General features: G+C 35.8%; 2 protein-coding genes and 1 pseudogene across 5 annotated transcripts; 1 reads left to right on the forward strand and 2 right to left on the reverse strand.

The window, feature by feature from the left end:
• The first annotated feature begins 9,758 nt into the window (after positions 1 to 9,758).
• Positions 9,759 to 13,312, forward strand: LOC116112614 (filament-like plant protein 3). 2 transcript variants are annotated; one of them, XM_031398729.1, is made up of 4 exons: positions 9,759 to 10,112; positions 10,192 to 10,372; positions 10,629 to 10,892; positions 10,995 to 13,312. In XM_031398729.1, the coding sequence occupies exons 1-4, from the start codon at positions 10,002 to 10,004 to the stop codon at positions 12,116 to 12,118; spliced, it is 1,680 nt and encodes a 559-aa protein (XP_031254589.1). In that variant the 5' UTR covers positions 9,759 to 10,001; the 3' UTR covers positions 12,119 to 13,312. The 2 variants fall into 2 exon arrangements, with proteins under 2 accessions (XP_031254589.1, XP_031254588.1); XM_031398728.1 differs by having other exon boundaries at positions 10,629 to 13,312.
• Positions 13,313 to 29,900: 16,588 nt separating this feature from the next.
• On the reverse strand, positions 29,901 to 33,793 carry LOC116112601 (annotated as a pseudogene).
• An 8,189-nt stretch (positions 33,794 to 41,982) lies between these two features.
• Positions 41,983 to 53,986, reverse strand: LOC116112611 (protein CHROMATIN REMODELING 24). 3 transcript variants are annotated; one of them, XM_031398725.1, is made up of 26 exons: positions 53,773 to 53,986; positions 53,594 to 53,671; positions 53,131 to 53,199; positions 52,961 to 53,029; positions 52,676 to 52,747; positions 52,503 to 52,568; positions 51,299 to 52,359; positions 51,079 to 51,209; positions 50,942 to 50,996; positions 50,360 to 50,488; positions 49,188 to 49,295; positions 49,036 to 49,091; positions 48,867 to 48,957; positions 48,051 to 48,188; positions 47,872 to 47,949; positions 46,626 to 46,835; positions 46,468 to 46,539; positions 45,707 to 45,787; positions 45,496 to 45,614; positions 44,701 to 44,812; positions 44,158 to 44,226; positions 43,964 to 44,058; positions 43,290 to 43,418; positions 42,964 to 43,029; positions 42,711 to 42,852; positions 41,983 to 42,362 (listed from the first exon to the last, which is right to left on the reverse strand). In XM_031398725.1, the coding sequence occupies exons 1-26, from the start codon at positions 53,879 to 53,881 to the stop codon at positions 42,192 to 42,194; spliced, it is 3,576 nt and encodes a 1,191-aa protein (XP_031254585.1). In that variant the 5' UTR covers positions 53,882 to 53,986; the 3' UTR covers positions 41,983 to 42,191. The 3 variants fall into 3 exon arrangements, with proteins under 3 accessions (XP_031254585.1, XP_031254584.1, XP_031254586.1); XM_031398724.1 differs by having other exon boundaries at positions 52,503 to 52,571; XM_031398726.1 differs by lacking the exon at positions 52,961 to 53,029 and having other exon boundaries at positions 52,503 to 52,571; positions 53,773 to 53,985.
• Between the last annotated feature and the right edge of the window lie 18,103 nt (positions 53,987 to 72,089).

Below are 72,089 nucleotides of genomic sequence, written 5' to 3' on the forward strand. Positions count from 1 at the left end.
AACGCAGTCTTGCACTTCATCCATTCAAGACACCTTCTCGACTGAGTTTAGAGATTGGAATCTTTAACCCCGCCTTTGGGACCCGAGACAAGCATCACCAAAAGTTGAAGGGCCAAGCCACTTGGCCATCACGGACAGACGAACCTATCGCGACCGAAGTATCGAGGGAGCACAACTTCATGGGATGATTCTCTCACCCACTCACTCGTCCCGTACACCGAGTGATGGCACATCCAGGGGACAACTCGTACTAACCATTGCTCCAACATACCGAACAAGTACCCCGTCATGGGAGGTTTCGCACACCTTCCCGCTCGGGTAGATAGATCGAGTGAGGGTATTTCGAGAAGATCTTTTCATGATCCCCCTCGACTTGATACATCGATCAAATCCAATAGGATCGACTCCAGTCCTCCACTCGGTCAGATGCACCGAATGCGTCCATGACTATGTTTCACCTCGACTTGGTACACTGGCATACCAAGTGCCCCGCTGATAATAAGAGCTATACGATTCGTTCCTGAGAGTAGAGAAGCAACACATTCATAAATTTAACCGGTCGGTCGCGAAAGCCGACCTAATACACCTCCAAGCCATGCCTACTCTCTAAGCTAAGCACTTCTTAACTCAGAGAGTGGGGGGCAAACTTTTAGGGCCAAAAAATGTCCTCAGCCCAAATAGGCCCAAAGACGAAGACACCTCAACCAAGTTGAAAGCTCGGGCCCAATTCTGATGGGGCCCCAATTAGAGTTCTACATATAAGGCCCGTTCAGTATGCTTTCCTAGTTCCTCACTATCTGGACCCAAACCTTCTGATCCTAGAACACCTTCTGGACTTACGATTAACTCGAAGCCCACAATCGCCTACGAACGATAGTACTGCTTGAACTCTACTAAGGAAGTCAATCACTATCCTAATTCGTCTAAGGTCTGCATCCTAAGCGAATTGGGACTCCCTTTCCTACTGAGATAAGGGAGCCAAAGACTCCACTCTTTCAAAGGACCACCGCTGCAAGGACTCCTAATCCCACCAGGATTCAAAGACTCTCAGTCACTATTTAAAAAGAAGTCAGCCTCTCATAAGGGATAGAAACATTACACCTTCAAACCCTGAAGTTCCCACTTGAGAACTTCGCATTGCAGCCATAGTCATAGTCCTCGACTAGACTTCCGGTAACCTTTCCTTTCCCTAACCCTTACTAAACAAGCCTTACTCAGCCTTGCTGACTTGAGCGTTAGAGTGCCTACAGCAAACACCACCCCGGTGTTTTTCATCTGTTTCACGTTTGTTTTTTTACGTGCGCAGGTGCAGCAGATCGCTAGTGGCCTCAACCTCATGGGATCAATCCTTCTTTCCGTAACGATAGATTTTTGCATCTACAAGTTATAACCTTCTCATAGTAATAAGTTAGTTTGATCCCACCAATACGATTATAGAAAGGTTATATATATATTAATTCCTTGACAACTAAAGACTGTCTATTAATAATTTATAAACAAAATTGAAAGGTGCATGCACGGGCAAAGACGATGAAGAGATTCTTCACAATTTGAAAACCATAAAGATCTTTCTTGATATTGGATTCAAGCACCCTCTCGAAATCGTGATTGTAAGCGCTTCATAGTTAAACAAGGTCAAAGTATTGGTTTGGTGTTAAAAATCTTAGTTATGAAATGAGGTTTGCTAAGTAAATATTATAAACTAGTTATGATTTGGTCTTTAATTAAGATTTGTAATAAGCAAGCCGGCCCTGGCATGACTGTAATTGTGTGTTGGGTATTATTCTTTTGGGGTTGAATATCTCTAATTAATTTAGAGATACCTGGTTGTTAGTTGGTTGCTATAATTGGGGTTTATTTTTTAAGAATGATTTTCATATAATCATTATTCACATATTTTTCTTTATTAGAAACGTATTTTTTTAGCCTATGTTTGAATTTTGGATTATGTAACATAAGTGATCAAATAGCCATTTATTGTTCTTATTTTGTGCCAAAGTGTACGAAGAGATCTATGCACATTTATTCTACAAAAGTTGAAAATTAAATTTCATCAATTTTAAGGAAAAAATAAAAACAGCCAAAAAGAAATTGATGAGTCCACGAAGCAAATAGGTTTGTTGCACAAGATCACATTTAAGACACACTATTACATAATTCCAACATAAATATGAGTCCTTTAAACATGTGTGAGACATAAATATTTATGTGCTTATAGTATTTGTATTTAGTTATATTTGTGACTAACAGTTTTTGTATTTGACCTTATTTGTTTTAAATGAGGTTTAAATATGCATTAAAAAATCCATTTTGCAATTAAATGAATCATATTGGATAAATAATAATTTGTAAAAGGCTAAATATTTGTTATGTACAAGTATGAACATAACATTTATAGTAACTTTATTAAAAGAAATATTGTTCATCAACTAGAGAGATTAGAATAGAATCAAATATATTTTTGTCGATCAACAGCATTGACCTTATTTATTCAAAGGAATCAATTTATACAATGGTGAATACCTTTCTACTCCATGGGATGTAATTTTATTTGTAATGATAAAACAACTCCATTGCGGTCCGCAATACAAACAACTAAATATATTTCATTGGAACTTTTTCATACTTTGAAGTCCAATAAAATAAAATAAAAATTAATATCAAACAACTATGCTCTAATGATATTCTTATAGATCAATTTTCTATTGTCAATAATAACATTTGAAAGTTGGTACATGAACATGGTAAAACTATTTTAGACATATCCAATATATCTATAAACGGTGGTAATTCGACATGGAATGTTGTAAAACTGATAAAAATATGCAAGCTTGATTTAGTAAGATTTGCTTCTATCAATATTCCAATACTATTCTAATTAGCTTGACAATTTGCTTGAGACTCTTGGGTGTATTACTCAAGAGGTTCTAAGTTCGAAACCCCAAGACTACTAATAAGAGGTAGCCACTAGAGGCTTACCTGACTGTTAATTTCAGGACCTCGAGTGACTAGTTGAGGTGTACGCAAGCTAGCCTGGACACCCTTAGATACCAAAACAAAGAAAAAAGAAATCCAGTATTATTCCCTTTCCCAATATCTATTGACACCACCCATCATACTTGAAATAAATTTGAGGTTGAGTGTATAATGATGTAATGGTTATTGGTGTGTTGTTTCTAACTGGGATTTTTCATTTATGGGATTGTTAAAAATTGAATCTGTATGGATGTGTTCTTTTATAACTTCATTTTCTTTATTTTTGAAAATATTTAATTTTTTTGGAAAATACAAAAAATGAAAACGTATTCGACATGTTTACCTGAAAACATTCTTTAAAAAAACACACACACACACACACACAAAAAGCGTTCAACTTGTTTGTCTAAAAATACAAAAATGAAATAAAAAATACATTTTTTTTTTTTGGGATTGATAATGATTGTTCCAACATTCAAAGTTGTATGTGTCATTCCTATGCAAATATGCTGATATTGGACAAATCTGGTGTCTAACAAAGCCATTCGGACAGAAACTAGGAGTCATTTTCTGTCGTGGTAAGATAGAGCAATTTTGATAGCATCAAAGTGCACATGAGAGTATCCTTCACGGATCCAATAGGCAATGGATTCTTCAGGGATTTCCAGAGTAACATATTATTCTTGAGTTGTGGTTAGAATTTGACACTTATCAAAAGTATTAGTCTAGGCATACTCTTTTACTGGCTTTTTGGAAGGTCTAACAAGAGTTTTAAAGTTAAAGACTTAGAAAATGTTGTATAAGGATTTACAATAAGAGGGATAGTATCTTGGATTCTTTGATTTTTTGGGATATAAGATATTTCATACAAACTATCTACTTTAGAAGAAGATATAGACAAGCTAGTATTTATTGGAGCTGTGAACGTAGATTAAGCTGAAAAGGATTCTATAAGTATGAGTTCAACCTCTTAGATGTATAATACAATCTCAAATAGCAAGAATAGCTCAAGACCTGTAACAAATTAAGAACATAAAATATAAGACATAACTAGGACTTAAAAGGAGTCAATAACTAAGGGGTGGTAGTCCTCCGCACACACAAGACATAACTAGGACTTAAAGGAGCCAACAACTAAGGGGTGGTAGTCCTCCACACACACAAGACATAACCAAGACTTAATGGAGTCAATAACTACAGGGCGGTAGTCCTTCGCACACACAGAAATTGGAACCAATAAATGACTTAAAGAAGCCAATAATCGAGGAGAGGTAGTCCTCCGCACACACAATAATTGGAATCAATAAGTGTGGTGGCTCTAATACCAAAAGGGTTACTAGACCTCAAATATGGTGCCAAGAAGATTACGGAGTTTATGCATATGAGACACTAAGTAATTTTAAAAAAAAAAAAAAATTAAATTTCTTGCCATCCTAGAGAATTTTCAAATAAAAAGAGTTAAACTATAAAATAAATAAATAAATATAATTAATATATATATATATTGAAAAAAAAAAAAAAAAACACTTTAACCAATGATTTCATTTTCATTTTTTAGTTTTCCAGTTTTGTCTTCTTCTAGAAACAAAATATCTGTTGGGCTTATGTTTATATATTTTGTTTGCAACCCTTTCTTTCATTTATTCCAATGGGAGTAAAGAAAATAAATTTTAATCGTTTATCTTATTTTTGAATTCGTTTGTCAAAAAAAACAAAAAACTTATTTGTAATTTTATTTTTATTTCTAAAAATTGTGAATGTTACTAAATTATTTTAATTATTATATGTTTTATTACTTTCAAATAATACTGCTGAGTATATACGTCTTCTTGTGGAAGCAGCAAACATAGAATCTGCCTTTTCAGTTCCAACCAGTAACAACAATTGAGTGCTCAGAACCCAAAGCTGCAAGTTTTTATGCAGATTCCAATCAAGCACTCTATTTCCGTCGGAACAGGGACTACTTTTGCCGCTTCGTATTCAGTACCATATAGTATCAGTTTGAGAATGTCATTTCTTCACTGTCTAGAAAACTAATGCTGCAGTAAGTAGAACATTCTCGACAGAAAAATACATAAAATGACAGCAGACATAGAAACATATAACATTAAGTTGAGGTTCAGCTCGGCATATAACATCGAACACTCTCAATTCATGGAAAAAAAAAAAAAAAAAAAGGGTTAAAAATATCATACCAAAGAATAACTTATATTTTCTGATATGCCGAGCTGTCCGGAATAATTAAGACCAGTAGCATAAACGCTGCCATTATCTGTGTGACGAGGAGGATTATTAATTTATGAGCTGAAAAGTGATAAATATTAAGTAATTGAAGTTAGAAAGAGAATACCAGTTAAGAAGAGGGTATGGGCGCCACCACAAGCACTGGCTTTAACGCTCTGATTCTCAAAGGCAGATCAAACGACAGGGACAGGCCTCCACTGAGACTCCAAGCTCCCTAAACCTAATATTCCGTAATCTCCATTCCCCCACAAAGCGGCAAATCTCTTTTTCGGCTCACTGGACATCCATCTTCTCCATAATTCCCTTGAATTTATATCCCTTTTTGCAATGTATTTGATCATTCCACTCAAACTTCCACTCCACATTGTTTTCTCACGAAGTAGAAGGAGAACCAGAGAGAAATGGAATTACAAAACTTATGGCTGTAAAGGTAGCTAAGACTTCATGGCCAGAAACAGTTTAAACCAAAAACGGATTACTAAAGTAAATAGAGATTATTGTCAACATGTCTAGAGAAGAATCTGTTTCAGTTCTATACTGGAAGCCACAAATAGAAAAAGTCTAGTAACAACAAAAAGAGAATGCATTCACCAAATTTCGGACTTCTGTAGCAGGGTCATTAGCAAGAACAAACAAACCCTGAAGGTACTGATCCATGGATGTAAATAAAGCTTGCAATGAATCAAGACATAATATTGGATGTTAACCCCAAGTAAAAGAATAACATTATTAAGAGGACAAATACTTCAAGCATACTCACAGAAGGCATCAGCATAATGTATTGATTTACAGAACCCAAGGAAAGCTTTCTTAGCGAGGTATGCGGTGACTGGAAAAACTATTACACAAAAACCAGAAAATTGATGGGGCGCTCAGCCGTTGAAGAGTGGAGTATTTCTTTCTCTCCAACGGAGAATAATGATATGTTATTTAAAAGATGCAAGCCCCATTTTTGAATAGCGTTGCCGGAGCTTTACTTTTTAAATACACCCAACTCTAACCCAGAGAAACCGGGTTGCGTGCGAGATATTTACATTTTACATCCTTATGATTTTATAATCAAATAAAGGTAAACCATAGTTTACTAATAGACTAAACAAGTCATATTTCTTAAAGACACCTCATTTCATAGTTTTATTCTTACGGCATATCCCATAAATACCCTTCATTCCAATGTTTTTTAATATATTTTAAAAGAGAACATTTCATTCTTTTCACTTATGCAATATAACCCCATCATCCTTATTCTTAAATTAAAATTTTTAACAATTAAATTGAAAATTCATAAAAGAAATTAGAGCTAAAAGAAATTCTTACAAANTGATTATAAATTTTATTGTTACCTTTAATAAATCATTCTTTATATTTCTTATTACATGGCCTAAATATTTGTTGGTGATTTTAGTTTGGAATTAGGTTGTCAAATTGAGGAGAAAGTATGGAATTAATACGTGTTGGTAATTTTAGTTTGTCAAAATTCAGGAGAAAAGCTGGAAAAGTATATATTGCCCATGATTGCTTAAGCGACTAAGTATATCGCTTAAGCGACAAAGGGTTTTTCAAACAGGATCGTTTAAGCGATATCACGGATCGCTTAAGCGATCATGCACCTGGGATCGCTTAATCGACCAAGACAAAAAGACAACGATTGCTTAAGCGATATGTCGGATCGCTTAAGCAATCATGCACCTGGGCAGATTTGTTTCTGCCAATCACATGATCGCTTAAGCGATCCACGATCGCTTAATCGACCAAGTGAAAAAGAAAAGAATCGCTTAAGCAATATCTACGATTCCGGACAACTTCCCCCACCTAGCCAACTTCCCCGATTCCAACACCACCGCCAGAATCCTACTGGGAAAGGGCGTTATGACCATGGAGGTTGGATCAGGCTGATAGGGCGTCGATATTGCATTTTCCGGCTACATCGATCACAGATGTGGCCGGAAAAGGCCAGATCATGGCCAGATCTGGCCTTCGAAAGACTAAAAAGTCGACATCTGGCCGTCTGCGACGGCCAAATATGTGGCCGTCGTTTTCTGTCAACGATGCCCAAGATTTGGCCGTCGTTGACCGTCAACGTCGGCCATTTCTTTGAAAGTTGATGACGGCCAAATGTGGCCTTTTCCGACCAGATCCACAGTGGAGCTAGCCGAAAAATGTCACATCTATAAATTACCGACCATTTTCGGTTGTTTGTAGCCGTCGGTGGTGCCAGAATCTGGGAAGTTGGGTGGGTGGGGGTGTTTTTGTTACTTTTTAAAATTTTCAGGCGGTATTAATGAAATTAATTCAGTTAATGGGTCTAAAATTTATTAAAAAAATACTAATATTTCCTAAATAATTAAACAAAGAAATATTATGGGAATAGGATTTATAATATTTATAGGAATATTCAAACAAACACACCTTTTATGTTCTGAACAAAGAAGAATCGTAGACATTCTACACCTTATATGTTTCATACTGACCTAAAAGAACTATATGTTTAATATANTTATTATAAAACAAATTCATAACCATGATTCAGCGTAATCCAACGAATTTGAATAACAAGTTAGAGTTGGTTAATTTTTAATGTCAACTAAGCAAGTTGTTGTAAGCCACAAATTTGTATTACAATAATCAGACCCTTAAAAAGTGAATCTTCCTTAATTCATTTATGGGATGTCAATATATTCACTCTAGTTTTTGACTGAATTAAGTTAAAAATTTAATTTGAAAACGTTATCACCGTAAGTTTTTAGAAAATGTTGGTGTCGTTTGATTAAGGTGGCTTTGGAAATCAAAGTGATAATAGTGTTAAATTAAAGAGTAAACTACTTTTTCCTACCCAAGTTTTCGACTAATTACCTTTCCCACCCACCAAGTTTTATAATGACATTTTCCCATCCACTGTTACAATTTGTCCGTTAATTTTAACTGCAGAAGGACATAATGATAATTTCAAAAAAAAATAGTCAAAGGATAATTATGTCATTTACCCTCTTCTTCTTGTCTCTTCCCTCTTTCTTTTCTTTTCTTCTTCCCTTCCCTCTCTCTCCTTTTATCGTCGACTGCATTCTTTTTCTCTTTCTGTATTCCTTATTTTCCTATTTTCCTTCTCTCTTTGTCTTCAACTTCTCAAATGGTTATCTCTTTGTCTCAGATAGTACAGGATGGTTGTCTCCTCAATTTCTCGAATGGGTTCTTCTCTCTTTGTCTTCTCCCTTTTTCTTGTTTTGGCTTATAGGTTTCACAAAAGCCTCCCTTTTGTACCCTTTGATGAAGGCTATATGCATTTGTTTGGAAATGATAATCTTGTTGTTCATAAAGATGGAAAATCTGTTAATTTAACTTTAGATGCATTCACAAGTCTCTTGCTTCTTTTTTATTTTTCTTTTGTTTTGTGGTTTTCACAAGTTTCTATTTTCTTCTTGCCGGGGTTCTCCTTTGGTGGGACCCCTCTTTGAGGCCTTTTGCAAAAATCTTTCTTCTTGGCTAGGAACGAACCTCTTGAACTTGTAATCATAGCAAATTCTTCATCATCTTCGCTCTCTTCTTCCTCATCATCACTCTCATCTTTTGTAGAAGCTTTGAGAGCCCCTGTTCTTGTATCATCCTCTTCTTCTCCATTCTTCCTGGTAAGCTCATGGGTCATTAGAGAACCCAAGAGTTCTTCTAGAGGTAGTCTTGCGAGGTCTTTGGCTTCTTGAATGGTCGTGACCTTAGCTTCCCCTGATCTAGGAAGAGATCTTAGAATCTTCCTCACTAGCTCACTGTTGGAGTCAGATTTGCCAAGAGATTTCAAGGCATTGATGATATCGGTGAAGCGAGTGAACATTTGTGTGATTGATTCATCACCCCTGAGGCTGAGCTTAAACCTTCTGTGTATGTGTCGTCTCGCTGAGCAGCAACACAATAAAAAAGTTTAATACCAGTAAATGATCAAAAAGAAAACCGAAATGAAGTATTAAACTACGGCTCGAAAGCAAGAAACAAGGGAAAAGCATCAAGAAGAAAAGAAGATGCCTATTATCCCTATTGCCGAGAGAGAAGAAAAGGAGCTATTTGCACCTTGGATCGAACAGAGTGATTGAAAGATCCCCCTTGGTGCGTCAGGTCACCAGTTCTTGCGAGCGAACTCCCAAACAAGACGATAGGTAGAAGAGGGCAATGAAGTTTTCCTCGATTAAGTTGAGCCAACATATTTGAGAACCATGATGAGATAGACTGGTGGCCGTTGACGGTTTTGACTTTTGATAATCGCCAACACCAGTTGGCCGATTGCTCTTTTTTTTTTTTTCAAAATTTTAAAAATATTTTAATATTTAAAAGAAGAGAACAAAAAAAACTGAATTTACTATTCTATCCTTCTGCAGTTAAAACTAATGGAAAAATTGTGACGGTGGGTGGGAAAATGTCATTAGGAAACTTGACGGGTGGGAAAGGGTCATTAGACCAAACCTTGGGTGGGTAAAAGTCGTTTACTCTAAATTAAAATAGGCTTTTTATATATGACACGCGTTTTGAGTGGAGAAGACATTCTGAAAGAATTAGTTAGAGAATGGGGATGCGGTGTTTGTCTTATGTGGAGTTATTCGTATGGCGTGAATTTTGGGGGATTTGTTAGGTGGTGTGTTGATGTTGATTATTTTCTACAAAACCATGTTTTGAATAAACATCAGAAGAATTGGTTGGGATAGGAAGTAAATTGAAAGCCAAGACTGAGGAAATGGAATTGGGTTAAGTTTAACTTTGATGAATGCTCTCTCTCAGTGTCACCGTGAAATTTTGACTAGATGGACCGCCGTAGTTGGCTTTGGCGACGAAAGTCTTCGGAGAAAAGTCCCGGTGAAACAGAGAGTTCTGGCTCCATTTCGTCCCTTTCTGAAAGATTCTCTGATGATCAGGTAATTTAAAAGAGATTAAATTATGCTGGATTCTTTTATTTAATTACCATTACTAATGGTGGTCGGTTTGTGGATACAGGCTTTTCCAACTCATATTTCTCACTCTCCAGAAGTCACATCGAAAGGTTTGCCTGCGGATGAAGAAGTGACTGATAATGTGAGGAGTCTGACTGACAAACTCTCTGCTGCTCTTCTGAACATTAGTGCCAAGGAAGACTTGGTAAACCAACATGCCAAAGTTGCAGAAGAAGCTGTTTCAGGTCTTCCATTTTCAAGCTATTTAATTTCAAATTCTTATGATTATGACCTTATGTTGAATACGAAGTCTTATAGAATGACATTTCGTGTAATTGAAAAAGAAGAAGAAGAAAGATGTTTTGGATGATTTCCAATTCTTCTTTTTGTTTATAGATTTATATCTTTTGTGCATAATCTTCCTCTAGTCAGAAATGAGGATGAAACTTGCTCTAATGAGTGGGTAATTAGCAGTTTCTTGCTTGTGTTTTCAAATGCTAGGGTGGGAGAAGGCTCAAAGGGAAGTGTCGAGTTTAAAGCAACAACTTGAGGCTGCTGCTCAGAAGAATTCAGCACTTGAAGATCGAGCTGCTCATCTTGATGGAGCACTCAAGGAATGTGTTAGACAGCTCAGGCAAGCAAGAGATGAACAACAGCAGAGGATCCAAGAAGCTGTTGCCGAGAAAACTCGCAAGTGGGAATCAGAAAAGTCTGATCTTCAGAAACAGCTCTTTGATCTACAGAAACAACTTGAAAATGCCAAAGGTGAGGCTGTCGTCTCAGTTGATATTGATCTTTTCTCGAAGCTTGAGGCTATAGAGAAAGAGAATTCATCTCTTAAACTTGAGCTCCTTTCTCGTGTTGAAGAGCTAGAACTTAGGATTATTGAGAGAGATCTAAGCACCAAAGCAGCTGAAACAGCCAGCAAGCAACATTTGGAGAGCATTAAGAAGTTAGCTAAGGTTGAAGCTGAATGCCGAAGGTTAAAAGCTGTGGCTCATAAAGCAATCACTATGAGTGATCAAAAGTCTTTCACTGCCTCCTCAGTTGGTGTTGAATCTATCATAGATAGTCAGTCAGACAGTGGGGACAGGCTACTAGCAGTTGAAACCGATACACATAAGATGAGTGGCTTGGAGACAAATGAATGTGGGACAAGCCATACTGACTCATGGGCATCTGCTTTAATCCCAGCAATTGATAAATTTAAGAATGAGAAGGCGCTGAGCAGAAAATTCATGGTCCCGTCTATGCAAATTAATCTCATGGATGATTTTCTGGAAATGGAAAGGCTAGCAGCTTTGCCTGATACTGAAAGTAGAAATATTTGCCTGGATGCCGAACCAGTATCAAAACAACTCAGTGCTGGTGAGAGCTCACTAAAAGCTGAACTTGAAGCCATGATTCACCAGACTGCTGAGCTTGAAGAAAAGTTGGAAAAGATGGAAGCAGAAAAAATGGAATTAGAGATGGCTTTGACTGAATCCGAGAAGCAGTTTGAGAGAAATAAAAATCAACTGAGGGAGGGTGAGGTAAGGCTGGTGGAGCTGCAAACTCAATTAGCTCTTGCAAACAAATCAAAGCAAGCCATGGAAGTAGAAATAATGGCTGCAAATGCAGCAAAAGAAATGTCAGAGTCTCAACTCAGAGTTGTTGAAGCAGAGATGAAAACTCATTTAGCTCTTGCAAACAAATCAAAGCAAGCTTTGGAGGAAGAAATGAAAGCTGCAAAAGCAAGAAAAGAAGTGGCAGAGTCACGACTTAGAGATGTTGAAGCAGAGATGAAAACTTTGCATTCAAGAGTTGCTTCCTTAGAAGAAGAAGTTGAAAAGGAGCGTACCCTGTCAGATGAAAAATTATCCAATTTTCAGAAAACCCAGGATGAGCTAATAAAAATGAAAAATGAAGCCAAGCTCCAGCATTCTGCTAGCTCTAAAATAGATTTGAAGATCTTACAGGTCAGTGATTTTAGAACTTTTTTTATTGTCTAAAGTTATATTTAGGAATAAAAGTTCACTGCAAACTTCTGATATAATAGTTGGCTAAATCGTGTGCTCGGTAATTCTTAATGCTACCATACCCCTATGCTGAACTACTCTCCTCATATTTTGCATTTAGAGAACAGCAGACTTAGTGTCCTTGGTGTGGTGGAGTTTGAGATGTTAAACAACTTGTGGGTTGGTTATATCTTAGAATTGACTATCAGAATTCTAGTGCTATTATTTAATGACCCATTAAGAGAGGGTAAAAAGTTAAAATGAAGAATAATCAACCAATCACTAACCTTGCAAGATACAATATATGATGCTCTCCATCTGTATAACTATGCATAAAAATATTTGAGGTGAAATACTACTATGATGTCACCATCAGGGCTATTGTTCTCTACCTATTGTACTCAAAATTTATAAAATCCATCAAACCGGCAAGGAAAGCAGAATGGGATCCCTCTCATTCTGTTTCATCTTTTGCTTGGGGTGACATCAATTATTTTGGTCAGTTTCCAATAGTTACTCTTTTGGCAGGAACTGGGTATTTAATGGGCTTTCTGCTAGTTTGGGGTTATAATTGAGAGAGATTTTCTTTAGAGAGAAAGTGAACAAAGAGTAGAGAGAGAAGAAAGTACCAAGTCATTATCTTGGTTACTTTGGTCTACCTGTCTTGATATGAATATTTGAAATATTTTTTCTTGACAAGGTCAAAGAAAGAAAGAAAACCAATGAAAGGTGCTTCAACCATTGAAAGCCAATAGGGTCTAGAAATCTTGATGTTGAAGATTATCTATCAGTTTCTCATTACAAGTTTACAAGGTTACTGGTAGTAGGCGGCTTACTCTTTAGACCTGTTAAGTTACATCCTGAAACATAAGAACTCCCTGAAATAGGTAACCACTTAAGGAACCTGCCAAATGAAAACAGGCCTCAAGAAATAGGGATTTTGCTGTGTATATAAATTCAATTATAGTGTTAAAATTTTGTGATTTTCATGTTTTGACGAGATTTTCTTTTAAAATTCTGTTCAATGAGTTATATAAGAGTACACACACATAATGAGTTGGGATGCTGTAATTTGAATTTTTTGGCTTAAATAACTCAAATTTTGAACCATCCATCTATTTCATTCCAAAGGTCTAGAGTTGTGAGTTGGCATCAACAATAATTGTCTTTCAATTTTAATGGACGATTTGGAATTGAAATGAATGGATGATTTGGAATTTGAGTTAATTTTTTTAGTCAAAAATTTATGCTGAAGAAGTCCATTATTGATTTTTTTTCAAAAGCTAAATTTGGAATGGCTGTTTTCTCATAGTGAGCTGCAAAAGTATGTTCTCATGAGAAGTAATAACATGATAAGGAGAACATGGTGGCCGTGCAGTAAATAACAAATACACAAAAGAATGGTCATTATGCCCCAAAGGAAGAAATTCTCTAGAAAACTCAAGAAACTTTTTGTTAGGCTCTTCGCCGCGGCGAAGAACATTCCGTCGCCCCGGCGAAACACGGCAGAACCTACCCGTAGGTGCAACACCTCATCGCCGCGGCGAAGATTGGATTTCCAAAATTCACCAAATCTCAACCAAAACCAAGGCAAACACTTAACCAATACAACATACAAACTCAATTGAAACTGAATCAATGAACTTTTAAGTAATACAGCAAATCTTAATTACGTACCTTAAGCGGGGCGTTACAAATTGTTCATGGATTGATGTCCTAATTTTTAGGGTTTTGAATTAATAGAAAATTTTGTAACCCAACCTGGTGAAGGCTACGAGTCATGGTTGAACTGGTTCGGGTTCCTAATCACTTTATAGATATTGAAGAATTGAAGCTTACAAAGTTAGTTATAATTTGTTCCTAACTCAGGGCATGTCCTAAGGTAGGAAGAGGAGATTGTCTTCGTTTGGTCTTTTTGGTTTTGTATAGGCATGTCTTTTTTGTTCCTAACACAGGACATCTCCTACGGTAAAAAGAGGAGAGTTTAGTCTTCTCTAGCTTTGTTTCCTTTACTCTTTTTTGAATTAATTGATTCTTTTAATCCTAACTCAAGGCTTGTCCTGAGGTAGGATAGCCGATTTATAGGCCCTTGTACATTCTCTCTTTTCTAATGCACACTTACCAAAAAAAAAGGTTAGTTATGTTTCAAGCTCTAAGAGCATCTCCAAAGGACTCTTTATATGACCTAAACTCTTTATTATAAAGAGTCTAAAAACAAGAGTCCAACAGACTCTTTATCTTTAAAATATAAATTAGAGAGTGAGTTTGACTCTCCACATTTAGAGAGTCAAATTTCACTCTCTATCCTAATTTTAATTAATAAACTACAAGTTCCTATGCATTTTATTTATTAATTCTCTCTCAAAATAAATCTATTTCTTAAAAATAAAAAGCATCTTCATTAAATTTAAAGAGTCTATTAGATTTAAATAAAAATTGTGTTCTTTATATTTAAAAATTAATGAAGATACTCTTCAAAATAAAGAGCACTATTGGAGATGCTCTAAGGGTGCCTTTGGTTGAGGGTTATATAAGATTACTATGGTAATGTCATCTTATATTACTTGATTACCATGTTTGGTTGTCAAATAATATAAGATTTTGGTGATCTTCCAATATCAATAGTAGTTACTGTTGGTAATATTGGAGGTAATCTGATTACTTCCATTTTCTTAGGTATTGTACGATTACTTAGTAATCTTATTTTTGTTATAATTTTACCCCTTATTAATAAAAAGTTTGGACAATAATGCCCTTATTTTAAAATCAATTTACATTAATCTACCATACAATTTTACCCTTGTTTAATTAAGTTTTTAAACAATAATGCCCTTATATTTAAAACAAATTGCAGACCACCAGCGCTACCCAGCCACCACCGCCAGCAGATGGCCAACCACCGCCGGAAGTCGTCGAGAGTCGCCGATATGGCCGTAGACCTAGCCGAAAATTGCCAAATCTATTCTGGCCAGATCCATGACCGTTAACGGCCAGATCTCGCCCAGATCCCATTTTCGGCCATCTCCCGGTGACGCCCAGTGTTTTCCAGCGACTTTCGATGACTCCAAGCGATGGAATGCAATATTTAAAAATGAGGGCAATTTAGTAGTTTAAATAACATACCCACCAATTTATTCCTCCCAACCAAACATATTAATATAACATACTCACCAATTTATTCTAACTAACCAATCACATTTTCCTAAAAATTCTCAGTAATCTTTAAGGTAATCTAACTTTCCATTAATATAATATTCCCAATTCCAACATTCTCTAAACCAAACGTACCCTAATGGTTATGACTTATGACTAAACCTGGCAAAATGGGTCTTGACCCGCGGGTCGACCCATACCCGGGTAAAAAATATAGGATACAGGTCTAATATATATAACCCATTTTTTTGTGACCCGTACCCGTACCCGGTCCAATAAATCACGGGTTATACGGATGAACCCGCGAGCACCCGTATTTGCTGGTCACTATTCACTGAATCCCTAATTTCTCAACTTTTTATCACGAATTCATTTCAGCCATTCACAATCACGCTCACGCCTCCCTCTCACAGTCTCACTCTCATCTCAATATCTAATCTCTGATCTCTCAGTCTCAAATCGCGGCCGCATCTCATCTCTCAGACTCTCCCTAAACTCAAATCTCTCCTGCCTCTCAATCTCTCATCAGTCATCAGTCTTCTTCGATTAATCGTTACTTCGTCAGTTCGTCACTTCGTCAGTTCGTCACTCGTCACTTCGTCAGTCATTCCCATTCCTAGTTCGGCAGTACCACAGTCGCCGGTCACCGTCACTCATCCTCGTCGGCTGGTAATGAATCCCTAACCCCTAATTTTGTGTGTTTGTTTTATATTGATCACTTTGACTTGTTTTATTGTTTGACTTGTTTGGATGGAAATAAACGTGAGAAAATGAGAATTTTATTTATTCTTAATCTGGTTGAGTTATTTTGACGGAGAGAAAATTTGAGAAAGTGGAAGAAAATAAGAATTATAAACTGAAATTTTTTCTTCTTTGGTATATTATTGCGATTGATGTACTAATCAATTACTTTAATCCTCTTTCTTTTATTTTGTGAATTTAATATGCTTTGTTTATGATTACAGAATGTGCAGAGTTCTTAGGAAGACTAAGGCCATTCTTCATGTCCAAGATGGAATTTGTCGTTTGCTGTAGCCTGTAGGTGCTCATGAACTTGAAGATCTAACAGTGTTATTTTTCTTATCTTTCACCTTTCAATTCTATGAGAAAGATGATTCTGCCAAATGCAAGAAGAATTTATATTCTGGGTATGTTTGGTAAAGAATTTTTAAATTGCTTGTGAGTTGGTTGCTGCTTTGATCTCAAAATTGGGTAGAAAGAAAATGTGAGAAAGTGAGAGAAAATTGGAATTTATTTAGTTCTAAACCAATCCGGCAACATATTATTAAATAAAGTCAGCTGGTTCGACATTGCGTCTGTTTTTTTCGTTAATATGCCAAACAAACAGAATATGTAAAGCCCTTTACAGCCGGAAGTACTAATATAATGGAGATTACTGATCACTGTTTTTGTTTGAGTCATCATTTGTATAAAGTTCTAAAAGTTTATAAACCGAATAATGTGAACAAAATGGTGGCTTCCATTTAATCTCTAAATTTTTTATGTTTCAATGTCATCATTTGACAACACTACAACAAAGCAACTGAACAAGAACACGAAGTTCCATTCAAAACCGCTAAACAGGACTTTCTTCTATACTTTGACCTGGTAATTCAATTCAGTTCAAGACCTCTTTAATGTTTCACCTTAATTATAATCATTAGGGTTCAGGGTTTTAGCATGTTCTTTTGTCTATACAATTCTCGTTCCTTAATTACTCCCAGCTGTGATTTAAACACTTGTATGTTATCTACTGAATCATTTTCTTGGAAATAGGGTTCTAGATTTGTTGTTGCAGAAAATTGCTTTGTCTATGTACGTATGCTGGATTTTATTCGGGTTGAATATGAAATAGATACGGTCTAGTTACAATTGCTATAAATTTGTTATATATGAGAGTAGAGTAATTATAAAAAAATAATGATTATAATGTTATTTTCGCATACTGAAGATTGAATGTTTCAGAATTTTATTTTTTAGTAGATTGCATATTTTAAAAACTTGAAGATGAAGGGTTCTGTCTTTTAGTCGGCTTCCTATGATTCATTTGTAGTGTATTTGTATTATTTAAACTTGGTTTTGATTTTTGCTAGTTTCAGACGTGTTATATCTGTAGGATTAAATGGTACATATTTATAGGAAATTAGTGACACATATTTGTTTGGATTTCTGAGAATTGAACTTCGGGCTCCAGAGATTCTCTTGGTTGTTGTCTGTTGCTCTAATTGTTGTATTACTTTTATTCAAATTTGAAGTGGGCATCCGATTGTATTTTCTGAAATGGAAATTTATTTAACCTTTAATTTCCACCTTTATCAGGGCTTTCTAAGCTGAAGGAGTTACAAATTTCAAACTCATTACAGATTTCAGAATTTCTTATTAAGAGGTATTTTGCAGTTTGCTTTGTTTAATTATTTTTTAGTTTTATTTTCATCTTGAATATCAGAGCATTATTGTTTGTAAGGGTATCATGTATGTATAATGTAATAGATGGGTATTTTGCAGTTTGCTTACTTCTCCTTGTAATATAATCCTGAGCGAGGGATGTATCATGTATGTATAATGTAATAGATGGGTATAAAATATAATGAGGATTGGGAGTATCATGTATGTTACAGTATGTATAATGAGTATTTTATTCATGTGTTTGTGTTGGTTTTCAATTTAATTGATTAACATAAAAGATAATGCAAGTAGCGAGCTTATGAAAATCAAGAGGTAATGACAATAACATGCGCACTAAAAGAACACCGGACTTGCAATCTTGCTTCGTTAATCAACAAAAACAATTTGGGATGGAAAAGTGGTGGTGTGTAATTGCTACATGTTCTTGTCATCCTCTACCTCAACCACGGCCCACAGCCACAGCCACAGCCTTTTTTTTTTTCAAAATTTTTGACTGAAATAGTGGAAAAGAATAGACCAATTTATACAAAGAAGAAATATATATTTAATCATCAATTAATATATAGTTAATCTATTATCAGTTAATCATCAATTAATATTAGTTAATCTATATAGGATAATAAGATCTAGCAATGTGTTAATAATGGTGAAAAGATCCTGAAATTATGAAACATGTTTATTAATTAAACAACACTAACTTTCAACTACCATTCCCTCTTTTGCAAAATCCGGAAATCAAGCCATAATTAAACAAAAATGAAAAGATAAATTGGTTTAATACGTAGTGATTAAATGAAGAGATTGATTTAGAAGACAATAAGATAGATTTGATTAACTCGGTCAAATTAATAATGAACTTTACACCCAAGTTTTCTCCCTTTGAATGGGTATGAATATGATATCAGCACTAAATTCTTGATATTTGTTTCTTTATTTTATTGTATTATCCTTTGAGTGTGGGTGAGAGACCTAATATATATATATATATATATATATATATTATATAATATTATATATAAATATATAATTTGTGTAGTCTCAAGCATTGACATGGCGGATTCAGAAACTATAGATACGGATATGGTTAACGTGAGAGAAAGTGACAATGCTTCTAGGGTAATGCCACCTCCTCTAATTCTAGTATTCCTACAACTAGTTCTAGAAATAATGTAAAACATCAGAAGTTTGGAATTATTTGAGATATATGTTGAGAATAACACTGAAAGGACTAGGTGTAAGGCATGCAATAAATCTTATGCATATGGTAGTGCCACACATGGGACTAAAAATATGAAGCGTCATATACAGAATTGTCCAAAACGTGCCAACCATGATGTAGGGCAATTATTGATTGATCATAATCATAGATTGCAAAGTAGAAAGATTAGTCAGAGACTTATCGTGAATATAGGCCTTATCAATTATTCAACATAACTATCCATATTCATATGTGGAGAATCAAGGAACTAGGAGAGTCTTTTCATATTATGAAGGAGCTTGTGCATTATTCTAGAAACACCGCTAAGGCGGATTGCTTAAAAATATATGAAAGGATGAAGAAAAAAACTAAGCTTGAATTAAGGAGGCTTACAAGTAGAATATGCTTAACTCTGATGTTGGACTTCTGGTACAACTGAGGGATATATTTCTTTGACAGCTCATTATATAGATGACGATTGGGAGTTGCAAAGTAAAATATTAACTTTTGCCATATTCCTCCTCCACACTCAGGGGTTGTTTTGGCAGAAAATATTATGAATTTCTTGCAAGAGTGGGAATTGAAAAAAAAGTTTTCTCAATTACTTTGGATAATGCAAGTAGTAATGATAGGATGGAGGATATTTGAGGAACCAGCTTTGTGTGCAGAATGCTTTGTTATGTAGAGGTGAATTTTTCCATGTGCGATGTTCTGCATATATCTTGAATGTTATTGTTCAAGAAGGGTTAAGAGCTACTAGTGTTGCTTTGAATAAGATTCGAGATAGTGTGAAATATATTAAAGCAACTGAGGCTAGGAGAATCAAGTTGGAGAACTTGTTGTACAAATGGGAGTGAAAAGCTCAATGGGGTTGAGATTGGATGTTTCCACTAGATGGAATTCGACATTTTTAATGCTTGATACAATGTTAATATTTTGTCCCGTGTTTGTGGCTTTGTCAACAATAGATCCTAGTTATAAATTTTGTCCTCAAATGAAGAATGGGATAGGGGGAGAGGATATGCAAGTTCTTAGAACCATTTAATGATATTACGACTTTATCTCAGGTTCTAATATCCTACAGCAAACTTGTACTTGAAATGTGTGTGGGAAATTCAATTGCGTTTAATTGAAGAGAGTACGAGTGAGGATGGAATTGTTAAGAGCATGGCAAAACAAATGATCCCAAAATTTACAAAAATTGGGATTCTTATAGTTTTGTGTTGACGATTACAACTATTCTTGACCCACGTCTCAAGTTTCAGTTTGTGGAGTATGCTTTCAACAAAGTTTATGATTCAAATACTGTCGTACTGAAGTAGGAGACTGTTAAGAATAACTTGCAAAAGCTTTTTCAAGCTTACGAGGCTAAATGTTGTAAAGAATTCCTGCCTCACCTTCAGTTGTTTCTCCTGCGAGTAGTTCTACTTCTAGTAGGCGTGTAGATCATTCTTCTGTAAGTCACTATACTTTTTAGTTTTTATATTCTTATGATAAATAAAGTATTGTTTATTGTTTAATTTTACTTTTGACACTTAACTATTTAAATGATGTAGGATTTTGACAGCTATGAGAGTGTTTTCATTTCCACTAAGAAATCCGAGTTAGATCTTTATTTGGAAGAAATGAGGTTTGATCGCTCAAATATCAGAATTTGGATATCCTCGATCATTGGAAGAATAATCGTGATCGTTATCCGATACTTACCATGATGGCTCGTGATATCATGGCAATACCAATAACATCCGTTGCCTCAGATTCCGCTTTTAGTATTGGTAGTAAAGTGCTCAACAAATATCGAAGCTCACTTCGACCAAAAATGCAGAATATTTGATATGCACTTGAACTTGGCTATATGGATATGAGTTTGAAGGTAACATGTTAACATAATATTTCGATATTTATTATTTACATTTATTATATTTGTAGTTGATCATTGTTTTGTAGATGATGATGAAAGATGATTGGATGATGATCTTGATGTGCCATGACTGATCTCGAGACCATGAATCAAGAGACTCTATCACGTCCACTTTGGGATGAACATTTGTTGTCCTAAGATGTTTTTTGTTGAATATTGGATTATGTATTTGTTTATTTTAATTGGTATTTATAGTTTATTGACTTATTTGGTTTGTTTATGTGTAATTGTGTATTAGTGATTTTGTATTTGTTTGTTTTGGTTGGTATTCGTAGTTTTGTATTATATGTTATTGTTTGTTTATATGTTATTTGTTTATTTTGGTTCATACTTGTTTATATTCTTAATTGAATTGAATTTAGAGTAGTTGATTTAGGGGGTGTAAATGTAAAAAATTAAAACTGCAGGAATTTTGGGAGTGTAATTGTCATAATTGAAAACTGTTAGGGGTGAAAGAAAACTGAAATCTAGAGAGAGAAAAAACAGGTCCACCCGCGGGTCCACCCGTACCCGTATAGGGTAGGGCACGGGTCCAAAATATTAGACCTGTATATATCGACCCGTATAAGGGCTGTACCCGTTTGACCCGGCCCACCCACCCGTTTTGCCAGGTCTACTTATGACTAACGTTAGTTGCAATCAGTTTCTCTACAAATGTTTTGTTCACTAACAGACTTGTACCTCTCTGTTGAAGTCCGTTAGTTTTCTAATAGACTTGATGCGTTTTGGAACAAAGTGCTGCGTTTCAATATCAAGTTTTCATCTCAAGTCTTCAACAAATGCAGCATCAAAACAAAAGGGTTTTAAGTTTGTTTTAGCTGAGTGGGCAGATCAAAGTGTGCTTTCTTGAAGTTAGTTCAGTTATGATTTGGGCTTGTTGAGCTGGCAACTCACACGGATTGCCAGCATGGCTCTCGTATTTGTATATAAATAGAAGATGTACTCATTTGAAGAATTAATGGAGAAATATCTCAAATTTGCAGAAACTGTTTTTTCTCTCTTTTCTGTTCAATCACAAAACTTTCACTACGAGACATCAGAGTTGTTTCTTCTTCTTATGCGTATTTGCAAATTGTTATGATGGTTTCAAATTTTCTTAATGTGTATAGGACCATGATATAGTGGATGAAAATAACAACTAACAAATGACGGCTAAAGGAAAATTCTAGTTGACATTTTGAAAAATTATTATTTGAAATCAACAAATTACAATAGTTGATTACCCAGGTAAGATTGTTTAAGGTCAAAACTTAATTATAGTTTATATGTTCTACTTCAATTAATTATATTGTTATGGCGTTATTTGATTATTTACTTTTAAAATTGTGTTAGTCCAAAAATATATAAAAATATTATGAAAGACTGGATATTCCAGCACTCTTTGGTAATTAATAGAGCCTTGTCTCTCTCCCTTGCCTCTGATTGGACCAAGCCTACTCCTATTTCCTTTATATTTTACCCACTCTCTTCGATTGGATAATATCTCCGTCTTAGCAAATCTATTTTCCCCTCTTATGGACTTGGACTTGACCCATTCCTTTTCTCCTACTTGGAGCATAATTGCCAATAAGTTTCATGGCAATAGGCCATGTGGGCCGTAGGCTGCCTATAAATATGGACCTGTGCATATAAGAAAGGGCATTTTTTTTATAGCCCACTTCTTCCTTTATTTTCTTTTAGCCCCTTTTCTATTTTACAACGCATATGAGTACTATCATAATTTCTTCTTTAATTTATATATTATGGCAAAACGTTATGAGCATAAGGAGCTTTTTGAGTATAACATTTCTATCAGAACGTTTTGTTGTTATTTACATGTTTAATTGATTGCTAGTTATTTGTTATTACTATTCTGCTAGTTATTTACTATTACTTGTCTTATAAGTATGTTTTGTAGTGTTCACAAAGTTGGATTTTTCACATTATAACACGAAGTTAGTTTTACACTATTATAATTTTTTTGTTATACATATGAAGCAATTTTATCGTCACAGTCACCATATCCTGATTAGAGAATCAATTATTTTTTGTGTGTGTGTGTGTGTGTATATATATTAATTGGGTTGGGTATGGGATAACCCATATGGGTCGAAACCCGTGGAAACCAAACCAATAGATGACTTGGTTCAAAGTGATATTTAGTTAGGTTTAATAAATGATTTAATAGATTAATATTATAATAATTAGTTAATTATTGAGAATTTATTTTAAAGTAGATTATTAAAATTTATCCCATAAATTACCTTTATAGGTTGCATTTAGTTTCAACAATGTTTTATTACCAAAAAGATAGGATTACTAGTGAGATAGATAATTTTAAAAATTAATGGGTACAAATTATTATTGTGTTTGGTTCGTGTGGGCTGTATAAATAATTAATGTGTTTAGTTTGTAGTAATTATAAAATACTTGGATATTTTTTTACTGAAATGTCATGTACAAGATTAGAAGTATAAATCAATACTATTTGAACATTTTCCCTAATGTTATTTCACATTTCGGCTTGTTCTAAGTCGAATTTGCCCCGAAAAAGAAGAAGAAACCTAATCGCTTCCATCGTCGAAATCTGCGAGATTCCTGTGTCGTCAATGATCCATGACTCCACCCACGCACTCCCCACAACTCCACCATCAAAACCCCCCACACCTTCACCCTCTAGGCTTGTTGTGCGTCAACCATTATTCTAGTTGCATTTGCCATTTTTGTGCAATTCTAGCCGTGTCCCTTCGTCGGAATCCTCTCTAACACCACCACTCAAACCACCATCCATCATACTCCAAGTACCCCATCAAACCAGACTCCAATAGCCCTCCAATCACTGCCGATCTCGCCTTCCCCATCTAGAGTTTCTTTCACTTTTTGGTTGATTTGAGGTGAAATTGTTTTGTTGTTTGTTGGAGATTATTAAGGGAATTTGATCCTTAAGTGATCGTGGTTATTTTGGTTGTATTCCTGGCCGCCGACAACACCTAGGTCGCCCAAATTTGCTTAGGAAATTCTGGGTTAGGGTTTCTAGTAGTTCTCTGAAAAATGAGAAGCATTTTTGTCCAAATAATTAATGAATGAGATTAAAGAAATCATTCAGCAAGTTGGGTTAATTTTTATTTGACATCAACAGGGAGGCATTTGTGCCCAAAATTTTTATTAAGTAAGGGTAAAATTGGAAGAAAAATAAGATTATCACGGTAATCTTAAAATACCAACCTCTGAGTTGGTAATCACATAACCCTCTATATCACCTCTCATATTACCTAAATAATAAAAGATTATTAGAATCTTTTATTAACTGATGAACCGAACAAGATAATGATCGGATTAAAAGATAGATTACCGAAGTAATCTTCTTAGGGCTCTAACCCATAGTAGCCATAAGGTAATCATACTTTGAAGTATGAAATATAGTTAGCTTAGGTAATGTGTTATCTCTCCTCCTATAAAGAGTTTTGTGTCATCTCTTGTTAAATAAAGTCCTTCGCACACAAAATTAAGGCATGTTGATGCCAAAATTCACACTGAACGCGAGGTTACAATCTTGCCCTTCGATTCAAGATGATCTTCCCATTCTACCGTTGGATCATTATCTTTGTTGACTATAGCATTGCCCCTAAAAAGATTAGCAAAGTTCCTACGTGCGAGATTGCAAGGTTGGAATACAGGTTAGAGTTAGCTAATTTAGGTTGCAGTTAAGTTTCACTTGGAATGCTCTAATGTGAGGTTTTTTTTTGTATGATCTATTGTATATCATTCCATGACATTAGCCTCGTTTATAGAGTATAGAGAGTTTTAGGAAAACACTTCCTAAGTAGGAGATTAGGTAGAAGAAGGAATTGTGAAAAATTGGATATTTCAATTCATTGATATTTACAATAATAGTTACAAGCTTTATATAGGGGAGATATAATCTACAGAATCACATAATTATGTCAATTACAATATACTGACATAATTAGGAGATTACAGGATATCAAAAATATTATGAGTATCCTAAAACTGACAAAAAAAAAAGATTACATAATATTTTGGAAATATTCAGGAAATCTCAACACTCCCTCTCAAGTTGATGCGTAGATGTCACACATGTCCAACTTGTCTAAAACTTGTAAGAAAATACGTTTGGAGACAACCTTGGTAAGAATATCAGTCAATTGATCCTCTGATCGAATCTTGGGCAATTCAATAATATTTTCATCCAGTTTTTCTGTGATGAAAAATCTATCTACTTCAACATGCTTCATATGATTATGTTGAACTGGATTGTGAGCAATATCACATGCTGCTTTATTGTCATAATATAACTAGATTGGTTGATTAGATTGATAGCCCAAATCTTGCAACATAAATCTTAGCCACAAAGCTTCACAAATCCCAAGTGCCGTTCCCCTAAATTCTGCTTCAGCGCTTGAGCATGCCATAACATTCTGTTTCTTGCTTCTCCACGTGACTAGATTATCTCCTACAAAAGGGAAATAACCAGAAGTAGATTGTCTGTCATCCACTGCTCCAGTCCAATCAGCATTAGTATATGCATTCGCATTTTAGTAGTCCTTGTTTTTAGAAAATAAGATTCCCTTTTCCAAGAGCATGTTTTAAATATCTCAAAATATGCATAACTGCGTTCATATGTTGCTCTCTAGGATTATGCATGAACTTATTGATTATACTCAATGCATAAGCAAGATCTGACCTAGTGTGAGACAAGTACATCAATCTTCCCACAAGTCTCTGGTATCTCTTTTTGTCAACTGGTACTTGATTAGTCTCGATTCCTAATTTCAAACCTTCTTCGATTGGTGTATCAGCTGGTTGACATGCTGACATACCAATTTCCTGTAGTACATCCAAGGCATACTTTCTTTGTGATAGAAAGATACCTCTATTAGATCAAGACACTTCAATTCCAAGAAAATATTTCAAAGAACCTAAGTCCTGCATCTCGAATTCTTCTGATAAGTACTTTTGTTTTAACCTTCCTTTCTTCTGGATCATTTCCTGTAACCACCATTTCATCCACATGCACAATAAGTGCAGTGATTTTTCCTTGCTATTTTTTAAGAAACAATGTGTAATCTGAATTGCTTTGATGGTAGCCAAACAATTTCATAGCTTTGGTGAACCTCCCAAACCATGCCCTCGGAGATTGTTTTAACCCATACAATGGCTTTTTTAACTTGCAAACCTTTTGGCTATGCCTCATTGGAAGAATTCACCCTGGTGGAGGATCTATAGAGATCTCTTTAGACAATTTTCCATGTAGGAAAGCATTCTTCACATCAAACTGTTGTAATGGCCAATCCAAGTTTGCAGCCAAAGATAACAAGACACATACTATGTTGATTTTGGGTATAGGTGCAAATGTCTATGTATAGTCTATCCCAGGAGTTTGGGTGTACCCCTTTACTACTACTCTTGCTTTAAATCATTCAATCGTACCATCAGCTTTATACTTCACAGTGTAAACCCATCGACATCCAACAATCTTCTTTCCTGGTGGACGATCAACAAGTTCTTAAGTCTCATTCTTCTGTAATGATTTCATCTCTTCATTCATAACAGCTTTCCATTTTGGATCAAATAAGGCTTCTTGCACATTGTTAGGAATAGAAACAGTAGATAATTGATTTACAAATGATAAATTTGATTCTAACAAATGATGGTTAGACACAAAATGAATCATGGGGTATTTGACCTTACTAGATAGCTCAGCTTCATATGTTAGTTTGGGAATCCCTCCAGTACTATGTGGTGGTAATTGTTTCCTAATTGGTTCAGACTCTAAATCAGGAATATTCTCACAAATGGTGGTTGTGGCATACCAGGAATTAGAGACTCGGACTGAGAAGGTTTTACAGACGGGTTCGATACCACCTCCACATTCTCATCATCCACTTCATCTTCTTATTGAACAACAGGTCTAGTTTGTGACTCATAGTCTCCCATATCTTGAACAACATAGTCAAGAGTATGAATTTCTTCCTCACAATACTCCCCATGAAGTTCAGACTCAGAATAAAAATACATCAATTCTTCATGGAAAACAACATCCATCATCACAAACGTTTGTTGAGTTGGAGGATGATAACATCGATACCCCTTTTGATGAACAACATACCCAATGAAAACACATTTCAATGCACGAGGGACAACTTGTTGCGTTGATGTTTATGGAGGTGAACAAAGGCTATACAACCAAAAACATGAGGTGGTAAGTTCGGGACCATTGGAGCATTCACTACTTTACCAAAAGCCTAAAAAGGTGTTTGGAACCCAATAGAACTAGAGTGTATCCGATTGATTAGGTAGGCTGCAGAAGTAAGTGCTTCTCCCCAAAAAGATAACGGCATGTGAGCTTCTATTAATTAGGCACGAACTACCTCCAATAAGTGCCGATTTTTTTGTTCAGCAACACCATTTTGTTGGGGTATGTTGGGACAACTAGTCTAATGAATGATACCATGTGTTGCCAAGTACTGTTGAAGATCTGAACTTTGATATTCTCCTCCATTATCACTTTAGAAGACCTGAATCTGTGCATTATAATGCATATGAACCATTTTGTGAAATCTCTGAAAGAGAAAATTAACCTCCCCTTTGGATTTCATTAAACATACCCAAGTCATCCTTGTACAGTCATCAATAAAAATAACAAATTAACGCGATCCACCTAAAGTAGTAACTTGTGATAGCCCCCAAACATTTGAATGTATAAGCATAAAAGGACTTGGACTTTTGTTTAATGTTATTGGGAATGGGACTCGATGACTTTTTGATAGTTCACAAACGTCACAACATAAGTTACTGATATCATTTTTTTCAAACAAAATTGGAAAAAGTTTCTTCAAATAACTGAACGAAGCATGTCCGAGGCGTCGATGCCATAACCAGATGTCAGATTTTTGTTTATCCCTTTTAGAGTAATCTATTGTCAAAGTCTGCTGTAACATGAAAGAGCTTTTTGACTCTAAATCCAAGTAATACAATTGCCCTTGTCTAATACCACGACAAATAGTCTGTTTTGTTTGAATGCTCTTAAACTCACAAAATTCAGGCCAAAAAATCACCATACAATATAAGGCTTTGGTTATTTTGGAGATTGACAACAAGTTATAATTTAAGGATGGGACAACTAAGAGAAAATCTAAGTGTACGGAGTTTTTAAGGGTTAATGATCCTTCTCCAATGACCCGATTAGATTCACCATTGGCTGTAGAAACAAAGTTTTGTAAGGATGACTTAAGATTAGAAACATGCCTAGAATCAAATGTCATATGATCAGTAGCACCAGAATCAATTATCCATGCACTATTAGAAACAGATGTACACATATGTAAAGACTTACCATCATTTCCAACAGTGGCTACAAATGATGAGGACTATGTGACATCTGCTTTCTTTTCCACAACAACATCAGTAGAACTTTTATTTTTGTTGAGCATGTTAGGTTTAGTCGCCTCTCATCTAACCTTTGAGTAACTTGCTTCCAAATTTGGAACCGGGTTTTTTCGTAGAATTTCTCCACACATTTTTTTTTACTTTTAACTTTTTTTTTACTATATTTTTTTTACTTGACTTTGACTCTTTGACTCCTTGGCTATTTGACTTTTTTTTTTAAAAGATAGAAGAAACAAAAAATAAAAAAATGAATAAGAGATTTGAAAGATAAAAAAACACAAACTCCTTTCTCTAGAGACGACGGCAGCAACAAATCAAACGGCAGGTCGGAGTTATCGGTGGCAGATCAGTGACGGCAGTAATAGATAAAAGGAAGATCAGAGTTTTGTCGGTTGGGTTGGCGACGACAGTGGTTGAGACAGCAGCAGAACGCCGGTTCTTTCGTGGCTGGGTTTGCAACAACAGCAGTTGAAACATCAACAGAACGCCAGTTTCTTTCATTGTTGATGATCGATAGCAGATTGATGTCATCGATGTCAGACTGGCAGCATTCGGCTTTGGCGATGATTTATTTATTTTGGTTGTTAAAACTTGTTGACTGGAAAATTTTGCCGAATGGTGAGTTGGATTTTTAATTTGGATTCAATGTTTGGTTTGGGGTATTTGCTGGAATTGGTGATGATGGGGATTTTTTTTCTAGGTATTTTTTGTTTGTTATTTTGCGTTTGGTTTGCTTATGTTGATCGGATAAATTTGGTGATGTTGAAATGGCAATTTGATGGTGTGGTTTGAGGTTGATGGTTTTGATTGAAGATGGTTGATATGTGTATTTGGTAGGTTTGATATGGATAGGATGGTGTTTTCTGATGACCCAAGTTGGAGGTTTGGTTGGTGGGTTTGATTGATTGTGTTGTTTTCTCTTTCTTGGATTGACGACGATTAGATGGATGTTTACTTGTCAGTGATTTTTTCCAGCAACTGCTCTACAATGAGCAATTTTTTTTTTTTTTTTTTTTTTTTCAGATGAGAGAGTGACTTTGATACCATGTGAAAAATTGGATATTTCAATTCATTGATATTTACACTAATAGTTACAGGCTTTATATAGGGGAGATACAATCTACAGAATCTCATAATTATGTTAATTACAATATACCGACATAATTAGGAGATTACAGGATATCAAAAATATTATGAGTATCTTAAAACTGACAAAAATAAGAGATTACATAATATTTTGAAAATATTCAAGAAATCTCAACAGGAATGTGAGTGTTTTAGGAGAACATGGGATCTCATTCTTCTTTGGGATTGGATCCTAGCCATATTCACTTCCATTCGCCCTAGGAAAGAATAGTTTTACTTTAGTGATTGATATTTTAACTAATTTAAAATTAGTATGTAAATAATATTTATCTATGATTTTTTAGATTCTAACGCACCTGAAAATATATATGAATAAGACTTGGTTTACATATGTAATTAATAATATTATCGTTGTTCACTGCTCTGCAGAGTACTAACAGTTTTCATAAATTCTCCTTGACCTTATATAATGAAAGACATTTTAATCAGATTTCATAAATTCTCTTGATCTTCTATAATCAAAGATATTTTTAATCAGATATCACATGGTTATTTGACAATATATAATTTAGAATATAAATGATAAGTGAACAAGTAAAAGAAAGGGACACTCATCATGCCCTTTACTTCTTAAGTACATATTTTACAAGTCCAGGAATGTGAACATTGATAATGTAGTCTTCCCAGTCAGTGCTCATTGGATCGAAGTTAAATATATCAACTTCTTGACTACTACTCTCTCTTATTGCCATTCGCAATTTCTCTGCGTTTGTGCTCGAAGCTGTACAATATGCAAAAGAGTGTTTTTAGATACGTTTATTACGGTTTTTAATAATATATAAAAGCTAAACAATAATGCACAAAGACAACATACATGCCCTTGAACAACATGTAGGGTTTGTAAAGTTCCACCAACCGCATTACGAATTTGATGCTATTGAAATCAATAATGACAAATAAAATGATGTAGATATTAGTTATTGAAGCCGTAACTACACATGCATGCATAAATTATATAGATGAGAAATTGAAATAAGTGCATCACATCATCCCTCCTTTTTGTCATTTAACTCTAGATGGATTTTAGTGTCACCTAATACTTGATAGTTTTTAGGCATGTGATATGTTTATTTTTTATAATTAATAATAGAGTGATGCTATTGGCCCCTAACCTTTTATCTTAGTTGACCCCAAATATTAGTTTCTTCTTAGTTACAGTTTTATCCTTTATGAAAATTACTAAAAAACATAAAAGTATTTTATACACAATCCATCTAGAATAAAACTTTTGCTATTAATTTAAAATGTCTATTTCCTTTTCTGCATTATAAACCCTAATTTTATTTTGTAATAATCAAGATGAAATTAGTTTGATCAATAATATATATGCATTAAATTCTTGGATTTATTTTATCATATTTTATTCTTTCTAACTTTCAATTGCTTTGTTTATTTAATTTAATAAACAATTAGTTTTATATAAAAATCTACGGTGTTTGTTTATTTAATTTGTAAATTTCCTTTACTTTTATGAGATGAGATATAACACACGTAAAAATACCAAAAAATAAAAATTTCTTAAATTAATAAAATATATTAAAAACTAAAGTTGGAATATCAAAGGTGTTTAAGAAACAAACCTGTATTGGTATGACATATCTAAAGGCCATGTAAATGTTGAAAATAGCTGAGGTTTTCAATACTGTAACCTTGATAGGTTTAATTGGCTCCCCATTTTTATCCATCAATGGATGTTTTGCAAAATAACGGATATTAAATTCATTAAGATCTGATAATTTTAAGGGATTTCTCATTGATGACCCAACTTGATGAATTATTGGAGAAGACTTTGCTACATTTACCGCCATAGCCATCATCATTACATTCACCACCATGTCTGCTGGTATCTACATAAATTTACAAATTTGCAATGCACCAAATATAAAAAATAATCAAATTTAAATTTAAAAGAAAACCGATTTAAACCGGAAAGAATTTAAAATATAATGAACTGAAAATGATATTTTCTACTTATATTGGTGAGATTAATCCAAATGATGCACTAGTATAGTTTAGAATTAAACCAATTCAGGGTGTCTTCACTAGCACAAGTATAGTTAAAATTTAAAGCAATTTCAGCATGCTTTGACCAGAATTCTGTGTGTGTATATAAGTATATTTATGTATCAAGTAAAGCTATATATACAAGCTAATCGTACAAATTATTATCTACACACTCATGTTGTATCAAACTAAATAGATTTCTTTTTTTGAAACTCTGTCTATCCCTACAAATGTTTTTTAGCAATAGATGTTGCATTTGGTTGAGATTCGATGAACAAAGTTTGAGTGGCCACAATTTTGCCCTTAGATCACAGCCATAAGTCACCTATATTTTATTTTAAAAATTATATAAATAAATAGATCGTTCGGAGAAGGTCATCTTGATATAATATTTTTATTAACTTTATATGTAGACAAATTTTTTGGTCACCAGTTTCCGACGGTCGGTATCAAGCTCTGACGACCGGTTGGCAAATTTTTAACTTATAATATTTTATAAAATAACTATACAACTTACTATTAAGAAAAATTATAAATGATATTCTTATAGCGTATAATTATTATTTAATTAACATAAGAACCAATTAGTAAAACGTAAATATAAAAATTTATATTTAGACATCATCAATTGGAAAAACACATTATTTATTTAAAAACTACTGAATATTAGGTGGAACTAAATGCTATCAAGTGTTAAAATGGAAGAAACAAACACCCCCTCATCTTACCAAATCAAGGATGGTATCAGGATTGGCAAGCAGGAATTCCAATTTCCCTTTGCCATAACCAAAAATTGCCCCATCGATGGTTCTGTACCGACAGAATTAAACGTTGATTTAAATGAAAAATAATCAAAAAAAATTATCTGATTGTAATAATTAATTACCTCAAGCCTTCAATCCAACCTGGAAAGGGTTCTTTATATGTACTGGTTACCATGGTTGGTCGTATAATCACAAGCGACATATTATCTCCAGAGTTTCCAAACACCATCTCCCCCACTGCCTTTGTGAACACGTATGTATTTGGCCATTCATATAATTTTGCCCTAGTATTTAATGAGGAAATTAATTTTATTGAAAAAAAGGACATGCAATAATGGATTTATTAATTTATTGGTTCCTTAAAGTTCCAACCTTTTGTTGCCTAAGTCCTTCATGGTTGATGTAATTTCTGTTTCAGTGGCAAATGTCGATCGAAGTTGATTTAGTTTTTCCTCTATCACATTCTTTTCTAGAGTGATATCCAATTTAGGCGTCCTTATGAGAGTTTCACCGCTGCAAAATGGCCTTTCTGATATATATCCTGATGCTTCGCCGCAGACCTAAGCTGAAAAAAACAATATAAAAAACATAAATTTAAATAATTATTGGTCAAGATTAATGGTGGCCCGGCCTAATCCATTATATCGAAAATATAACTTACGAACCTACTAGTGAATAATTCACTTATTACCAGTAGAAGTGTGGAGAAGCATATTTATTTTGGTACATTTCTTAACAAAATTCAAAACATGGAGAGCTCCCATTATATTGACGTCGAACGCGATGTCCTACCTAAATACAAAAGAAAACAGAACGATAAAATTCAGTATATATACATTGTACACATTTGCATTATTCATATATACAATTGAAATAGATTTGGTTGTAAAATCAATACCTTTCATCGAAGTTAGTTATTGCAGTGAAATTCATCAGAATGTCTATTTCCCTCCACATTTCTTCAATTAGTTCATAATCTTTTATTCCCAATTTCACATGAGAAATGTCACCAGCTACTGCAACCACCTTTTCTAATATGAAGGATTCTAGGTTGCCACCCCAAGTATCCCTTAGCAACCTAAATAGCTCCTTTTCCACAACCTAAATATATATAAGTATTGTTAAATAAAAAAATTTATGTTCATGCATGATATATTTAGCATAATATCATTCAATATTTGTACTATTTTTTAGACTAGTATAATGTTGACTTCTCATTTACTCTTTTAAACTTTTAGGCGGAATGACAACTTAACATGGTCCAAAGTTATTATAACTTAACACTGTTAACCATAAGCAGCTTAAAAAAAATAAAAATGTATGACATATTTATGAAAATCTTAATTCAACAATGTGTTAATCAACTTCATATCCATGGGTTCGCAGATTTTTAGAAGAAAATACAAAACTCAGGCGTATAACTCGTTATAAAAGCGTTTCATGGCGGACTTTGTGTCTTCTGCTCTGACAAGAAGATATAGCTTTTTAAGGTTTGGTTGAATCCTCAGTATTTTCTCCACAAAAACTGCAACAACATATCGATGTAATTAATTAATATTAACATGGAATCATCAATTTCAGAGGAAAGAGAGAGAGAGTGTGTGTTTGCCCTTTGCCAGAAATCCAGTGGCACCAGTAACTAAAATGGTCTTATCCTTCAAAAACTGAAGTGCACTAGCTGATTCCATTGCTGAGTAAATTAAAGGAAAGAAATATTTCACTGACGATAGTGAATACATCACCTTGATCATGGCGCCCCCCCGCCCCCATATATAGGAACAGGCAGTGCCCCTGTCAGATAATTACACCTCTTGTTTAAATTTAATTGGCTCACTCACTTCTGTACTTGCATATTTATTGTATAAAAATATAGGTAACTCAACTAAATGATAACAATCTCTTTAATTCTTTTATTTTTTTATGATAAAGTGTCCCAATCAACTCGTATATACCTCAATTAATTTCTTGGAACCTTGAAACTGTCAACCAGCTAAGAACTTTAGAACTGTTTCTATTAGTGTCTGAAAAAATTTGAACTCAGGAACTCATAAAACTTATTTTTACTCTTTTACTATCAATTCATCTAGTATTGGTTAATCTCTTTAATTTCTCTCCATAGAAAAAAGAAGAAGATCAAAATACTTTTTAGGTGGTAAATAAAAGGAAGAAAAAAATGTTATTTAATACACATATTATTTTTTTCCCAAATTCTAAAGCCCAACCTGGTCAGTCTTTTTTTTTTTTTTTTGCCTTTTTTTAACTGAAGCTCTAGATAAACATATATCAAAGCGCTTTATTTTTATATTTTAACTTTAATATGTGATTTGAAAGTCTAAATTACCCCTCTTATGTCAATTTCAAGCTAACGCCCTACTATTGTAGGGACTATTTTGTCAGTAAAAAAATTAAAATGTCCTTGACACAATAAAGCAAAACCATAGAGACTAAAATCACTCCTTCAAATCATCTTATAATTGATGCAGTATAGTCACAAAAAACTATTACATCAATTGAGATAAATTATTAGAATCTTAACTTTGTATTTACAAATATGAAAGGATATTATCAATTAGGGGTCAACGTTATATATATATACCCAAATCCTAAAACTCATCAAAAAAGTTTTCTTAACTAACAACTTTGTAAAAGTTCAACACCCATCTAGGTTAAATTGGTAATTTTAGTATAAACTTAAGTAAAAAAAAATTAATTGGAAGCCCTATGAATGTTTGGCATGTAAATGGTGTGAAGTCTCGACAGCAAATAACCATATCGATTATAAAAGAAAAGCATATTAGGATATATATATATATATATAAAATAAAATAAAAGTTAAATATGAATACATTTCTTTTGATATATTTGTATTTAGATATGTTTTTGATGTAGCCAGGGACACCAAAGACTATAATGGCCTTATCGTTCAAACACTAACTTTAATTCAAGAATTTATTCAATGGGTATAGTTTAACTTTAATGCATAGTCTTTATGTCACACATAACTTTTTTCTCTCTTATTTATTTCTATAATTAATACAATTGATATATCTCATCAGTTGATAGATTGCTTCACAAATAACTCCACCGGCCCTCATTAATTTGTTAGTTATGTTAAGTACAAAATAATTGCATGACCTTGGCTCACTAGTTACCATCTCACTGTTTCCATGTAATAATCAATAAATATGCAAGTCTAGTATTTATCAAGAGGAAACGACCTTTACCCACCCAACGTTTGGTCTCATAGCACTTTCCCACCCGTCAAGTTTTATAATGACATTTTCCCATCCACCGTCACAATTTTTCCATTAGTTTTAACTGCAAAAAGACAGAATAGTAAATTTAGTTTATTTTTCTTTTTCTTTTCTCTTCTTTTAAATATTAAAATATTTTTATTTTCTTTTAAATATTAAAATATTTGTATAAATAAATAAAATTTTGAAAAAAAAAAAATCGGCCAACTGGTGCTGGCAGTTATCAGAACCGTCGACAGCAACCAGTCTATCTCATCATGGTTCTCAAATATGTTGGCTCGACTTAATCGAGGAAAGCTTCATCGCCCTCTTTTACCTGTCCTCTTGTTTGGGAGTTCGCTCGCAAGAATCGGTGGCCTGGCGCACCAAGGGGGATCTTTCGATCACTCTGTTCGATCCAAGGTGCAAATAGCTCCTTTTTTCCTCGATGCTTTTCCCTTGTTTCTTGCTTAAATAGCTACTTTTCTTCTCCATGCTTTCCCCTTGTTTCTTGCTTAAATAGCTCCTTTTCTTCTCGATGCTTTTTCCTTGTTTCTTGCTTTCGAGCTATAGTTTCCTACTTTATTTCGGTTTTCTTTTTTTATCATTTACTGGTATTAAACTTTTTTATTGTGTTGTTGCTCAGCGAGACAAAACAGACACACAGAAGGTTTAAGCTCAGCCTCAGGGGTGATGAATCAATCACACAAATGTTCACTCACTTCACTGATATCATCAATGCCTTGAAATCTCTTGGCAAATTTGACTTCAACAGTGAGCTAGTGAGGAAGATTCTAAGATCACCTCCTAGATCAGGGGAAGCTAAGGTCACAGCCATCCAAGAAGCCAAAGACCTCAAAAGAGTACCTCTAGAACTCTTGGGTTCTCTAATGACCCATGAGCTTACCATGAAGAATGGAGAAGAAGAGGATGATACAAGAAGAACAGGGGCTCTTAAAGCTTCTACAAAAGATGAGACTGATGATGAGGAAGAAGAGAGCGAAGATGATGAAGAATCTGCTATGATTACAAGAAAGTTCAAGAGGTTCGTTCCTAGTCAAGAAGAAAGATTTTTGCAAAAGGCCTCAAAGAGGGGTTCCACCAAAGGAGAACCCCGGCAAGAAGAAAGCATATGCTATGAATGCAACAAACCGGGACACATGAGAGAGCTGAATGTCCTCAACTCAAGAAGCCCCACAAGAAAAACTTCAATAAGAAGAAGGCTATGGTAGCTACATGGAGTGATAGTGATGAATCAAGCTCCGATGATGAAGAAAGCAAGGATGAAGTAGCAAACCTTTGCCTCATGGCTAAAGAAGATGACCTCCAAGAGGAGGATGAGGTAAGAAATTCTTCCTTTGCATCTACTTTTTCAGTTGAAGAGTTACAAGATGCATGAAAGACGAATTTGAAAAGAGCCCTTTTAGCAGCTAGCATCTGTTTTCCTATAGGTGAAATGGATAGCTTAGAATGCNCGTAACAAAAACATTAAAAATATTTAGGGGTATTTAATTGAATTAACAAATTTAGGGGGTTTAAAAAATGTTGAATAAAGTTGAATAATATTGTGAGTTTTTTGGTATTTTACTGTTTAACTTTTTTGGGAATACTAAAAGTAGTATTCCCAAAATCCAACCAAACGAAGCCATAATTATCCTTTAACTATTTTTTGAAATTATCATTCTATCCTTCTGCAGTTAAATTTAACGGACAAATAATAACAGTGGGTGGGAAAATGTCATTATAAAACTTGGCGGGTGGGAAAGTGTAAAATCGTTTACTCTATTTATCAATGGGTAAACAACACGGCTGTTGGCCAATATATGGTTCATGCAGGGATGACAGAAAGACTCAACAAGGTCGGTTACCTAGAAAAACTTGGTCCTATAAGATGAAAATTCCTCATAAAATGTTTGGTTTAGAGATAGAAATTAGGAAAATTATACCCTTAAAACCAAGGACGAAGGTTGAGGTAGATGAAAGTGAAAACTCACAAAAACTTGGCTTGTTTGGCCATTCTTATCCATGATAAAATTATATAATATACAACATATGTAATTAAATATAACTATGTTTTTAAGTTAATGTTTTATTTCAAAAAAAATATATATATATATATATATTCGAGGATTTTTGGGTACAGGGTCAAGGTTGGTGGGTGGAAATTTGGGGTTGGGGCTAGGGATGAGCATTTGGCCCGCCCTGTCAGAGATCCAACCCGACCCGACCCGAATGGGCAAGGATTCCTCGAAATAGTCGAGGCTTGGGCCCTCGGGCCCAATGACATTCCCCGACCTTGAGGACGGGCTCTATATATATAATTATAATTTAAGATATTTAAATTGTCAATTGTATCTGCATGGGCTTCAACGCCACACTAATTGCAATTTTCTATTTTTTATTAACTCATAATTTCCGACTAATTGAACTTATTTTGGCTAGTAAGTAGTATAAATAATATGGTCAAAGCTATGGCCAAGAATTTTCCACATAAGCAAATAAATTCTGGTTTAATTATAAGGAATTAATTTATTATTGCCACATTCTACACGCTAAATATTTCAACCTAACAATTGCATGATCCAAAAGTTTAATTGTAATTTCCTTTTCTTTTTTTTTAATTTCCAATAAAAATAACTAGCTCTAATTAATTCATTATTTGTTTGTATATATAATATATCTGGTAGAGCATGATGCATTACAATGACTATGAGATTTATTATGAATTTAAAGATTTGAATTTTAATTTGTGGAAGCCTGGAACGTGTATAACTGATATGTATAGAGTATAGTTTAAATATTAATATTAATAAATAAAATGACGGGGCATATAAACTTTTAATTATTGGACCCATGATTGATAATTAAATTTCACTAAAACTATAATACATCTCAAAGCTAGGAAGAATGTAGTTCAATTCGTAATAGAAACAAAATTACAAATTTGTTTTAAATTTCCTAAAGAAAATAAAATTATACTATGCAGAATTTAATATAATTTGGTTGACTATAAATGAATTCGGGCGTGTCGGGCCGAGGATGGGAGTAACCACATCCCTACAAGCTGGGCCTGGGGATTCCCCAAAATCCTCGTCATGGGGATAGGCCGAGCTCAAGTAATCCTCTTGGGCCCACAGGCTAGGCCTGTCCTGGCCCCGCCTCAGCCCGTGCCAATCCTTAGTTGGGGCTAGGGTCAGAGTGGATTATATATATGTCAAGAATAATACTATATATACAAATTTTTCATATAAGCGCATTTATACAAACTAACGTGTTTTAATGAGATTGGTTTATTTGAATTAAAGATAAACTTAACAATTACGGTAAATGATATGTCATATATGTAGGGTTGTTATATCAATATGTATAGGTAGCATTATTATTCATATGTCAAGAGGAATAATGACATGAACATGTTTGCTGGCTATAGTTGAAAGTCCCTTGCCCTAGCCTCTATCCTTAAACTTGGCAACTTTTTTGGCCTTTTTTAGTGTAAAAAATGAACATGCTTTTTCATGTTCATTTATCAATAAGAATTCACATAAAATTTTTGTATTCAAGCTAAAGCAAATGAAAGACTATTGTTTTAACTCTATTTTATAGGTTCACCATTCAACTTAATCTCTCAAACTTTAATTTCTTGAGATGACTAGAAGGGTGATAGTTTTTGCAAGATAAGTTGAACTTATTTTGATTTGTTTAGAAAAATTTAATTTAAGAAATTTAATTTTTATTAAAAAAAAAATAGGGATATATAAGAAAATTTGAGTATGATATTTATAAAATACCAATTTCTTGCATCCCGAAATCTAAGCCCAGCTAAGTCACCAGCGTCGTTGAAAATAGAAATGGAAATGCATATCTAATAATTTAATTTAGAGCATGTCGTAAACTATATTTATATAGAGTGATTTCATACTTAAAAAAATTGGGATCCTTTATCATGCACATGGCCACAAACAATCTCTTTTCGTAATAAGTATAATATTTATCCATTAAACTCCTTTTTTAGGGTCATTAATTGTTGTTAACAAGTGTTACTAAAAGAATCTCTTCATTATTTGTCTCATGTACTCTTGATTGCCTTTATAAACAGGGGCGGAGCCAAATTTCTAATCCTGGGGTAAGCGGAATATATTTTATGTTCAAATATAAAAAGTTTCTTTAGCTAATAAGTTTTACAGTAACTCATTAAACATTTTGTCTCATATATTACAGGTTTTAAGTTATGTCTTATTACAATATGTATTCAAAATCTAAATGATAGAAATTTGTTTTTTTATAAAAAAAAAAAAAAAAAAAAAAATGAAGATGACATATTCAAGAAACCAATTATTAAAATGTGTATTATTTAGTCAATACATTTCGAATGGTTAAAATTTAATCTCCCTTGCATAGTTAATTACCTTAATGAAATCTAACCTTAATTATTTAGTGTGTTTTACTAATTAGGAGGAACATTTAAAAAAATATAAATAAAAGAGAGAGATAAAATGGTAGGTTAGTAAATCTAAAATCCATGAACCTTTGTAATGTAATCAAGGAAGGAAATAAGGAATCCCAACAGGATCGAACAAAACGCAACAATTTTCCTCTGTCATCACATAAATGAGGGTTTAAGAGTAGAATAAGTGGATATCAAAGATCCACTTGAATTGTGAGAAAATTTGAAAAAGAGATTTGACCATAAAAAAATCACTGAATATAGCATGTTTTGTATGACTGGACTCACTTGCATCTTCAATATTATATAACAATTAGTGAGTACAACTTTACCTTATTTAAGATTGTATCTACATTGAGGTTGTGAGGAGAAAAAATCACTAAAGATAGCATGTTAGAAAAAACATTCTCCAATTTTCATCATTCTAATATGCTCTTTTAGCAACAATGCCAAGAAGACAACTTCAAGAAATATTCTAAATTAATATTTTGTTAAGGGAACAAAACAATGAATTGTTATTTTGAAACCGTCAATCTCGTCCTACTAGTAGTGCACCATTCCTTGAGACCAATTTTTGGAATTATGTTTGAGTTAGTTTGCTTGTCACTACATCCATGTAACACTCTCGTTAATAAAGAGCCTCGGAAAAAGTTATCTTTGATCTTTCTAATGTGAGATTGGGTAATGGTGAAATACCTCACAACTACTCTTATAACGATAATCAATAATATCATGTTTTAACTACCCTTATAAGGTTAGAGGGAGCGTTTCCTGTAGAAACTTATGTGAATAGCATGGTTTGTTTACCAAAATGCCTTGGTAACTTGATATTTTATTTAAGGTGCATTTCGTTAAGAGAATATTATATTACTAAAAATGTTATATTAATAGGAATATAGATTACTTTTAAGATTACTGAGAATATTTAAGAAGATGTGTTTGGTTAAGTTGAAATAAATTGAAGGGTATGTTATATTGATATGTTTGATTGAGATGAATAAATTGGTGAGTATGTTATATATATTACTAAATTGTCCTTCTATTTTAATATTATTATTTTAGATTTCCTTAACCTCTTACATTTGTTAATTTAGCTAAAAACCCCCACAATAAAAGTTTAAAAATTAACTAAAGCACTCCAACCATCCAAGATGACCAATGGCCGTAAGCCACCACCATCGAACGACAGCCAACAATCACCGAAACAGTGCACGACTGGTTGGATCCGACCAGTCATGCACCGATATGGTCTTTTTTGGCCAAATCCACTGTGGATCTGACAGGAAATTGCCAAATCTACGGCCAAGATTTGGCCGTCATCAATGGCTAGATCCATGCAATGACTTCCAACCATCGTCCGACAGTGGTGGTCGACTGCCGACAATAGTTGGGTAGATAGAGGTGTTTTTGTTAATTTATAAACTTATATTGAAAAAAATGATTGTTAAATGTTTTGAGTTGAATAGAATAGCATTGGATTTTGAATTAAATAGTCAGTATTAAAATAAATATGTATTTCATTGGACTGAATAGGATAGTAGGATAGGATGGGGTTTGAAAAGTTAAACAAACGGGGGATAGTTTTTTACTCGGGCTTTTTATCTGGGTCTGGGCTTGCACTTTACAAACCGGGACTTCTTGTTCCATTTGTTAATAGTCCCAAGGAGTGAGTTGTTTTTGCGACGAATCATTCTAATTAATTGGGCATTCCATTTTAGCATCTCTATTAGGTAAACAATATTTTCTTCTTGCATTTTGTTATGCTTTTGTTGATTTGCATACTTGAATCAAATTTTAGAATAATTTATTGGGAATCTATATTTAAGATGAAAGTGATTGTATTTTCGTGACCGAGATTTTTATTTTTTTTATTTTACAAAAGAATGAATTAGAATTCCATTGTTTATTACCTGGAGGAGTTTATAAAATGTTAGGGTGGCGTCGTGACAAGGACTCGTAGCAATGGAAAACATGTAATATATTTGATAGGCTGGACATCGATCCCATAGGTGATGGTGAGTGGTGACAATTAGCTGCCAATTACATGGCCATGCAATGTTTGTTAGTGCACCGGGGCGTCGGAAATATTCTCGCGAGGTTCAGTGTTTGCCTGAAGAGCTAACACCAATGTCTGATTATGTCAGCCCTCGTACTTCACGATAGCAAAACGCTAATACCGAGAGTTTAAATGGATTCCCATTGCTGTCTTTCATTGCAAAACCTTCATACTAGCATTGTCATTGAGTGGATTATACATACAACATTTGCTTTCTTTTGTGATTTGAATTTGGATTCATTTCAATAATGAAAGCATTGTCATTTAAAACAGCATTGTTTGGTAGACAAATCCAAATTCTAAGTCTACCAAAACAAATATCTATTTATCACCTTTCCACAAGCATAACTTGTTTAGCACAAATGGTTCTCTACATTCAGAGCTCTTGTGAAATTACCCGTTAGCTCATCCAGATCAATGACTCCGGGCTCGGATCTTTCCTCCATCCTCATCTTCTTGAGCTCCAAGTTCAGCTCAGCAATCTGCTTCTGCAGTTTCGCTCCCTTATCTGGTAAAACTGTACCCTGTCAAATGTTCCAGAAAAATTGCATATCAGAAACATTACAAATTTTGAGGCTCGAACCCTCAAGATGGCCAAGAACAACAATAGTAATAAACTAAAAAGAGTTTCTTGTAGGATTGATTGAGATTCATCCAAGGAGATAAAAGGATGTTCCTCCACAAAAGCTTTAAGACCGTAAAAACATTTCCAGAAGCGTGAATAGCACAGATGTAATAGTAATAATTGTTTTTTATTGTTGTTGCAAACCACCAACCCGATCTTAACTGGGGTACAACATTCCAATCCAATCCCATTGTGATTCCACCAACAGGACATTCTAATTATTGCACTAGTTAAACCAGAAACTTACCTTATTAGCAAAAAGTTGAGACAGCCGATTAATTCTTTCTTTGATTTCAGACTCCCTCAATTTAGATAGACTCTCAGGAGAAGGGAAAGAGTTTTTCTTGTTCAGCTGCTTTATATCTTTTGGTTTGAAAGCATACTCGGCCCTGTAAAAAGTGTTAAGCTGTTACTGGCAACATGCCATTTAAAACATGAAAACTACAATTAATTTTGGTTTTTTTTTAATTAAATAAATGTATAAGATCATTAAACCATACCCATCAACATTACGTTCAACCGAATAGCTAGACGATGAATTCCCTACAAATGTGGAGCTCTTTTTCCTGCACCCAAAGTAAGAAAGCATTAATTTAGAAAGGCTAAGAAAAAGGGTTTAACGCACACACAGATACAAATTTTAGCTTGCAATCATAAGATTATTTCCTTCAAACACCAGTGAAATATTTGCAAAAATAATGGCTTTCAATCTCTTTAAAAGAAGCCGGACAACTAAATTTAGAATCTGGTTTCCGCTAGTTGTATCATTACAACAATACTCTATTGGCACTCAAAAGGAGGAAACGATATATATGACGATTTTCACCTTAATTCTTCCTCATCTTCCTGCACTACTTGCACTGGGGCTGTCTTGGAGAAAAGTAAACTGTGGTGACTAACTCCACCAATACCTAGAGTTTCCAGGAACTCTATGTGGGCTTCCAAGGATTCATCCCTATTAAAAGCAATTATTAAGAAATTAATACAAAAGAAGAAAAAGCAAATGTATACGCAGACAAAATGAATGTAAAACTGTCAAACTCAACATTAACATTCATCTATGTATACATAATGCAAAAGGCTTTTTCTAGCAAACAATATCACAATATTCTTTATTGGGATTAAATGACATTGGCCCTTGTGGTCCAAGAATGCATAAAATTAAAGAAGAAATTAACTATAACAAAATATCGAACTAATCTATAAACCACATCCAAGTATGCCAATTTAGAGGGGGAGGGAATCAGAGTTAATATAAAAGCACAGCTCCTTCTACTTGCCAGTAAGCAACACAAAGAGAAGAAGGTTAAAATTCCACACAATACTTACAGCACCATTACCACATAAATTTATATTTCTATTTACCAAGTCAAGTATTAAAAAATAAAAAGAAGAAAAGCAAATCACAGTTTAGCCAATCAAGAAGAGGTAAAAAGAAAAATCAAATGCAACCAACGAATGACATTTTACGGAATATAAATGCTCATGTAAGGTCAGTACATGTTATGCTGGTTGCCATGCTCTTCATGTAATTGCTGCTGGGTCAGAGAAATATCAAATCCCTGTTTAGGAAGGCTGAAAAGCTCCTGAAGATCCTGAAAATTTTAAGAAAAACAAGTATGGAGCATCACTCATCATGCAGAACTTAAATTCATGTCAGTGAAGCAACAAATTTCATCTTTTCAGGCATATACCTGCTGGCTAAAATACCGAATCTGTTCTTTGTGCTCAGTTGCAGTTTTAAACAACCCTCCCTTGTATATCTAATCACAAATTTTAAGCAGTCAAGATGATGCCACTATACTCATAAATAGTCATAATTAAGTACTAGAGAAACATTCATAAAGTATGCAAAGAGAAAAAACTTTTGGTTATCCAGTACCAGAGAACTGAATAAAGGCTACATCATAAGACAACTGGCATGAGTCATGCATCCATAAAAATTTTACTCCAAAAATTCATATTACTCTCTAATACATTGTAAAATTTTATCCAAGTAAATTATTCAAGGTTCCCCAATCCTGTGACTGCTGACAGTATTCTATATTTCATTCAACTACTTTGCAATGATTACAGACAACTTTAGGTTTATGTAGATTTACAACTTATTTGCAACACATTAAAACCTTTGCTTTGGGATAGTTTCCAGAGCTCACTGGATTACAAAAAAGAGGCCACTAAAATGTAGTGTTTCCATCCATCTATAACCAAACAAAGAAAGGAAATAAATCTCTGACCTGCTTTCTGTATATCTTTTCTTCAACGGTTCCACAGGTCATTAATCTGTACACAAAAACATCTTTTTTTTGCCCGATTCGATAAGCACGATCAACACTTTGATTATCAGTACTGCAGAGGTAAAATTTAATTATTAAAAATATCATCCAGGGGGAACATAATAAGAACGGGCAAGAATAAGCTATAAATATGTGACACTTTTTTGACATTATTCACCAATATCACTGCCACAAATACATCATCAACATAGCAGTTGGCAGTGGTTATCTAAGAGATGTTGCTTCATGTAGACTGATTTTGAATCCAGGTAATTGGTTGGAATTGAATAATATATCATATTTTCTCATGATTGATACAGCATCAGACTTGACAGGATAGACAGTGAATAAACTTATATTTTATTACAATGTTAATTGGATCAAATTCGAATAAAAACTAATTAAATCTTTTTTCTTATTAATTCACAATCAAATGACAACTTCACTTAGTACTTTCATTATTAATTATATGATTTTTATAATATAAGGTACTTATATAATTTAAATTATAGCTAAAGAAAAAACAATACATCAAAAACTTGAGTCTCACAATTATTAAACCGGCTTAACTCCAAGATTCCATATAAATTATTGTTGATATATATTTTCTGTTTTATAGTTATGTCAATAGAATCAAGAAAAAAATATATATAAGGACTACATAAACACATTTTAAAGCCTTTTGTAACTGTTGAGATTCAGTCAACCATAAGTAATAAATTAGCAAGTATGAACAAGAAGTGAAGCATAAGGCACCTTGGATTCCAAGCAGGATCCACCACAATCACACGGTCTGCTTTAGTAAGTGTAAGACCAAGACCACCAACTTGAGATGTCAGAAGAAATATAGGAGCCACATCACCTTCTTGGAACTCCTGAAATTAAAAAAAAAAAATGAATATCATGTGATAAAGCTTTGACACAAAAACCATCAATTCTTATCCCTACGACTCAGCAGAAAACTTACATTAACGATCTTCACTCTGTCACTAGCTTTTGTAGTACCATCAATGCGTAAGAACTTGTAACCATTGGATACTATAGATTCCTACGAACAACCAAAGTGTCAAGCACAAATTAGGTTCATGAAAAGCCTTACACAAAACACTGTAGATCATAGATGAATCCATCAAAATTACACCACAGTGGAAGTATATTCAAGGTGTAATTGGTGAAAAAAAATCATATTAACTATCATCACTCTGTCACTAGCTTTCACACCACTTAGCCTGTCTTTGCATATGGCAGATAAGTGTCAAAACGTCATGTGGAGCATATTTGGAAAAATCCATCATTAATGGGCCAGCCAAACAAATATTTGACAAACATCTCATTCATAGAAGATTTCAATGTATTCAAATAACAAAACCTAACTTTTAACTAGAAAGTGCAAACAGTATTGGCTGAAAAGAAAGCAAGCCAAAAGCCTATATAGATAAGCACCTAGACAGACTTAGAAATGACCTACCTCTTGAACTTGTAAGTAGGCATGTGTCTTCAATAAGTAGTCATTTAATAATGAGATTTGCATTCAAATATTAAGGCGCATCTAAAATATCAAATTTAATTTCGCTTTCATATTTAAATAATATAAATATTTAAAACTTCCAATATGACCAAACTATAATGTATCAACTACTTTATATGAATTACTTAGAAAGTGAGAAGACCAAATATCATATTGCTTGGAAGGGCATCATAAGCTGGGAATCATAGGTTAGAACTAACCTGAATAAGATTAAGCATTTTGCGAGTTTGTGAGAAAATAAGAACATTATGACCCTCTGGAACTAATTTATCCTGCAAAAGAACGTCAAACAAATTACACTTAACCTATCACATAAAACATCCAAACCATCAACATATAAGTTTGCAGAATTCCTAACCAATAAGGATAAGATAAAAGATATTTTGCATGAGACATTGTCATGCTGCTCTTGGAAGTCATCTTCCTCGGCAGCATCAGCAATATACATTGCCAATTTTTCTGCCACACGAGCATCTTCAGGGTTTAGCATTGAATCCATCCCATCAAGTACATCTTCAGCTGCTCTCTTTGTCAAGAGAAGTGGGTGATCACATATTTTCTTGAGAATCTGCCTCAAAGAAAAAGGCAAACTTTTATTATCTTGTAAAAAGATTCAGGCAACCAAGAAATTAAAACAGCATAAAATAAAACTGTGCATAGGCTTAAGCAACATCCTATCACAATTCCTAATACAGCAAAAAGAGAAGACAAGGCTTTTAAAATAACAAAACATATAGGAAAAAAATACAAAAAAAGACTTCACAAAAGACCACAGAAAACCACCAAAAATTAAGTATACCAGAAAAAAGGATTCTTGCTAATCATAATATGAGTATGTGGGTGATAACATAAAAATATTGAAGCTATCACAACCTGTTCAATATGGAAAATGTATCATATTCTGTTTCCATGTGAAGCATCAATCAAACCAATTACTTTTCACCAAAGAACCTCTCCAACAGATATATGAGACGTTTAAGAGGTACCCTATAGGGTTCACATCATTATAGAGATCACACATTTTTTGTTGCTGGGCATCAATACCCTTACACTGAATACATCTTTCAAAGCAAACTATAGCAGACATCTTACTACATTTTTTTATGCACTTACTCTGCAAATGAATCAGAGATGTAAACATTCTCTTGCACAAAGAAATAATAATATCAAAGGTAGCTTTACATCCCCCTCCCTTCAAGCAAAAAGAAAAGAGATCAATTATTTTGTTAAGAAAACCAATTTCATATTTAAAAAACCGAGTTTCTTCCTTACTACTTTTCTGTAGTTAAAATGAGAGATCCAAATGTAAATCTCAATAATTTGCTGAGTGCTCAGTTAAAATTAACTATCTAATTAAGAATAACACCTAAAATGCCAAAAAAAAAAAAGAGATTTAAACCTCCACAATAATGCCGAAAATCAAAAGAATCAAATCTCCATAAGGTTATTTGTAAAATATGAAAACCAAAAGACACATAAAAAAGAGTGAATAATGCAAAAGAAAATATCTATTCCTTACTGAATATATGAATAATTCTATTATAAGAACACAAAAAGGGAGCAACCAATAGACAAAGAGAAAGTCGAGAATGAAATAAACATACCGTAAGTGCAGCCAATGGCGATCCATCAAAAGCAGAAAGAACCAGCTCACTATTCAAAAAGGCTTCATAGAGTTGCCGCTGCATAAGAGAATTGAGGAACAATGAGAGTAACAAAATAGTTTTAATAAAATTACAGAGGAATATGCAATCAAAAATAAAAATAGTATAGCAACTTGAACCTGACAATTAGTCAGTCTTAGCCACACAATGATCTCACTCTTCTTGGAAAGTGTGGCACTTTTTGTGGCATCATCTTCATGGAACACCTCAGTCTTTAAGCGACGCAAGAAATAAGGTTGAATACGTTCTCGTAGCTCCTGATTAACAAGCAAAAAAGATATAAGTTATCATTTTTCTAGTACTTGTGAAATCTAACAGCATAAAAAAGTGAAAACATGAATAGAGAAAAGTTGAACATTTAAAAGGCCTAATATTAATATAAAAATGAAGCACTTCAAAATAAGACTAATGCACGAGTATAAAACACATGATGATATATCAATACTAAGAAAAAAAATGACTTCCAAATTTGCAATCACATCTTTAATAAACTTTAGCTTTTATGCAATTATGGACATTGCAAATTCACCAAAAACCTGAGCATTAATATAAAATAAGTCCATTTATGAGTTCTAATGTTCTTACATTAATATGAGCTTAGTGATTACATAAGCACCTTATAGGAAACAATAAACTCTCAAAACCTAGAGCTTGCAGTTGTAGATTCATACGATTCTTTAGAAATAAAATTAAGGTTATTAGCCATGACTAAGTGTGCCAAAATTAAACTAATGGTCAGAAAATTAAGTACTGAAATGCCTTCCATTGCAATCTAGATTACCACCACATAAAAATTAAATAAATTTTTAAATAAACAGAGGTCATATAAGGCTCACCATGTACTACTTTCTATGTTTATCACAAAGTGTGAGTACATATAAAGCTTCCAATTGATGATGATTCTAATGAGATAATACAACATATAAAACCATCACCTTTGCAACTGCTGAACTAATACGCTTTTCCCTATCAGAAGCATGCTTGTCATTTCCTTTCAGTATAGGAATCTCGTATTTTTCCTTAAACCTGAAAATTGTCATAGCTTCAGGACACAAAAAGCACAAACTCAAGTAATGCCAAAGCAAGCTTGAAGAAAGTAATTACCATTTATTGTCACCCAATAACTCTGGGCAACAGAAGTTGAATAAGGCCCACAATTCCTATTTTAAAGTAGTAGGAAGCAAGAACCAAAAACAATATCATTTATCAAGTTTGTGTCAGATGCACTGAAAAAAAAAAAGGGCTAAAGATGATACCTTAAGGTTGTTTTGAATTGGTGTACCACTAATAATTATACGATGAGCACTTGGTATCTCAAGCAAACTTTTGGCCCTCTGTGTATTTGGATTTTTTATGAGATGGCCCTATGTTGGTGAATAAGTCAATCAAACAAAAAGCAGAGTCATTATAACATACAAATGAAATCCTCGTCTCCAAAAAGAGTAACTTCTGCTCAAAAGCAATAGGTGGAAGAGTATATTTTGGCAAGCCAATATTTTTTTGCCCCCAAGGCAGGAAATACGTATTTAAAGGAATCCATCTATTTGTGAGTTTGTGTGAGAAAATATTATGCAAAAAGAAATCTGAAAAGACTCCAAACGGCGAACACCCTTGAAAGGGCCTAAAACATATACCATATCAGTTGCCAGTATTTCTATTATCTAGGTCTAGTAAATTAATAAGCAGATGAACAAGAAATAAACCTTTCTTTTCTAGAAAATGATATGCTGAAAGCTATTAGTAAAGTCAGCAAAAATGACCAAAACCAAGTTTTCTATCTTTCTAGGTAAGACAAACTGTAAAATCTATAGTAGCAACATCAAAAACCAAAATTCAGTAGAAGAGTAGACTTAAATGTACAATAGGCCTCCAAAGCCACACTTGGGAAAGAAGATAAAATAAAAGATAACAAAAGCTAGAAGAATTGCCAATAGTAGGACATCTAGTACAACAATTTATCAACTAAAAGGCCAACAATATCACCAAAACCAGCTACAACCCTACTCTTAATAAAAGATAAAACTCTAATCAGCTTCTCTTGAAAAACAAAGACAACAGAGCATACAATTGCTATTTTCATACAGCTGCATCATGTTTCCAATGGGCGGTCTTACTGCATTCCAAGAGCAGTTGACAAGTGATCATCCAGAATAGAACTTCGATTGGTTCAAATGAATTTCAATGCTCATCAGCTATCCAGTTGTTTGTACTATAAATTTATTCACCCAGAATGAAAAGAGAGTAGGAAAGAACGAGATAAATCAAACAACACCAGACACACAAGATATTTACTGCAGATATAAACCAATACAATAAACTTTATAATTATGAAAATCCAGAAAAGAAATGCATTTCTGGGTGTAAAACAATAACTAACTCATAAAAGTTAGTGAACTTCTAAACCTATAAATAGCATAATAATATCTACCTCATCAAGAATCATATAATCCCATGTGGCATCATTGTCACTACTCTCATCAATAAAGTAATTGTCCCCCCTTAGAGACCTTGAGTTGTTGCGCACAATATCATAAGTTGTCAGAAGAATACCTTTATCCTACAAAGACAAAAGTGCACACAAATATGGAACCTTAATGTGATGCCACTTATAAACAATTAAGAGAATCACTTTACATTTCTTTTAAAACCACTATTATAAAAGATGCACAAAGAAATCATCATTAACAAAAGAAAATAAAAATAAGGAGACATTCGAGAAAGCTAGACTAACATATTCATCTTCCAAAGTGACCATATTGTATCAAATTTGTACTTTGAACCATGCATAAATCAATGACACTACAACATCATTGATTGATTTTGCTTCCTTCAAGCCACAAGTTCAACCAGAACTAAAAGCTATGGAATTCCTTGCATCCTATTTATTATAGATGCTCTGTTTATTTAACATGTGGGTGTTATATTCATTTCTAGCATCTTATTTTCTAACTTTTCTACTGGTGCTTAATCAATGTCTTTGGATAAAAAAAGAAATGAGAAAAAGAAAAACCTGAAGTACATATTGGAGTTCATATTGCCGAGTTTTAGTGCAAGTCCCAAAATATCTGCATGAAGGGTCAAACAGGTATTATACATTATAGATAGACAGATCACATAATTCAAAATTTAACGCCAAACAAGCCTCACTCTCTAGTCTTCCTAGAAAGCCCCACAACAGATAATTCTTTGATCCAATGAGGAAGCAGTGTTTTTGGGGCAACAACCAATACCCTATTGATCAATCTTGAGTGAAACAATCCAGCTAAAAAGCCACATATCTGCGGAGAAAGGCTAATCAAAATCAATCAATTTCACAGTAAAAATTCCAGTGAAAATATCTCAATGGAAAGTGCACACATTTTCTTACCTGCATTGTTTTCCCCAACCCCATGTCATCCCCTAATATTCCACCTTTACCCTGACAATGCAAAGACCAAAGCCACCTTAACCCCTCACGCTGATGTGGAAACAACATTTTTGCAATCTTTCCAGGCAGCAAATAAGTAGACCTTTGTCCACTTAAAGAAATGGAACCATCATCCTCTGAAACAGATTCATCCCTGTAATCATCCAGTACATTGACCACACCAGAGTGATCAGACTCCTTCAACTCACCTCCACACCTCTCTGTTCTTTTAACCACCTTATTTCCACTCACAACTACACAATCATCATTGTCATCATGCTCTTCTCTACCATAAGACACAAAAGATCGACCCACAGATCTTAATCTCTGAAGCCCCCTTTTAGGTTCGCTTTTCATCAGTATTGGACCATGTTTCTCAGTTTCGTATAATCTATTTATATGATCATCAAACTCAGACTCACCATCCTCTTCTTCTTCAACATTAGACTCAAAAGACTGTCTTGCAGACAGCAAACTCTCATTCTCTCTTCTCTGTACATTCTTCTTTAGTCCTATACCAATGTTCTTGGTTTCGTCTACCTCATCACCAAAATTATCACCCCTGGACTCTTCATAATCAGCCACCGCACTCTCAACACCACCGCCAACAATATTCTTACTAGCATCTGATGAGGAATCAGAAAGATCAGGTGTAAGGGAAAAAGATGAATCAGCACTTGCATATTCGGGCAAATTAACTTCTCGATCATCAATAATGTCTCCATTCTTAACCAATTTGGACAACTCATCCACCCGATCAGTAGTTTTAGAGACTCTCTTTCTATCAATCGACAAAATCTCAAGCCTTGCGCTCAAATCATTTAAAATATCCCTAATTTCATTTCCACCCTTGTAATTATCACTCTCACTTACTTTTTTAGCCGGTGGGGTTGAGTCAAAATCAGAAAATTTAGGTTCGTCATCAACAACGGTGCTACCCTCAACACTGTCAACATCTCGAGATGAGACTTTGCATAGACGGCGTCTACCTTGAATTTTAACCTTTAGTGACTTTTCTTCCTCTGGAATTCATTGGTTCATCAATAAACAAACCCATGTAAGACACATAAAAATAAATAAATAAATCAATTATACATATAGATATAGATAGAAAAATAAATCCTGTAACAGAAGAAAGATCGAAACTTGTTAATGGGATCCTCACCATGCACTAATTTGTTAACAGTATGAGCATTGTCTTTGGATGAAACTTTGAAAACATCGCTTTTGCCTTCTGTTTTGTGTTCAGCAGAAACAAATAAATAATCCAAGAAACAAAACTAGTTTCATAAGAAATTAGTTCAAAACCAAAAGACAAGTAAATTTGATGTAGATTACCATAAACAGCGTCGGATTGTTTGGACAAAGCTTTCAATTTAACCACAGATGGCTTTACATCTTCCACTTCTTCTGCAATTTAACCAATGTATTAATTTAATAAATGGTTAATTAATTCTAAGCCTGAGATAATTTTTTTTTTTAAAAAAAAAAATTAGTAGGTAAAAGATTTTGTCTCATGCGCAAAGTACCACATATCATATATAAAAATAAATAAAATATATAAATAGACAAATAAAATCCAGTAACAGGACAAAGATCAAAATTTGTTAATGGGATCCTCACCGTGCACTGATTTGTTCACAGCATGAGCATTGTCTCCAGATAAGACTTTGCAAACAATGCCTTTGCCTTCTATTTAGTATTTAAAAATAAATAAATAATCAACCAATAAGAAAACAAGGACCATAAAACTTGTTCAAAACTAAAAGACACGTAAATTTGAAGAAGATTACCATGAACGGCCTCAGATTGTCTGGACGAAGCTTTCTGTTTAACCACGAATGGCTTTACGTCTTCTTCTTCTACAAATGAAACCATTGTATTAATTTAAAAAAATATAAATGGTAAATTAATTAAAAACCTCAAAAAAAAAAAAAAAAAAAAGTAGCTACTAGTTTTAGTCTCATACGCAAATAAATATCAAATACTATTGAATGAACAAGCAATTATATAAAAATATATATAGGAATAAACAAATAAAATCCAGTAACAGTAGAAATCAAAATCTAGAAATGGCTTCCTCACCGTGCACTGGTTTCTTCTCAGAACGAACACTGTCTCGAGACAAGATTTTGCAAGCATCGTTTCTGCCTTCAATTTTGTATTTTAAAAATAAATAAATAATAAACCAAAAACAAAACAAGTTTCATAAAAATTTGTTCAAAACTAAAACAATGAAAATTTGAAGTAGGTTACCGAATACGGCGTCGGATTGTTTGGAAGAAGCTTTGAGTTTAACCAGGGAAGTCTTTGTATCTTCTTCTTCTTCGTCGTCTACACACGAAATCAACACATTAATTTTATTAAAAAAAATAATTAGTGAATTAATTTAAACCTTAAAAAAAAAAGGGAAATTAAAAAAAGGTAGGGTATACCAGAAAAGGAGAGATTGAAGGAGGGTTTAGTGGGAGAAGCGAGGTCTTGGAGAAGACGATAGTGACGATCGTTCAAGCTCTGCGGTTTTCGACTGCTCTTCTCGGGCATTTCTGTGAATCTTCAGGAGAGAGATTGAGAGAAAAGGAAAGTGAAGGGAAATGAAATGAAATTATGAAAATGGGTTTTTTATTATTTGTTTAATGACTTTTAATTATGATTTGGGGCTCTGGGCTTCTGTTTTTCCCGCTTTTGGAGCGGTTTTTGAATTTTGGTTGCTCTCTCTCTCTCTCTCTGTATAGGCCTTCTAATTCTGTGTCTTCGTAATGATATTTCTATTGCTCTTCAATTTAAATTTTATATATATAGATTTTTAATATTCAATATATAGTATGCTCCAAAATGTTGAATATAATTAATCTTCATCCTTATTATTTTGATTTATTAATAGTAAGGAAACTTGTTTAAAAATAATAGCATTTTGGTCTTTTGATTTGAAAATTATATGAAATGACAAAAGACCCCTCTACAAAAGAATGAATAATGCATCCTAAAAAAAATTATAATGCTACGAACATCGGGATTCTACATCGAAATCTTATACCGGCTTACGTATCCCGTGACTCACACCAGACACGTTTCACGTTCAAATTTTTTTTTTTCTAGTGAACGGTCGTTTATCAACTATGGACGATCGTTCACTTAATATGGACGGGAGTCCATGTACTATGAACGAGCGTCCCCATTTAAAGGACACCCTTTCATTAGTAAATGGAATAAAAAATATAAATAAAATTAAGGGACGGCCGTCCATAACTTGAGAACAGTCGTCCCAAAAAATGGATGGGCGTCCACATATAAATGGCGCACATCCAATATTTTAATAATAAAATTTTATTAAACAAAATTAATGGACAGGCGTTCATATGGTAATGGACGCCCGTCCATTAACAATGCTTTTAGAAAAAAAAAAATTTGGTCGCCAATCCACAAGGAATGGACGGTGGTCCCTCATGCAAATCAACATGGTACACAAAAGCAAGCACTAACTTACCTGCAAATCACTTGACAAGTCCTTCACATTGTCTTCTGAAAGCTTCTTTTCTTGTAACAAAATGTTGAAGATGCTTAGCTCGGACTTCATTTGGGCAGTGCCCTGGACTTCAGTCCAGGTCTAAAGTGTCCTAAACAACATGGTACACAAAAGCAAGCACTAACTTACCTGCAAATCACTTGACAAGTCCTTCATGTTGTCTTCTGAAAGCTTCTTTTCCTGCAACAAAATGTTGAAGATAAGTAAATACTACTTGAAGTGAAAGAGAAGGATATATGTAGAGTAAGAGACAAAATGCGTTACGTTAGGGACGGCCGTCCATTCCTTGTGGACGGGCATCCAAATTTTTTTTTTTTTTTTTTTTTAAGCATTGTTAATGGATGGGCGTCCATTACCATATGAACACCCGTCCATTAATTTTGTTTAATAAAATTTTATTATTAAAATATTGGATGGGCGTCCATTATATGTGGACGCCTGTCCATTTTTTGGGATGGTCGTCCCTTAATTTTGTTTATATTTTTTATTCCATTTACTGATGAACGAGCATCCTTTAAATGGGGACGTCCGTCTATATAATATGGACGGGAGTCCATGTAAGTGAACGACCGTCCATAGTTGATGAACGATCATTCACTAGAAAAAAAAATTTGAACGTGAAAAGTGTCTGGTGTGAGTCACGGGACACGTAAGTCGGTGTAAGATTTCAGTGTAGAATCCCAGTGTCCGTAGCATTATTGAAAAAATTATAGTCTGCTAATATAATTTTATTTCATCCTTATGATTAGACCTAGCTAACCGAGTTCATACCTGTGGGTGGACCCGTACTTGTCCAAAAAATATAGTATGCATGTCTATAAAATTGGACCTGTATTTTTTTGCCTAAACCCAGCCTTGCCCCTTTTTTTGCTAGGAAGCTCGGATACACCGTACACCCATGGGTACCTGCTGATACTTGTATAAATTTGAAAAAAAAAAAAATTGTTTCCTAATCCCTAATTCTCTTCTCATCGATGTTCCAACTCCAAGTTCCATTCTTCCATTCCTAAAATCATAAATCAAAAATCCTTTGATACTAACTATTTGTAACAACTTCTTTTTACTATCATATTCATAAAATATACCAATAAAAAGACAAGTATATTTATCAAAAAGGTTGGGTCCAAAAATTTTCTTTACTTAATAAATACATTCTTTACATAGTACAACATCATTTGTACAAAAGACTCTCAAAAAGACAGTGGACAGTGCAGTCAAGTCTCCCCGCTTGCCGACGTCCATCCGACCACATCCTCACCTATGTCCTGAAAAACAGAGAAAACAATGGGGTGAGCACAAAGATGCTCAGTAAGTAAATCTTCTACTCTATAATCCCCGTACAAATCTGTTCGTACTTTTGTTACTTTCTCTAGTTCAATCTCTCTTGTTCTTTCTCTACTTCTAGTTCTTACCATTCTTTTCTTTCTTTCTATTCTCATCTCCCATGGAGAATATCATAACCATGCATGGATGAGACACTATAGCATAGCAATGCATTTTCTTTCTTTTCTTTTCTTTCTATTATTCTCTTATTCTTATTCTCTGCCGGTCTTGGTCGATGCATGGATTCGGAACCCTTGATCATGTCAGTGTACTCTCTTTTGTGTATAGCTCTCACCCGCATGTATTCTCGTGGCTATACAAATTCTTTTTCTCATTCTCATTCCGCTCTTTTATGGCGGAGACCGCTCTCTCTCTCATGGCGGTTTACATGCGGGTAACTCTACACTCACGGGTTCCCCATCACACGACCTATTTTTCTTTTCTTTTCTTTTCTATAGCACTTAATAATCATTTAATTCTCTAGTGCTAATTCTTTCTTTCTCTTTATTCTAAGAGAATTGGTTCTTTTCTTTATCTCTATTCTTCTCATATTTCTTTCTCATTTCTCATATTTCTTTCTCATGTGATTACTCAATTAAACATATGCATATGGATGGCTCATGCCTAAAATCTTTCTTATATGCATTCATGACATGCAAATATGCTATGTTGCATAAAGTAAGGTTCTCTACTTCTACTCATGCTTCTTTTAGGCATTTTATCAAACAATATGTGTGCATATATAAACTCTATTCTAACTTTAATTATACTTCTTTCTTAACCATCCAAAATTGGAGTGCAACTCCTTTAAATCATCATACATCCTGCAAAGAAAACACACTACAAATATTCCTCTCAAATTCTTCTAATTCTATCCATACTTTTACCAAAATTTAACAACACAATCCACCCTACTCATGGTGGAAATTCTTTCATAAAACAACATTGAACTCATTCATGAATTCATTAACTCATTTCAAACATAGAAATTCAAGCATTAAGCATATATAAAATCTCTACACATCATTCAATCAAGTAAATCACAACTTAGGTGAATTTACTTACCTTTAGCTCAAGGAGAAACCACTTAAGCTCTCTACTCTTGATGGCTTGATACTTCCTCTTAAACCTTCAATACAAACTCAATAAGGATTCTACTCTTTCAACAATAAAACTTACATCTAAAGGAAGGATTCTCACCTTTTAGTGCTTAGGATCGACTTGTATCAATATCTAGTCAAAAGCTCTTCAAAGATCCTTGGAAAAATTGAAGGAAAATTTGAGTGAATTGAAGGATGAAAGAGGCGGTGGTGAAGAAGCAAATGAAAGGGTTTCTAAAGCTAAACCCTTAAATCTCATATTTTCTCTACTCTTTCCCAATATACCCTTGATCCTTCTTTGAAATTCCACTTAAGACCTTTCATTCTTTGCAAAAACAACCCCATTCAAACTATTCTCCATGTAATTTCCTTGCATTTCACTCCAACTTTTCCTACTAATTAGGGGTAGAATGGTCATTGAGTCCCAAAAGGAAAAATTCTCTAAAACTCAAGGGAAAAATTCAGCCGAGTCTTCGCCGCGGCGAAAACTCACAGCAGCTACACAGGATGTAGCACTTCATCGCCGCGGCGAAGCTTCTTCTTCGCCCCGGCGAAGATTGTAACATCAAGATTTCTCCAAGACTTACAAATTTTCAGGGCAATCACTCAACCAAACCAATACACCCTTTCAACTAAGGGTAAACTAAGCAATATTAACAACATACAGACTCAAATAAGGATAAATCAACAAACATTCAAGCCATTCATCAAATCTCAACTACGTACCTCAAGTGGGGCGTTACACTATTGATTAATGAAGATCTTCTCTTCTCCTAGTAATTATCTTCACCTCGTAATCTTAATGTATTTTTAGTTTTTCACAAAACCTTGTTTTTGTATCTGGATTTACATAGTTTTAGTAAGAGTGATACTACACTTATACAAAAATCTTACAAAGATTTTTATACAAATTAATGTGGTAAAAAATGAATAGAAAGGTGAATATAATGAATTTGACTTTTAGTTTCACTCATCCATTTATTTTTTTTTCCACCTCACTTTGTATTAAAACATTTGTAAGATTTCTTTGTAAGTATAGTATTATTGTTTTTATAATCTTCTATATAACGATTTTAGACTTTTAGTTAGGGTGATATTCAAACTCTTCAACGCAAGTCATTCCACGACGAATTCTTTGGCAGCATTCAAAGACTTCTACAGAAATACCAAAACCTTATTTTTAGGTTAAATAATTCATGCGTGAATCGTAGACATGGATCGTAGCTTAACGTTAATTTCTAATCTACGTTAGAACTCTCCAACTTGCCGTTATCTTGGTAAACTTCTTGGTTATTTGGGGAATTTTGTTATGGGTTTTGGATCGATGCATTCTGTTAAAAATATTGAAGATTCTTGGGAGTTGAAGCAGCTTTATTGGGTCTATTGGTTTTATGCCTGGGAAATCAAAGGTTGACGTGAGAACTCACATGATGGGGTATGACATGTTCCTGTCAGAACGGTAAGCGCGCGCCAGACCTACCAGACGCTGTGGAGATCCTACGTATCCATTCCCTGCTCCAAATCGCGTGAAATCAGTTTGGAAGGTGGGCAATGTGATATAAAGTCGGATTTCATTCTGACATTCACACCAACTCACAGATTTAATGATGATTACTTGCGCTTATCTCACTATAAAAAGGAGAAGACCCCTTCATTGAGGGGATTCGACCATTTTACACTCCGAATTAGTTATCTCTCTCTCTCTCTTGTATCTTTGCATTTACTTTTCGCTAATCATTTGTAAGTCAGTCCGCTGTTGCGACCTGACCCACCATATTAATACAACTATTAGTGGACATAGGACTGGCTACCTTAGCATCCGAACCACTTTAAAAATCTCTCACTATTACATTTACTATGCACTTTATCCATACTCACGTGTGTCTCTTGGCCAACCAATGTTACGCACGTGTCGATTAGTTGGTGTCAAAATCACACATCAACAGTTTGGCGCTAAAAGGAGGGTCAGATTTAGTGTTCATCCTTCATTAGGAGAATCTCTAACCTACTAGTCCTACAGCAGTAGATGGCCCGCCAATATGAACCTGAGCAAGCCAACTAGTGCGCTGAGGGAGTTCCCCTAACCCAAGGGGATACCTCTTCCAAGACACTTCCAGTTCCACAAAATGTTGCGGTGGATATCCCAGCAACTTCGCAGCTTGATCCCGCCATCAGAAGCTACTTGGAGAGGTTCGACAGTACTCTCCAGACAGTCAACCAAAGGTTGGACCGTCTGGACCAAGGTGTGCCATCTAGAACAGCTGGGGTGGTACAATCGCCAAAAACGCCTGCAGGTTGTGCGAAAGCACGGCAAAGGGAAATAGCCCGTGTCGCAAGCACTGCAGCGCATAGACGTAAGGGTAAGCAAGTGGCAAAAAACAAGCCTACGGGCTCCAAAGGGCCAGCGAACACAAACCATGCCCCAAGCAGGGTGCCGGCAAAGCTGAGACTCGGCGAAAAAGTAAATCCCGAGCAGTCCCATGCCACGTCGCAGGTGAACCCAACCAAAAGTGTTAAGCGGGGCGATTCTCATCACCACCAGTAGAACGATCCTGATCGCTATCATATGGGTGGTCCCCACACCTCGCGGGGTGGTTCGTACCATCGCGAGGGTCATGAAAATATCCCGCACCATACATCGCCTTCACACACCTCTAGCCAGCATGTGTCGAGAGCGGCCAAAAGTGCCGGTCGAGGCGAAGAGGAGTCCGATCTCCAGACTTTCCTGAACCGTAATCGTGAGGGCCAGACTCATATGGGTGAAAGCAATCCCCAACTGGCTCCGTTACCACAAATTGAGGAGCTATAGCGAGCTCTGGATAGATTGAGAGAGCAGCAAAACGAGCAGGCCTAAGTCGCGTCTGCATCCCCCTTCTCTCCCGAAGTGTTAGCTGCTCCACCCCCACCGGGGTTCAGGATGCCCGATATGCGACCGTTTGATGGGAACCATGACCCGCAAGATCATTTGTATGAGTTCAATGACCTGATGGAGCTTTACCAGGTTTCGGATCTTGCAAAATGTCATTGTTTGGCTGTGATTTTAACTTCTCATGCCAAACGGTGGTTAAGGTCGCTCCCAGCGGGATCGATCAGTTCGTGGCCTCAGATGAGCACGATGTTCCTACGGCATTTCCAAGCAAATCGAAAGTTTTCGATGTCTTTGAGCTATCTCAGCAACATAAGGCAAGAAAGGGATGAATCCCTACAATCCTACATTGACCGTTTCCACAGGGAACTCAACAAGGTGGCTCATGCTCCCAAAGAATCCGTCCGAACACTCATAATAGCTGGAATTCATCTGTAAACCGACCTGTGGAAAGAATTACAAGCTGAGGATGATGTTTCCCTCACCAGATTCTATAACCTTGCGGAGAAATACCTCCAGATAGAAAATTCACTGGCGGCACTCCGCCGTTGCGACTCCGACGCTTTTGGCAGTATGTCTGGTAGGGGGGAAAGCTGAAGTGCTGATCGCGGAGGGGCCGCTGAAGATCAGCGAAAAGGGCAGGAGCAGACCTCCTCCTCTTGAGTCCCGAAAGGGCTCGCATTCACGGCATCTTGCGGTTCAGATTCAAGGCGACCAACAATGAAGCTGAGTACGAAGCTCTGCTTGCTAGATTGTAGTTGGCCAGAGAAATGGGCGCAACCGCGATCAGCATCCACAGCGACTCTATGCTGGTCGTCAACCAAATCCTAGGAGAATACCAAACCAAGGAAGAAAACATGATCCGTTATCTGAAAGAAGCTAAGGCCGCGCTCGAGTCGTTCAAGCACTTCGCGATCATCCAGATCCCTAGAGGTAGCAACTCTGTGGCAGACGCCTTGGCAAAGATAGCCTCATCGTTGGACTCAGAGGTACTTGATAGCATTCCTGTTCGGTTCATCGAGGCCTCGAGCATCAGACCAACCGAACAGGCCGTGAATGTAACTCAATCAGACTCTTGGATGGCGCCCATTTACTAGTATATCAAGGATGGGATCTTGCCCGACGACAAGGTCGAGGCATGGGTCCTACGAACAAGATTTGCTCGTTACTCTCTCGTTAGAGACCAGCTGTACATGCGAGGATTCAGTGCCCCTCTCCTCCGATGTGTGATAGCGAAGAGGCAGATTATATCATGAGAGAAATTCATGAAGGGATCTGCGGTAATCACACCGCCGCACGATCTCTCACGAACAAGGTTGTTCGTCAAGGGTATTATTGGCCCCGGATCCAGGAAGATACCCGCAATTTTGTCAAGAGGTGTGACAAGTGTCAGCGGTTCGTGAACATTCCGCAAGCCCCCTCTCGCGAGCTGACAACGATGACTAGCCCCTGGACATTTTCCATGTGGGGGATCGACCTTATTGGTCCCATGCTAGTCGGAAAAGGGGGAGTCAAGTATGCCATGGTCGCGGTAGACTATTTCACAAAATAGGTGGAAGCTGAACCGCTGGCCGCAATCACGACCAGAAAGCTAAAAGACTTCGTTTTCAAGAATATAGTGTGCCACTACGGAATTCCTCACACCCTCATCTCGGATAAAGGAAAGCAATTCGACAACGAGGAGTTTAAGCAATTCTGTGATGAGTTGGGCATCCATAAAAAAATTGCCTTAGTCACAAGACCGCAAGCAAATGGCCAAGTTGAAGCTGTCAACAAGACCATCAAGCACACTCTAAAAGCCAAACTTAGGGCAGCCAAGGGAAATTGGGCCGACGATCTCCCCGAAGTCCTATAGGCATACAGGACAACTCCGAGAACTTTCACTCAGAAACGCCCTTTTCGCTAGCCTATGGCTGCGAAGCAATGATTCTTGTGGAGGTTGGAACTGGTTCTCTTCGAAGGGACTTGTACGATGAGGTTGAAAACGAAGCACTTATGAGAGCGAGTTTGGATCTTGTTGAGGAACACCGCAACAAGGCTTCGCTAAGGATAGCGGCCTACCAGCAACATGCGAAGAGGTTTTTCGATTCAAAGGTCAAGCAAAGAGACTTCCAGGTTGGTGACCTTGTGCTAAAAGAAGTTCTCCTCGGAACCAGGGAGCCAAGTGCGGGGGTACTAGGACTGAACTAGGAAGGTCCGTACTAGGTCGACAAGGTGATCAGACCGAGGACTTACCATCTCAAAAGGCTGAACGGTTCCAAAGTACCCCGAGCTTGGAATGCCGAGCACCTCCGGCCATACTATCAGTAATCCCGAACTCGGCTCTCATTGTAAATTAGCTTTTAATTTTGTTAAAAGTTTCCTTTTTCCTTGTAAAATATTATTATGTTCGCTTGTAACAGTTCGCATGTAATATTGCCTATGTAAATAAACTGAATTGTAAACTGCATTCATGTATGATTAAGCGAACAGCAATTGAAAACAAAATGTATTTCATTTATGTACAACAAAAACAGTTGACCCTATTAACTCCTATTGGGTTGGCCTCATCGCGTTAGGCCTGGTCGGTGGGGGGTTTCTTCGAGGCAGAACCCTAACCCTCCGCTTGGTCGGATCCTCGGGCGGCCGCTGCTTTATCATCTTCCATCGCCAAAGTCTGCAAGGCTTCCTGCCACCCCTCCGGGAGGTCAGACATATCCAGATTTGGGTTATTTGGTCGTAGGGCATAGATAGACCGGATCGCCCAGTCGACGGCCTTATCCTCGACCTCCTCCGACTGGTTCTGCATTTCCTCGGTTAGGGAGGCAACCTTTCCCTGACTCTCCTGGAGCTCAGCCTCAAGAGCTAGCCTTCTCTTTTCGGAGGCCTCAATTTCTTGTTCGGCTCATTGAGCCCATATTAAGGTCGTCTGGAGCTCATGGTCTTTCTCTCCGACCTCATTGGAGAGTAGCGGTTGTCCTCTGAAGCTCTTTTACTTTCTTTACGCGTCGCTCAAGCTTCGTCTTTTGGAAGTCTATGGTACGCATAGCCGCCGTCTTTTGGTTTAGGTATCTGTTCGTTGCCTCAGCGGACAACTCTCTTTCCGCTTCGACGTCTTCCAGGCTTTGTTTGAGCTTCGCGATCTCCTATTTCAGATCATTTTCCACTTTCGCGGCTTCGAGCCGAGCCTTCTCCAGGGACATTCTCATGGCGAGTAGAGCTTGCGAACAAAGAATGAGTTAGAATAAAGATGGCAGACAAACTCTTCAAGAACAGTTCATTCACCTTGCTTAGATGCTGAACCGACATGGTTATCAGGTCAACATCGCCCGAATCGGCAAACTCGTCGTATGATTCTGATAGTCCACACTCAAGAAGAGAGTAGACTACTGGCTGCAGATATTCGGGCAGGTTCCCCAGCGCGTCCTTCACCTTATCGACAACAACCGTCTCATCCACGGGTTCCTTGCCCAACCTCTTTCTGGCGTCCAGTCGCGACCTCAGGGGTTGATCAGCCTCAGATTCGGTCTTTGACTCGTCGACCTAAATTTGCTTCCTCTTCTTCTGCTGCTAAGCCATTGTCTTCCGCCTCGGGCGAGCAGGCGATGGATGAGTGACCTGTTCTGTCCTGGTCGTTTCTTCCTCAGGACGGGGCTCGAAAGGTGCGATAGTTCGCACCGGTTGTGCCCCTATAGGGCGAGCAGCTTCGGCCGCCTTGGCCCTCCTCGATCGAGGGAAGTTAAATGGCACTCATCGGGGCTGCTCGGACTCTTTCTGAGGCATGGTTGCTGCATGCAAGTACGTTAGTAACTAAAAAAAAATTATTCTATGACCAGAAAGGAATCAGTCGGCCCAACTTACACTCTGGGGACTCTAAAGACGCGTTATTGCTGAAAAAACCGTACTTTTGCAAGTTCGTGGTCATCACGAGCTTTTTCGCATCCTGACTTTCTTCGGGGAGAACCCCAAAAGACACGATCCTGTCCGGGTCGATGAGTAGGTTCAGGCTGGTTGACTTGTTAACTGCAAAAGAATGCAGGTCGTTAGAAAAAGAAACGCACAGTTAATGAATCTAGCAAAGAGGAACTTACTTGGATCCTGAAAGCGGCAATAGCTATCGTAACAGAAAAAGAAAAACTTCGTCTCGTAGGCCCCTGCGTTGCTGGGACAGCTATGTATCCCTGCGACAATGGTAGGTCACCGGGACAAGTAATAGCAGTCCTTGTCCTTACTCCTTTTGAGGAAATACGCGCAGCTGAGCTCCACCGCTGTTAGCTCACCCAAGCCGCTCTCGCGACACGCGATGTACATCGCAACGACGATGACATATGCGTTTGGTATTAATTGCATTGGTGCGATCCCGAAGTGATCTAGGACCAACCTAATAAAAGGGTGGAAAGGAATCATCCCCCCACCCTTGAAGATCTCTTCGGAGATCGTAGCTAAGCCATCAGAAGGATGCCGTGACGACCGGGTGTCATCGAGGAACACCTCCCCACGGATGTCGAACTATCTCTTTACCCTCTTGAACTCCTCTCGGGTGAGAACCGAGAAGACCTCGAGGGATGCATCCACAGGAACATCCCGCGAAGACGAGCCAGCTCCTTCCTCGGATCTTGACGCTGAGGGTTCCATTCTGCAGTCTACAACAGGGATAGACAGAAGGTCATTTTAGCCATCATACGTTGCCCCGTACGGCGGCATGGAACAAATTCCTAAACCCTAACAGTGACATGAGTCGCCATTCACGGCTCGAACCTTACTCCAGCGTCATGTCTCTGATGAAACATCAGAAGACCGAATGCCACTGCACCATCAAACCATGAAAAAAAAAAAAAAAAAACCTTACCTTTTGGGGGACGTGACCGTGGACGGTTCTTGCTTCGGGTATCAGAGAGATGCCAATCAGAAAAGAAAAGCTTCCGATTTGCAAAGATTTTTCGCTCGAGGCAAAAGAGATTATGGTGGCATTGTCTGAAAAATTTGGGCTTTTATATGGGCTATGAATCGGCGTTTACCACCCCTCGGAATCAAAACGACGCCTCTCTCTCTCTCTGCATTAATTGTGCCCCACGCCGTATTTAATGTTGAGATAAGAGTTGTCGTTTCGAGCGAGTCATGCAATTAATGCTCTGTCAAAGCAATGACGCGTCAGCACACAACGCATTTAATGCGCCTGGCAGACGCTTAACACGCGCAGAGTGCTTGTCAACGCAGAAACTGCTTCATTAAATCTCCATCCCTAAGGCACGGCAAGGAACACCTGATGAAGTTAGGTTGCTTGGGCGATGGCTGTCAGGTCGCTCAGGCGAGGGCCGTTAGGTCGCTCAGGCGAGGGCCGTCAGGTCGTATGAGCGATGGCTGTCAGGTCATTTGAACGAGGCTCATGCGAGGTCGTGTTCGCAAAAGGCCTTATCTTGAGCTTATTTTATTTAGCTCGTAATTGTCAGAACTTCCAGAAAACCTCCAATCGCGGCATGGCTTAGTTTCTAAGGTTCGATCCTCAAACCTTAAAAACTAGGGGACTTCTGTTATGTCTGGGAAATCAAGGGCTAACGTGGGAACTCACGTGATGGGGTGTGACCTGCTCCTGTCAGAACGGTAAGAGCGCGCCAGACCTGCCAGACGCTGTGGAGATCCCACGTGTCTATTTCCTACTCCAAATCGCGTGAAATCAGTTTGGAAGGTGGGCAATGTGATATAAAGCCGGATTTCATTCTGACATTCACACCAACTCACAGATTTAATGATGATTACTTGCGCTCATCTCACTATAAAAAGGAGAAGACCCCTTCATTGAGGGGATTCGACCATTTTACACTCTGAATTAGTTATCCCTCTCTCTCTTGTATCTTTGCATTTACTTTTTGCTAATCATTTGTAAGTCAGTCCACTGTTGCGACCTGACCCACCATATTAATACAACTATCAGTGGACGTAGGACTGGCTACCTTAGCATCCGAACCACTTTAAAAATCTCTCACTACTACATTTACTACGCACTTTATCCATACTCATGTGTGCCTCTTGGCCAACCAATGTTACGCACGTGTCGATTAGTTGGTGTCAAAATCACGCATCAACAATTGAGAAAGGGAAGAAGGTGTCTAGTCTAGTTTGTCATCTATTAATCTTTCGTTAATAACTATTACAATTCAACAAAATTTAGTCATTTAGAGCAGTATAGTTAAAGCCCGGAGGTAAATCCAATTAACTGGAAATAAGGGTATTATAAAGATTGAATTAGAATTGGGTAGCAGTTTAATTGGTGTCGGCTGAAGGGGAATTAAGTAGAATTGATAATCCAATCTTTTTACATTAATTTAATTTTTTTTTTCCCAAAAAGCAAATCATTATTCATTTATCATCAATCTTGTAAACAAATCATATATCAGTTATGACTTTGATATACTAAAGTGTATGACACTTTTTAAATCCTAAGGCTCCATTTGGTTCATTATTGGGTAGTTTTTAGAATAATATTTTGAAAAAAGTTAAATTGGGTGGGTATTAGTTACAATGTAAAACTTGAAAATTAACAAAAATACCCCCTATGTATATTTATTTACTAAACACCCCTATAATAAAATATTCAAAGTTAACAAAAACACCCCCAACACACTCATTAAATACGAACAGCCAGCCACCACCACCGGAGGGTGGTCGAAGTCACTGTATTGGCGCATGACTGGCTGGATCTTGCCGGTCGTGCGCCGATATGGCCTTTTTCGGCCAGATCTACGGCTAAATCTGGCCATTGATGGTCAGATTTGGCCGCATTTGGTCGTCAACGACGACCAAAGATACGGTTGTCGTTGATGGTCAACGACAACCATATCTTAGCCGTCGTTGACAACTGTTTACGGCCAAAGATCAGGCCATTGACGGCCAGATCTTTGGTCGTAGATCTGGCCGAAAAAGGCTAGATAGGCGCACTACCGACCAAATCTGGTCGGTAGTGCGCCATTACACCAGATTCCGGCCAACTTCCAGTAGTGGTGGCCAGAATCTGGTAAATTTGGGTTGCTGGGGTGTTTTTGTCAATTAAAATTTTTTTTTTGGTTGTTTAGTTAAATTAACAAATTTAGAGGGTTTAAAAGAAATTGAATAATTTAGAATTATATTTTGAAAATAGGTGAACCAAACACAAATTTTGTGTTGACTTTATTGGGAAAACTATTCTAGTTTTCCCAATATATGTACCAAAGGGAGCCTAATATTTTGATCTTTTGACTTAATAGTCAGCTAGATGGTTAATTGACTTAAAAATCATATTGAAATGACAAAAATACCCTTATAATAAATAATGAAAAATATATTATATAAACAATGTACATTCAATTCATTTTCCCTTCAAGTTAATAAATAAACATATTTCACACTACTATTATTTATGTCATACATTTTTCGTTATTTTAATTTAAAAGAGTAATGATACACATATAAAGTCTTCCTACAAAGAGATTAATATAAAGTCGTGGATGGTCGGGTCGGACGATAGGTACTCTTGAGTGTATTACTAAAAAAATTTTGAGTTCGATTCCTCTCGGTTGCTAATAGGGGTGGTCACTGGTAGGTTTACCCGATCATTAACTTTAGGATCCTGAGGGATTAGTCGAGATGCATGCAAGCTGACCCGAACACCTCAGCCACCAATATATATATATATATATATGTGTGTGTGTGTGTGTGTGTGTGTGTGTGTGTGTGTGTGTGTGTGTGTGTGTGTGTGATGTGGCATATGCTTTGCCACATCAGCAGATGTTGAAAAGTCAAATAAACCCAAATATGAGAAGTGGAACCGTTTTGAATGGGAGGACCACTTATATTTTGTTTTGCTTCGTGTCGTTTGCTCAACTCAAAGAACACTCTCCATTTTTTCATCCCTTAGTTCATGGTGATGAAAATGAATGGCAAGATCAAGTGTGATTATCATCTCACAGCTGGAAGGAAATATAAATCTAGGTGCAGACTGGTTAACAGGGTTATCTCTTATTGTATAAATTCTTGCTCTTGGGTTTAAAAAGGGCAAAGGTAAAAACAAGCGAGGCTAGGGTTTCAAATGTGATTTTTCTTGATTGTTATATATTGAGGTTAACATATACTTTGTAATCAATTAACCTTGGTGATTAAATGAAATCCTTCTTTGCCTTGGAGAGTGGATGTAGGCCTTGAGTGCCAAAGCACTATTTATTGTTGTGTCTCTCATTTTCGTTTAAGTCTACTCTGAATCCATTGTTCATTTTCTGTTGTAATTGGTTGTTTATTCTCATCTGTATTTAGATTATAGTCTTAACAATTGGTATTAGAGCCTGGTTCAAGCCTTTTTTTAATCTAAAATCATGTCTACCAAATTTGAGTTGGAGAAATTTATAGGTACCAACGGTTTTGGGCTTTAGAAAATCAAGATGGGGGTTGTACTGGTGAAAGAAGGCTTGGCTTTGGTGTTGAAAGTTGAATTAGAGCTTCCAGCGTCCATGACAGCAGTTGAGAAGAAGAAGGTGCTCCATAAAAGAAAGAGTTCCTTGATTCTTAGGCTGTGTGATAAAGTTCTTCGGAAAATCAAGAAGGAGAAGATAGCTGCTAGGATTTGGAGTAAGTTAGACTCTCTTTATTTGTCTAAAGTAGTTCCTAATAGACTTTATTTAAAACAGAAATTATTTGGTTTTATGATGGATGAGCAAAAATCTTTAATAAATAAGATGGATGATTTCTTGAAATTAGTACATGACTTAGAGAGTATATCTATTGAGATTGGTGATGAAGATCAAGCTGTGATATTCTTAAATTCTTTGCCTAAATCATACTTTAACTTTAGGGATACTTTGAAGCAATGTTTTAAAACCCAACTCGGGGTGAAACCCATCAAAGTTTTCGGGTCCCGGGTTGACTGGTTTAACCGGTTTGACCGCTGGTCAAACCGGTTGACAAAAAATTTTAAAACTCAACAAATACACCCCTAAAAATTACCTTCAAGTCCCTACATGTTTGAACTTTCTCAAACACACCCCAACTGAAAATCGACCGGTGACTGATCAGCAACGGCAACACCCCATATGCAACCCAAATCTTCCCTTGAGCCCATTTCCATTAAAATCTACCCAAGATCTGGCCGAAATAGGTTCGATTTCGGCCAGATTTCACCGATGCCGGCGTGGGTATTCCAGGCCAGATCTCATCCACGCCGGCACCCACAAACCTCCCCATCACCCAGGAGTTACTCCCCTGTTCCTCCCGACCACAACCCACCTCACCCCACCCCCGTTAGCCTAGCTAATCGCCAGAAAAATCCCATTGTTGCCGCTGCCAAGTTTCTTCGATTTTCGGTCGATTTACTCACCGGAAATCAATGACGCCACCACCATTGTATTCACCGAACCTTAGTCTTCAAAAGCCCTAACCTTCCAGCCATCGATTGTTAGCCGATCATCCTCCCAAATCTTAGGGTTTGGAGGTGAATCGAAAAAATTAAACCCGCCCAGTGAAGTTGCCGGGTCCCAGTTAAACCAGTTCAGCCGCCCGGGTCGGGTCGGGTCGGGTCGGGTTTTAAAACAATGCTTTGAAGTATGGGATACAAATTTTGAAATTAGAGGGGCAATTTCTGCAAAAGATTTTGAAAACAGATCTAAAATAAGTCTAGTGGAGATGGAAAAGGTTTAAATGTTAGGGGAAGATCTAAAAAGAAACATTGGAAAAAGGAGGGACACAATTAGGGTAGACACAGATCTAAGTCTAAATTTGGTGCTCTTCTTTTGTCGTACAAAGAGGCATTTTAAGCGTGATTGCCTTGAGAGAAGAAACAAAAAGAAATCAGAGAAGGAAAATGGAGGAGGTAGTGCAGATGTAGTTGTTGATGGTTATGTTATTTCTGAGGTTTTAATAATCTCTTATGGAAAAACAAGTGAGAAGTGGATTTTAGATACGGGTTGTACTTTTCATATGACACCAAATAGGAATTGTTTTAAAACTTTTCAACAGGTACATGGTAGGAAGGTGTTGATAGGAAACAATGCTATGTGTCAGGTAAAGGGAATAGGAAATGTTCGAATAACACTTCATGACAGTCTAACTAAGGTGCTTACCAATGTTAGATATATCCTTGATCTAAAAAGAAATTTAATCTCACTTGGAACTCTTGATGCAAATGGCTTTAGTTACAAAGCTGCTAATGACAGTCTGAAGGTGATGAATGGTTCTCTAGTGGTTATGAAGGCTAAGAGGAAAAATGGCTTGTATGTGTTGAATGGGGGAGTTGCAAATGGGTCAGTAGCTATAGGCTCTCTAGAAGTTCAAGATAGAAGCATGGTTTGACACCAAAGACTAGCTCATATTAGTGAAAGGGGATTGACAAAACTTAGCAAGCAAAATCTACTTTGTGGAGACAAGATTGACAAACTTCCATTTTGTGATCATTGTGTATATGGTAAGATGAACATGGTGAGGTTTATTGCTGGACAACATTACTTAAGAGCTCCACTTGATTATGACTCTAATGTGTAGGGACCTTTTAGACATTACTCTTTAATAGGATGCAGATACTTCATCAGTTTTGTGGATGACTTCTTAAGACATGTTTGGGTTTATTTTTTAAATACCAAAGATGAAGCATTTCTTAAGTTTAAGGAGTGGAAGACTATGGTGGAGACACAAATTAGAAAGAAATTGAATAAGTTAAGAATTGATAATGGCTTGCAGTTTGTGAATAAGGAGTTCAATAGTTTCTGCAAGTTACATGGTATTGTGAGGCATAAAACAGTGAAGAACACTCCCCAGCAAAATGGCTTATGTGAAAGGATGAATATGACCATTTTAGAAAAAAGTGAGAAGCATGTTGTCAAGTGCAAAATTACCTGTGAAGTTATGGGCAGAGGCAACACATACTGTAGTCTACCTCATTAATAAGACTCCATCCTCAGCAATAGATTTCAAAGTGCCTATGGAGAAGTGGACTGACCACTCAATCAACTTTGACAATCTAAGAGTTTTTGGTTGTTTAGCTTATGTCCATGTCAAGCATGATAACCTAGAACCAAGGGTAGCAAAATGTGTTTTCTTGGGATATCCAGAAGTTGTTAAATGCTACAAACTTTGGAACTTGGAAGCTAGAAAATGCATTATAAATTAGGATGTTATTCAAAGAAGATGTCCTGCCAAGACTTGGGAAAGAAGTTGATAATTTAGAAAGAATGTCATTTGAGGTTGAGAATCTACAATTGCAACTTCCAAATTTTCAATTTGGACAGAATTCAAATCAAGGTGGAGCTAATGATACTGAAATTTAGAATGATCAGACAGAAGATGAACCAATTGAAAATCTTGAAGATGAACAAATGGAACATGATTTAGAGTTGGAAGATTATCATTTGGCTAAGGATCATTTTAGGAGGGTAATAAGACCTCCAAAGAGACTTGGATATGCATACTTAGTTGCATATGCTTTGCAAGTTGAAGAAGAACTTAGTGATGAACCTAAGACTGTTCAAGAAGCTATAACTGGTGCTGACAAGTTACAATGGAAAAGGGCTATGAATGATGAATATAGTTCTTTGATGAAAAACGAGACTTGGACAATGGTTGATAAACCAAAGAATGGCAGAGTTGTTCATTGCAAGTGGATCTTAAAAAAGAAACAAGAAATGACCTCATCAAAACCTCAAAGATTCAAGGCTCGTTTAGTAGCAAAAGGGTTTACTCAAGTTGAGGGTATTGACTACAATGAGATTTTCTCTCCTGTAGTCAAACATTCTATAATCAGAGTGTTGTTATCATTAGCGGTTCAATTCAATCTGGAGCTGGAATAGCTGGATGTAAAAACAGCTTTTCTCATGGTGATTTGGAAGAAAGAGATCTAATGTAGCAACCTGAAGGGAATAAGGAAAAAGGTTTAAAAGGTAAAGTTTGTTTAATTAAGAAATCTTTGTATGGCTTGAAACAAACACCTAGTAAGTGAAATAGAAA

Source organism: Pistacia vera, unplaced genomic scaffold (assembly GCF_008641045.1).
Source record: "Pistacia vera cultivar Batoury unplaced genomic scaffold, PisVer_v2 Contig664, whole genome shotgun sequence".
NCBI lineage: Eukaryota > Viridiplantae > Streptophyta > Magnoliopsida > Sapindales > Anacardiaceae > Pistacia > Pistacia vera.

Excerpts from the sequence above, each read along its gene's own strand:
- LOC116112614 (XM_031398728.1), top strand. The coding sequence starts at position 10,002 with ATGGACCGCCGTAGTTGGCTTTGGCGACGAAAGTCTTCGGAGAAAAGT. Across the intron at positions 10,113-10,191 it reads AAAGATTCTCTGATGATCAG|GCTTTTCCAACTCATATTTC; the intron begins GTAATTTAAAAG and ends TTGTGGATACAG. Across the intron at positions 10,373-10,628 it reads TGCAGAAGAAGCTGTTTCAG|GGTGGGAGAAGGCTCAAAGG; the intron begins GTCTTCCATTTT and ends TTCAAATGCTAG.
- LOC116112611 (XM_031398724.1), bottom strand. The coding sequence starts at position 53,881 with ATGCCCGAGAAGAGCAGTCGAAAACCGCAGAGCTTGAACGATCGTCAC. Across the intron at positions 50,489-50,941 it reads AACTCCAATATGTACTTCAG|GATAAAGGTATTCTTCTGAC; the intron begins GTTTTTCTTTTT and ends TTGTCTTTGTAG. Across the intron at positions 46,540-46,625 it reads CTTTTATCTTATCCTTATTG|GATAAATTAGTTCCAGAGGG; the intron begins GTTAGGAATTCT and ends GTTCTTTTGCAG.